Below are 72,089 nucleotides of genomic sequence, written 5' to 3'. Positions count from 1 at the left end.
CTTAAAACTTTTACACGATACTCCAGCAGACATTCAGTTCGAAATGTGGTACGTATTTTCTAAACCACAGTGGAGTGGTGTTCTGCTTACACCAACTCTGGGAAAGAGATTTTGTGCTCTGCGCTACTGAGGAAATGGGTGGTTTTGTCTTCTTCTTCACAGTCAGACAATTTGTTTCCCCCACATGTATTCTTTCTCATTATGCATTTTTGAAAGAATGTGTACACAACAATGTGTAATTTGTTTACTTCCTTGCTGTTGGTTTTCACGGAACACAGGATATTTATGTTTAAGCTTATGAGCGTATTATTAGAATAATACTACGCACCAACGAATTTGCAATGAAAATAAACATACTTAAGAACAGAGAGAGTAAGGGAAAGAAGACGGATAGAGAGTGGGGCAGGAGATGGACATAGGGAGGGAGAAGTAGGAGATAGACAAGGAGAGGGCGAGGAGGAAATGGACAGAGAAAGATGGTGGGATGAAGATTAGGATGTTTATACCGTTTTCAACTATATTTAGCAATTGCAATGCATTGTTGGGTTTGCTAGTAAACATATATTTGCAACTGACAACTGAGTTTTGTTCTCAACACTACAGTACCCGATAAGTAATAGCTATGAATAAAATAATAATTTATTAGGATATTTCGCTCTAGTTGTACAATAGTAAAACTGGAATTACTAAAAAGTCAGTAATGAAAATCAAGTAATATAATGAAATGGAATAATTGTATCTACAATGTTCAGAACTGGGGATTGTTTTCGATGATAATTTTGTCCGCACAACCAACATGATGAGAAAATCCTTATTGAATCCCTTGGATACAGTCAGTGCCATTGGTTTCTACAGTGGTGTGACTGTATCAGTTTTGGATGTGAGTTCAATCATCACCATGACACAAGACAGAAACTGTACCATATTCTTGGGAAGGGTTGCAGTAACTGGACGATTGCCATTTATCTTAATTTCTTGCGCACAATTAGGTGAATCATGCCTGAGTCGCTTGAGTGGAAAGTGTTGTCTTTCGGTGTGCCTTGCACATGGAATTTTTTAAAACGACATAACTTCTTTAATTTCTGCAAACACTTCTTGAGTCGGAAATGTTTGTACCTTAGATGGGTGTAGCAAACGACTATATCGATAGATTCTGCAGGTGTACACAGAACATACTGCGAATCGTTAATACTTCACTTATAGAATAAGATTCGTTTCCTTATTACGCATTATTGCCACATTCTTTAATTGCAGGAGTTCCAGATCCTTATTGTGTTCCCTTGCAATGTCTCAATCGAAATGCATATGGTGTTTTCGATGGATATTCTTCTCAAGTAAGAAAAACTAAAAAGATTTTCCTCTATATCCTAATTTAATTAATCTAGTAACCCTGTCAGTGATTAGGACACTGCATTGGCAAGATATTGACTTCCGCTAGTACATAGGTGACAGGGGAGTACAATTCTTGAAGCTACAACGCCCATCTTATTAACTTTCATGAGTTAATTTTTTACTCAGCAAGAACTTAGATGGCTCGTAGTTTGTACATATTTTGGTTGAGTGTGAACAGGAATTACTTAAATTTCTTGAAGACCTGTGTAACTTCCAGAGCCTTCAGTTCCATCATGGAATAATTCTTTTCGATCTTAGCACATGGTTACCAAATGCTATGGTTTCGTGTACATGCTATGGTTTTGTGTACATGCTTTCCATTCTGCTCGAATTTTATAAAAATCATTACTCCAACTCCTGTCATGTCACTGCCTGCGGACGTGCCAAAGTGTTTCAATAAATCGGGCTGTGACACTATGAGTGGCTGCACCGTTTCTATCTTTAACACCTAAAATTTGCTCTCTGTTGTTCCATCCCACACCTAAGGTGATTTCTTGCCTGTAGCAAGACACAGCCATGTAGTTGCCAGTGTGTCATGATTTATGAAACACTTAAAAAAAAGTTATGAGACTTACGAACACTTTCAGTCTTCTTCTCGTTCTTGGTTATGGAAAATGTCTGACAGATTCTGTATTGTTCTGATTTGGTGCGATCCTCTCTTCTGTGACAACGGTACCTAAGAATTCTACATTAGTTGTTCCCAAACATGATACCTCCATGCTGACAGTCACACCTGCGTCCTTACGGTAATCGGAAGTGCATTTGGAACTCTTTTATGATCTTCACATGATTTTTCCACAGTTAATAGATCGTCGACATAACTTGTCATACATTGTTTCAATGACTCATTCAAGATCCTATCTAATCCACAAATGAAGGCTGCGGATAGTATGTTCAGGTCAAGTGAGAGCTGACAGAACTGACTGCATCGTCCAAGTGCAAGGAAGTCTGTGTTTTGCTGTATGAGAGATGTAACTTTGTATACTAAAAGCTTGATCTCAGGTCTGTTGAGAAGAAAACTTCTACCCCTTGGAACTTTTGCAATGATGCTTCGAGTTTCCTGGGCCTATCTGTCTCAGGTGTAATTACTGTACTGATGTGTTGAGAATGAGGTAAAGGTGAACAGATTTATCCTTTTCATCAACCACGTGGAGTCGACAGTTTTCAGTTAAAACATCCGGTTTACTCATTGTATCTAGTAATAGTCTTCGAATTTCTAAAAAAAACCGTAAGTGTGTAGGCAAGTTGAGTGATCTATGGAGGTACAAAAAAAAGTAATCGTCTTCCATCTTAAACTTGTACTGAAAGCTTTTTACCACTCTTCGATCAGTGAAAAGACTTCTGCATTAGTAAGTAGTGTTTGTTGTAATTCTTCCCTTTCTTGCAAATTAATGTTTTGAAGTTGTTCCTCTGGTTAATTAGTTTTCTGATCGATCTTACCACTCTCTGATCACCTCCCCCTCTTCCATGATCACTGTTACTCCTAACTTTTAACAGAGTGCAATCTTCACATTCAATGCAATCCTTCAATCATTTCTTTGGGATATGTTCTTGAATAGTCTGCTCCTCAAAATGGATGTGTACCTTCGTCCGTTTCAGAAAAATGGTCTACTCTCGTCCAATATCAATTTATCTAACTATCTATTATCATTCAGAAAGTCCATGCCTACCATCCAGTTGCCGACCAATTTAGGTATCACCAACATATTTCCTGTTAGAATGTGTGCTTAACAGACAAATTCTGATCGAGCCCTACAGTGGTCGCTCTCTAACAAACGAAACGTAAGTGGTCGCATGGATTACATTTGTATACCATTTTCCCAACTAAAAAAAGAGGCCATTGAGTCTCCGCCCGGCACACTGTTTTAATCTGCCAAGAAGGTTCATAAACATCTTATTAACTATATCCACATCATTCTTTGTACGGTTGTAGTGCGTTATTATTTCTGGTTTCTGTTTAGATCCTGTATCGGCGTCAATTTTTGGGTCACTGTGCATTATTGACATCAAAATCACAACTTTGCTAGGTTTTGGAACGTAAGAAACCAATGTTCAAGGGGGTGGAAGCCCAATTTTAATGAATTTATTGGATTTCCATTGTCCACGCGAAATACCCTGGGCAGTTCTCTTTTGTCCTTCAGTACCTTGGCAACCGTGGCTGTTCTATTTTGAAACAGCTGCCTGGCAATATGGAGCGAAGAGAACCAATAGTCCATTGTTATACTGATGTTTCTGCCGAACTCTGGACATACGACTCTTATTACCACATCACTTCTTTCACTACTCAACCATATGGTCGTTCAGGCTGGTTTCCTTCATATATTTCCAAGCTGAAAGTGTAGGGGTAGTGAGCATCCACAAGCGCAAATAGCTTCACACCATATTTTTCGGGCTTGCTGGGAATGTACTGCCTAAATAGACAGCATCCCCTGAATGCCAAAAAGTTGTTCAACCAAATTCGTTTCAGCACTCGGAACAAAGCACTGTAGAAATTTTGTAGGGACCAGATCAAATATTTCACGTATTGGAGCCAATTTGTCAGTTTTTGCATGCACTTCACGATCATTAGTATCATCAAATTGCAACGTTCTGACACGAAATCTTTGCTCAGACATAGTCAAATAAATTGCATCAATTGCAGTATGTTTTATGTGGTCAAACATTTGGCTTTTGTTCTATCAGCGTATTTTCTTCACTCCACTCATCAACAGAATCCCGATAAGTCCCTATATTTCAGTTGCATCTGTATGTTTAACACCTCTCTCTAGAAAAATTATTCTTAATGTGGTCTATTTTTATGTTGGTGTATTTTGTTATGATATAAATAGATACTGGCGTCCAAAAAATGGGGCATCCGATCTCCGATAGTAGTTTTCTGTCGTGCACTTCCTTTACGACCAGGAGAAACATCTACAATATTATGAACTCTGGTTCTTCCTATATTGAGAGGAGGAGGCTTTGACCAGATTGTGTCATCTACAACAGTATACATATCAATCCGTCTGCTTCTCTGGGATGGTTCATCTGATGAAAATTCAGGACTGTTCTCAGTTGTCTCAACTGGTACTTCTCCCTCTTGCTCAGATTCAGACTGAAGGTTCTGCTCTTCGAGAACGTCATGTTCATCGTTAGAACTTGAGTAGGGAATGTGTTTCTCATCCTCAGTCTCCTTCAGCCATGCCAGAATTTGAGATTCTTGCCTCTTATCCATAATGTACCTAAATTCAATGAAATTCTACTATTATTTCAAATATTTATGCATTGTAAAACAATAATGGATAGATGTAATACGTATTCCTACAAAAAAGTGGAAAAAAGTGGACTAAGAAAAATACTTAATTAACAGGTCGCACGATCCACAGCGGTACACCGCCGACTTTCATAAGGTCCTGTGAGGCAACCACACGTGACTGGGGCTCGCACAGCACTGAGAGGGTTCGCGAACAATCCATCTTAAAGTACACACAGGCTCGAAGCGTTGTCCCTCCTGGTATTCCAAATTTATTTGAATTTCCACACATGGATTACATATGTAATCCACGCGTATTCTCAATCACTTGAATGGTAGTACAGGGTAGCTGAAATTGAAACTCTGTCTCAGTTATCACCAATGTTTGGCTCACACTATCGAGTATCTCTTTCAGCTGCACTTTTCCGATCAGCACATTAATCGCTGGATGCACATTCTGTGTCGTGATTACTTACTTTCCCTCTAATAGTGCCTCAAGTACATCGTCAAAACGTAGCCAGCTTATTTGGCTGATTCCGACTTGCTTTACAGGTGTTCTGGCATCCTCTCCCGTATCTGTATTTAGTCATTTTTGAGATAAGCTACTACCATAATCCTTGGGATAGGAGGACCTGATATCAATGATTTCTACCTCTTCCCTATCTGGATATGGTGTTGGTTTATTTTGCATGAACCACTGTCCATGTTTATGATTGCAGGATGCATTCATAGAATTACATCAGGAAGCACAGGTAACAAAATTCTCCCGAGGTACGGGGTGAATACCAGGAATTGGGGCTATCGTACGGCAGACTGAAAGTTCTATTGACTCAAATCTCTGACATTTTACCACTGACGCTGGCTCGTAGGGAAAGAGGGTGGCTGGACGCAGATGGGGAACGGAGATACCCCGGTCCTGAATAACACGGTTAGGCAAGTGCAAACTACGGCAGACACTACAAACACAATGGTATGGTGGCATCCAAGCAATTATTGAATTTAGAGTGAGGCATTCTGAGTACGACTAAATTGACACGGGAAATAACTGTGGAGTTAGGCCAGTAAACCCGGCATACAACGAAAACAGTGAACAGTTATTTCGGGGAATTACAGAGACATGTGAGCTCATTGGACTGCAAACTAACAGTAGCCCGACGACAACGAGTTTTAGTGAATAGTGTCAACAATGAGAGAATTGGGGTGGAGTCGTTAGAAGAAGCAGTGTACCATGCGGTAAAAAGACAGTTGAGCATGGTATGACTGCTACCACAACGATTCTTGACAGGGATGCTAACAGGAGAAAAGCTATTTTCTGCGGAGCTATGAAAGGTAGCAGATGTGTCTGAAAAGAACTTTACAGTATTTTACCACATAGCGAGCGTGGAAGTAAATAGGGACAGGACCAAGTTATACTTATTGTCCGACTACGAGTAGTAGGAATGAATGGGCCGTATCGATGTTATACGGTTCACTCTTGTCCAGTAATATGGTTCACGATGGTAAATGGGAACAAGTAAGGATACGAGACATATCAATAATTTCTGAACGTGGAAAGTATCACCATTTGTCTAATGAAGAAATGCAGACTGAAGCACAGACATTAAAAATGCAACTATTTCTGAGGGAAATAGAGGCAAGGGAAAGTCAGAAAGAGATATTGGCACCACAGCCTCATTTTCAGAACATAAGAGCGCATTGTATATACTCATTTTCTTCCCTCAAAACTGTGATCACGAATTACTGTAAGAATGAGAAACCTCAAGGCATGGTGAAATTAGATTTACGAATTAGTGTTATTTTGGTGAATGGCACTACTTATTGGGTAGGTAGGGCGAACTCATAATATATCTGTCGAGTGGTTAATTGGTGTAACGCAAGGAACATAACATTAGAAAACCGTAAAACGGAAATAAGGATAATGTGGCATACTGCGAAAAGGATTTAGCAAACTGAAATTTAATAAGAGTGTTATAGAATTAGGAAACATAGAGACAATCAATGTAAGTCGTCTCTCACGAGCAAAGACGTTACTGGTGGAGGTAAATTGGACAAATATATCAGTAGTTGTATTATATTATTGCAAAGGATAACCAAAGGTAAAACCCGGCACGAACTTTCTGAAATAAGTTGAACAAGTTGATAATTTTATTGACATGTTTAGATTTTTAAAAATTCTACCAGCCTTGCTCAGAACAGAGAAAGTTAGCTCTGTATTGGTGTGCCAGTTGAATTGTCAGCTAGGTATACCGTGTATACCGTCAGTGTAACAGACGTCACGACGAGAGGCGAGCGCTGCCCCGAACATAAGAAGTGACTGTGAGCTGACATTACATAACTGGAAACCCGAGCGCCACTGCAAACTCAAATGCAAGCAGAAAGACCCCAGTTCGACGACCCAGATTAATTATTGAATTGCCACTGCGAGGCAAAGAGCGCTGACGGGTCTGATAATCGAGGGAAATGCGCTCAAACACCCAGAACCACTACGCCAGAGCCACGTGCTCGCACCTTTAAATAACAAGGATTTTGTAGCTCAAAGACACATTCAGTCATGCTGCCATACTGCCCGTGTCGCTAGAAACAGAGTGGAGTACCTCTATTGTGTCTCATTAATAACAACTGAGGGCTGATTTATGATGGTCTGCTTGATACCTGCTTGCTGGCTTTAACACAGGAATGCGAGCAAACTATTGCATGTCACAGCCATAGTTTGCCAGTGCTGCAAATTCTGTCGTCATGGATAAGAAAACAGGTGTGCAGACTTTCCTCCTATACTATGCGTCGTCGCGTATGATGTGCAAGTTGCCAATTCCATACAAACCTCGTGCATCCTCCTGACCGACTCGTAAGCATGTGTTGTAGTCTTGGCCGATCCGTGGTGGATGCCCAGAGCCAGGTCTTCCTGACAACTGACGCCCTTAACGATAATCAGCAGCATCCACCCGAGATGTCTAGAAGCTGCCTTCGAGAACGCTAAGGCGGGGCCCACATTGGATTGCGGGATAATCGGCGGTGATGCCACCATGCTCTTAAGTTGTCGCCAGCAAGCATGTGGCCATGGCACTGACCTGCAGGGTGGTGTCGCATCTCCCCGACTGACACGTAACTTCTTCATGACACGTGCCTTTATACCTGCTCGCCCACCTACGCTCTGAAGACTGTTATATCACTGAAAGAGAAATTTTCAGATCTCAGCTGCATGTGGACATAACATTCAGTGCAACGGCGAAACGTGAAATCTGTGTCGGAACGGTACTAGAATCCCAATGCTCCTCACCTCTAGAATGACTGCCTTAACCGACTCGTCCATCCGAGCACACATTCCGTCCAGCGCAAATTCGCACACGCCGCACCCTGCTGATAAAGTGTTCTCCGACATTTATCTCGCATTTTCTTGCTGCTATTAGTCTGAGTTTGGAAATATCCGGAAGAACAGACACATAAATATGTACGTTTATATCTACTGTGCAGAGGCACTCACTCGGCCGAATCCCTGCGATCCCAGCTCCCTGGGTCACAACACAAACTACCTTACTCTAAGGAAATGCAGAATACAGGGCTCATATTGAATTGGAAAGTGAATGTAAGAGAAATTGGAGAGCTCTTGCTGTGGAATGACAGATATTCACGCATATATATATCCCGCGCGCGCGTGTCTGTGTGTGTGTGTGTGTGTGTGTGTGTGTGTGTGTGTGTGAAGGAGAGAAAGAGGGGGTAAGAGAGTGAGGGTTGAGGGGTGAGAGAAACTAAATTTCGTAAGAACTTCAGCTCTCACTTAATTTTAGCTATACGTTAAAAAAGATATTAGAATACTCGTCTGTTGTCTTCTGCGATACACTTCTTTCTCAACGACTGAATTAATGTTGTTGTTGTTGTTGTTGTTGTGGTCTTCAGTCCTGAGACTGGTTTGATGCAGCTAATCTATCCTGTGCAAGCTCCTTCATCTCCCAGTACCTACTGCAACCTACATCCTTCTGAATCTCCTTGGTGTATTCATCTCTTGCTCTCCCTCTACGATTTTTACCCTCCACGCTGCCCTCCAATGCTAAATTTGTGATCCCTTGGTGCCTCAGGACTTGTCCTACCAACCGATCCCTTCTTCTAGTCAAGTTGTGCCACAAACTCCTCTTCTCCCCAGTCCTATTCAATACCTCCTCATTAGTTATCTGATCTACCCACCTAATCTTCAACATTCTTCTGTAGCACCACATTACAATAGCTTCTATTCTCCTCTTGTCCAAACTATTTATTGTCCATGTTTCACTTCCATACATGGCTACACTCCATACAAATACTTTCAGAAACGACTTCCTGACATTTAAATCTATACTCGATGTTAACAAGTTTCTCTTCTTCAGAAACGCTATCCTTGCCAGTCTACATTTTATATCCTCTCTACTTCGACCATCATCAGTTATTTTGCTCCCCAAATAGCAAAACTCCTTTACTACTTTAAGTGTCTCATTTCCTAATCTAATTCCCTCAGCATCACCCGACTTAATTCGACTACATTTCATTATCCTCGTTTTGCTTTTTTGATGTTCATCTTATATTCTCCTTTCAAGACACTAGGCACTCCGTTCAGCTGCTCTTCCAGGTCCTTTGCTGTCTCTGACAGAATTACATTGTCATCGGCGAACCTCAAAGTTTTTATTTCTTCTCCATGAATTTTAATACCTACTCCAAATTTTTCTTTTGTTTCCTTTACTGCTTTCTCAATATACAGATTGAATAACATCGGGAGTGGCTACAACCCTGTCTCACTCCCTTCCCAACCACTGCTTCCCTTTCATGCCCCTTGACTCTTATAACTGCTGTCTGGTTTCTGTACAAATTGTAAATAGCCTTTCGCTTCCTGTATTTTACCCCTGCCTCCTTTAGAATTTGAAAGAGAGGATTCCTGTCAACACTGTCAAAAGCTTTCTCTAAGTCTACAAATGCTAGAAACGTAGGTTTGCCTTTCCTTAATGTTTCTTCTAAGGTAAGTCGTAAGGTCAGTATTGCCTCACGTGTTCCAACATTTCTACGGAATCGATACTGATCTTCCCCGAGGTCGGCTTCTACTAGTTTTTCCATTCGTCTCTAAATAATTCGCGTTAGTATTTTGCAGCTGTGACTTATTAAACTGATAGTTCGGTAATTTTCACATCTGTCAACACCTGCTTTCTTTGGGATTGGAATTATTACATTCTTCCAAGGCCGTCAGTAGTTCTAATGGAATGTTGTCTACTCCCGGGGCCTTGTTTCGACTCACAATGTCGAACATTGTCTCTTATTGAATTACACCCAAATTTACAGTGATTTTTTTCTGATTTCTGTAAATTGCGGCAAGCATCGGTCAGTTGAACACCGATGTTACTACAGTTATCTCCTGACTCGATACTTTTCAGGCAGTTTGTTTCTGATATTCTGTTGTTATTTAGGGATGTAAAGCTATGTTAAGAATACGATACTGTGACTTTTCGTGATGGTTAAAAATTTATTTTCTCCTTCGTAATAACTAAATATATTCTCTTTATACACAATGACCTTTAAATGTAAAGATAGCATGGTACCAAATTTACGAATTCTGAAATTCATTCGCTGATACCTATAGCCCATTGAATCACTCTTTTAAGAGTCCACACAGCTAAATTTTTGAGTCTTATACTCTGAATATAGCCGTGGCTCTTCCGAGGGTTCTAAAAAACATCAGGATGTTTATCACCTTCAGCAACGTCAGACCAATAATCAAATGTACCACCATTTGGTCCTGTGATGTCTCTTGGAGGCTGCCAGAAGCGGCAGCATTCTCCACCGTGCTGGTGCACTTGGATGCTCTTGGAGATCAGTCGCTGCTATAGGCCCATTCCGACTATAGGCAGCTGTTTTCAATTCTCCGCTCTCGTAAAGTACTCCTTCATAAACTTACTGTTTGCCGATCTTTCCTTACAGCGAATGCCACAAAGCAACATAGCACGGGGCTCTCTATTGGGTTCGCAAATTCTTCAGGCAAAACATTTTTACACCACTCTTCAATAAATGTTAGAGCTGAAGACGTGGTACCTGTCGTGAGGGAATTTCTTTATTCCTTGATGTTTATATTCTTCCGCCATTCCTGATGTGGCCTACAACGCTAACCTGTACTGATACTTTATAAATGATTTGGTTCCCATAAATACGTTCACTACCAGATGAGTACACTGAGAGCTAATATATCTTGACGCATTACCGTGCGTGACTTCTGATATTACTGGCACTTGGCACTATTAAGTAGTGTCCGTAGCAACATACTGAGGTGTTATAAAAGTGTGGGTTACTCCACATATTTGTACACACGATGCTGCAATTGTAGCATTTGATAATTCTTGTGAACAGTCAATCAAATAGTGCATTTCGATGTAATTACATTGTATCAAAACTTGGGTAATCAAATAAGGAATCTGGATCAGCAGCCATTACACATCTGAATTTTCCGTGTCAGATATCAAGATGCTAGGCCCTACTGTCGACGAAATGATACATATTTTGAAAGAGAGGGAAATTTCACGTTGAAAGAACGGACCATATGTTTCGGTTCTATCGTAACAAACTTCGTTGCTGCTGTATATATGAAACGATATGATTATCATTGATTGGAAAAACAAACTGAAACGAACGAAATGGAATAAAGCAATTACGCACCACAGAATTGTTTGTGGCGAACGTAAACAACACGCAGTAAAATTAACGATGCTTTGTTGTCTCACTTGAAGCCAACTCCAGTACTGGAGCAACCATGTAGCTGCCTGGCCCCCAAGAGACTGATTGAATACAACAATTTACGGATGTTGCATTTGTGTTTGTGTGGTAATTAATGAGATACTAAATAGGGTACAAACCGTTTAATCGTATGATCATACGTGTCAGAGCTCGGAAGACTATTCAGTAACATAAAAACACATGAACCGCGGCATAGCCTAGCCCTAATGCAATACGGTTTCGGAGAAATTGCCTTCACTCAATTTTACCACTGCTTACAATAGCAGAGACTAGGGAGCATGGTATTGGTATGTCATTAAATTTGACTTAAGTTCTTTAATCCTTTAAAACAGTATCCTGGGGCAAGTACGCCTAATAATACCATTCCACGTGCTCGCTCTTAAAAACTCGTTCAACTTGTCTAATGACGTACACTCTTTTTTAGAGGGTGTAATGTTCGATCTCACTCGACTCAGATTGTGTGAGAAAGAGCAAAAAATGGACTTCTCTTCATTTTCATGGGTAACACAACACCTTTGCGTGTAATTTCTGTTAATTTTTGCTTTATGTTGTTTCCCAGATAATGTTACTCAAAATATAACAGTTAAGAAATTACTCATTTCTTTTTAAATTAATAAAAAGCATACCAACTTGCAAACAAGACCTACATGCCAATGATTCCTCTCACTAAACAGTAAAAGCAGGAAAATAGGTTGGAAGGTTAATGTTCCGAAGACGACATTGCAACTGGAGACGTAACTCTGCTGCGGATTGTTAAAGGCTGATGGAGGTTACAAGGATACCGTCAAGTGATTTTGTTGTTTTCAGTCCGAATGGTTTGGCGAGGCCCTCCGGGTTTTCTGGCTTGTGGAAGCCTATTTATCTCTCAATATTTCCCCCTCAGTTCAATATCTCTTCATTTGATATCCATTCTAGCTAACTGTTCTTCTGTATTGTTCTACATATATTACCACAATCTTACCACATTCAGCAGCATCTGTTATCGTCTTGTTGGAAGTACCTGTCGTATACGTTTCACTTCCGCAGACGTCTACGATCCATACAAGGACTTCATAACACTTCTGTTTGTATGAAGTTAGCAAATTTCTCTTTTTATGACACATTTTCCTTGTTGTTTGTCTGCATTTTTCACCCTTACAGCTTCGGTCATCGAAAGTTATTAACATTTCTGAACCTTGAATTTATTTTCAAAACCTTTTCTTAAGAATTTACTTCATTTACTAACGATTCATCAAGAACATTAACACATTTAATCACACTATGTGAGCGTGGAAGTAGTTGCCAGTGGTAACATTTCTTTCAACAAATGGAAATTTTATTCCTAAAGGCCCCCCTTTTTTTTAAACAGTTTTAAAATTATAATCAGAAAGCACCCACAAAATATCAAGTTACAATTTTATTCAGAGTCAGAAAGAACAAATATTGACAGTATGAGCTTTCGGGCTGAGAATCTTGCCGCTGCCTTTTGACACGGCCGTAGTCACGACCACTCACAACAATCTCTGAAAGACAACACTGGTGCAAATCTGCAACACTCCAGATTACTTTAAACTAAGAATTTTAACAACTCACACAGGCACATAAACTATGCATCCCGTAGGAGGGATGGAAATGGTACAAAACGCTAATATTTAAGAAATTAACTTGTCACCGAAGGCGTAGCTAGATGTAAAAAAAAAAAAAAAAAAAAAAAAAAAAAAAAAAAAAAAAAAAAAAAAAAAAAAAAAAAAACCCTCTTACGGTGGAAGGGTGGCAACTTTATATACTAAAAGGATCATTTAAATAAAAACCCATGAAATGCAGTTCTACATAAAATACACAAACATGCTCTACATAACACATATCCCGCCTCTGAAGATGATAGGCAAGAACAAAAACATAATTCAGGAATTCGGCCGTTACACTTCAAGCAATAAATTCATTAACACCGAATCTGACAAACATGACAGAGGCAGCTATTGACGTACAGCAGATCGACAGGCAGACACTAACTGCCCAACAAATACGGTCGGGAGACAGACGAGCAGCCGGCCGAAGTGGCCGTGCGGTTAAAGGCGCTGCAGTCTGGAACCGCAGGACCGCTACGGTCGCAGGTTCGAATCCTGCCTCGGGCATGGATGTTTGTGATGTCCTTAGCTTAGTTAGGTTTAACTAGTTCCAAGTTCTAGGGGACTAACGACCTCAGCAGTTGAGTCCCATAGTGCTCAGAGCCATTTGAACCATTTTTGAACAGACGAGCAAGCTGGGGACGAGATATTGACCAAGAAAACAAGTAGAATTTAACAAGTAAATGAAACAACATATCACGAATCACCTAACTTCTAATAAACTGCGATGTCTGGCGAAGACCTGGCGCAGCACCCCCAAAACGCTCTCCCCAACCGTCCGTTGCCAGCCGCTTCACCGGACGCAGGGAGGCGCGCCGATCTCCTGTCTCACTGCGTCGCAGCTCGCGCCGGCCAGACCGATGTCGTGGGTTGACTCCTGTTGCTCTCGTGTCGGCCGCGAAGCCACTACCCCACGCAATGCGGCCCGGCCCACTGTACTGACGTGGCGACCTCACATGCGCCGGCGCTCAAGACGGACAAGTTATCTTGTGACCCAGTGCGCGACCCACCAACCGATCGATCCAACCGCCAATCACCATTGCCTGAACAACTCGAGCAGACTGGCGGCCTAACACATACTAGCACTCTGCACGACAAACAGACACTGACTGCCCCACACTGACCCAGCTGACCAACTGACCAGACTCGCCTTTAGCGAGCTCACCGCGTCGCTTAAATGCACGTGAACAGGCTACCTCTCCCCTTTCACAACAGAGGGAGACACAAAAGCCGCGATTGCCATTGCGGCGCCACCGCCAGAAACGGAGGGCGACTGCTTCACACTACGCGCTGCGGCGCGCTCTTCAAAACAGCAAATTTTAGCACGGCTCACTGTCAAAATAAGAACACTCATCGACTACTTTTATTGTATCATTTTCTAACCAAACTCTATCGGTATCTCCTGATTTCATTCCCTTGTTTCCCTTTCGTTGATGTTCATCCTACAACATCTTTTCAAGACACCGTCCATATCGTTCAACTGCTCTTCCAAGTCCTTAGCCATCTCTAACTGAACTACGAACTTGCTAGCGAACCTATATTCCTATAGCCTGAAAGTTAATTCCTTACCCAAATTTCTTCCTGATTTCCTTCACAGCTTCGTTCACCTACAGATTGGATAGTTTAGAAGGCTCGCTGTATCCCTTTCTCTCTCCCTTCTCACCTACGGCTGCCCTTTCATGTTGTTAGAGTTTAGGAACAGCAGATGGGGTTCTATATAAGTTGTAGCTAATCATCGCTTTCTGTACTTTATCCTTGCCACATTCAAAATTTTAAAAAGTGCATTCCGATAGACACTGTCTAAACCTGTCTTTAAATGTATTAATTCTGTAAATGTAGATTTTGACCTCCTTCGGTCTGTCTTGTGAGATATGTCGTGACGTCAGTATAGTCTTGTGTGCTCCTACACATTCATGGAACTGAAACTGATCATTCCTGAAGTGATTAACCCACTTGTGAATCACCTAAAGAGAATTTAAAGTTGTCTCCTCCTCCTAACGATTGGGCCATTTTTGTTGGTAATATAAATAGGAATGAAAATAAGCCATGGAAGTGTTATGGTAGCGTATTTCCTCAGTGTGTACTCACAAGCAATGGGATTTGATGAATTCCTCTCCATTTCAAACCATGTCAAGATGTTCAAACTCTATGTGTTTTCAGTCGAAAGTTTTGGGTGACCCTCAACGTCTCGCTAAATGATTGTGTCGTTATTCCCTGACTTTCAGCTGGCCAACTGCAGCGTCTCAGTTGGTTTATTACACTTCAGAAGAAATCAGTACACCACTACCTAATAAGCAAGAACACAACTAATAAGTAGTTCTTCTCGAGTAGCTGACCTTAGATAACGTAGACGTATAGTTTTTTTCAGTAACTGTAAAATTTTACAGTGAGTGAGAAGTGTGGACTCTGTCGTAGGTTTGTGAGTAGTGGGTCACAGTGTGGGATTTGTTCAAAGTATTTTCATTAGGGGGGAATGCTGTGGGGAAGCCAGTGGGCATTCTAGCGAGATCCTCTCATGGGAATGCAGAATCTGTAGTAGAAATAAGTTCATATGTAAGTAGGCTCCTTAGGTTTTTATGTTGGTAACGCCACTTAGCACTCTGTATGAAAATCACCGACAGTGCTATTTGCAGTGTGTGGCTGATTGGCAATATTGGAATAATCGCTATTGTAGCTTATAGATGACAGTGCAGTAGTTGGTGGTGGGATCACTCATGGAAAAATTCCTGTAGCAGAAGGTGTTAGAGATGTACCTTTTTTTGACTGAAGTCAGCTGATAGCTATACCTGCTTAAAGGAAGTCCCTCTATGGGCTCACCTTCAGAGGATGTCATGTTTCCAGGTCGAGAAGGAATTAGCATATTTCATCGAAATATAAGAGGTATTAGAGATCAAGTTCGTGAACTGCTTATAGGTGTTGACTCTGAGACTATTGGTATATACAAGCACCACTTAAATAATTGGACAATTCAGAGGCTTCCTTTACCAAGATACAGGTTAGCTGGTTTTTTCTCAAGGAGTTCCTTGCGTGGTGGAGCACTGGCCATGTACGTAAAATACTGGGTTCCATTTGAGTTCATAGATGTATCACGACAGTGCACTGACAGAAATTTTTAATATTGTGCAAGGGGAGTTGAATGTAGTGAATCTAAACTTCTAATTGTTGTTGTTTATAACTCCCCTAAGTCTGACTGCAGACTATTTCTGCTCAAGCTAGAGAGGGCTCTTGATTCACTTTATAGGAAGTACCAGAAATTACTTTTATCTGGTGAGTTCAGTATTAATTTTGGATATGATGGTGCAAGAAAAAGGATGTTGGTAGATCACCTAAATTCATATGATCTGATGCAGACTGTGTTTTTCCTATCTAGCGTACAGGTGAACAGCAGCAAAGCCATAGACATTATTTTTATATATTCTTCATTATTAGAGGGGCATTTGTTAATAAAAAGGTGAATGGCCTTTCAGACCATGATGCAGAAATTTTAACACTAAAAGGCTTTTGTACTCAAACAAATGTCACATAATTACAAACTATGTAGGAAAGTTAATCCAACAGCAGTAGAGAGCTTTTAACTCTCGTCAAGGAACAGAGTGGTAGGATGTTTATAGTGCTGCGAACGTAGATGATAAATATAATGCCTTCCTTGACAAATTCTCATGATCTTAGAGAGTTGCTTTCCCTTAGAACGCTCTAAACGGGGTACTAGCAGTAGAAGGCAGTCTGGGTGGCTGACTAGAGGGATGAAGATATCATGTAGAACAAAGTGGGAATTATATCAAAATGTTAGAAGTAGTCACAAAAAGCTACAGTAGTCCACTACAAACATTACAATAAGGTGCTTAAAAATGTTATTAGGAAGGCAAAGATTATGTGGTACGCAAATAGAATAGCTGATTCACAGGATGAAATTCAAACCAATGGTTAGCTGTGAACGAAGTGGCTGGTCAGCAGCTCAAGGCCAACCATATAAAGTCAGCTCGTAGTAAAGGTATTTCTGTTATTGATAAATCACATACACGAACAGTATCTAACAATTATTTTCTGAGTGTTGCTGGTGCATTACATAAAAATTTAATTTCTACAAGTAATCTTATAACTCTCTTGGAAAATGCCTTTCCAAGATGGGCGTCTGAAATATTTCTCTGCGATACAGACAAGGCGGAGATTGATTCAAAAACTAAATCACTGAAGACTATGGACTCTCATGGATATGATGGAGTGCCTAGCAGAATACCAAAGTACTGTGCTGCACATGTTAGCCCTGTATTAAGCCACATTTGTAATTTTTCCTTTAGGAATGGTCAGTTCATCGAACGATTAAAGTACCGAGTAGTAAAGCCGCTTTATAAAAAGGGAGAAAAGGATAATGTAGACGATTTTAGACCTATTTCTATGCCATCCGTGTTTGCTAAAGTTATAGAAAGGGCTGTGTATGTTGGGATCATTGATCATTTTATGTCATATGATTGGCTGTCAAATGTACAGTCCGGCTTTAGAAGTTGTTTAACAATTGAAATGCTATATCCTCTTTTCTCTGAGAGGTACTGGATGGGTTAAATAAAACGTTTCGCACACTAGGCATATTTTTTCATTTAACTAAGGTGTTTGATTACGTTGACCACAAAACATTGCTCCAGAAGTTGGACCATTATGGAATATGGGAAGGAGCTCACACTTGGTTCGCAACAGACAGCAAAAGGTCATTATTCACGGTATTGAGAATGTCCGTGATGTTGAGTCTGAGTGGGGTGCAATGAAGTGCGAGGGTTCCCCAGGCATCAGTGTTGGGGCCACTCTTGTACCTTATTTGTATAGTATTACTGGTAACTTTAAAATGTTTCTATTTGCTGAAGACACTAGCTTGGTAGTAAGAGATATTGCGTGCAACATTGGCTCGGTTTCCAAAGGTACAGTTCATGACCTAAGTTCATGGCTTGTAGAAAATAAACTAACGCTAAATCATAGTAAGACCCAGTTTTTACAGTTTCTAACGCACAATTCAACAAATACCGACGATATAATTTCACAGAATGTGTAGATGACTAGTGAAACTGAACAGTTAAAAATTTCTAGTCGTTCAGATAGATAGTAAACTGCCGTGGAAAGCCCACGTTCAGGATCTAGTTCAAAGACTTAATACTGTCATTTTTACTATTAGGACGGTAGCTGAAATGAGCGATCGTTCGACACGAAAATTAGTCTCCTTTGCTTATTTTCATTCGCTTATGTCGTATAGTCTTATATTTTAGAGTAATTTTGCCATTCTAAAAGTGCATTTTGACTCAGAAACGGACTGTTCAGGCAATGAATGGTGTAAGTTCACGAATCTCTTGTCGACGCCTATACACGAGTCTGAGTATTTTGACATTGGCCTCTCAATATATATATTCCTTACTGTCATTTCTTGTTGAAAATATTTGCTTATTCCTAAGAATAAGCAGTTCTCGGTCAGTTAATACTCGGCAGAAATCAAACCTGCATTTGGATCGGACTTCCTTAACTCTTACGCAGAAAGGTGTGCAATATACTGCTGCATCCATTTTCAGTAACCTACCACTAGAGTTCAAAAATCTTACGAGTAATCCAAGTGCTTTCAAATCTAAACTGAAGAGTTTCCTCATGGGTCAGTCCCTATGATCTGTCAAGGAGTTATTTGAAAACAAACTGAGTCTGGTTGTATTGTTGATTGCGTTTACTTAAACATATGGCTTCAATTTCTTCTGGTTCATAAACATTTTATTTTTATCTGTTAGTACTTTTATGTTGTAATTTCATGTAATGACACTTTTCATGACCTAGGAGATTAGCTCCTCAATTTGGTCCTACGGAATATGACTTGTAAGTAAATAAATAATTTTAATGGCTCCACTACTGCCAGACGCGTTTCTTTGTACGCTGTTGCACTGTGCCCATAAGAAATTGTTCGAAGAGTGATAACCCAGCCCATTGGACAATGAATAAATAAAAGTCTACTGGTAATCCAATACTTATTATTAAACTGAGTTCAGAGTAGTTGGTTACGAAAGAAATGTATCGTGACACAGGAATTGGAATCAATCTTAGTTTGATATAGGGCAAGTATATACTATTACAGATGGAAACCTTGCGACAAGGCGACTTTTTACATCAAACAGCACTGGTATGGCAATTCGTTCTCTGCCACGCGGATGTTAATAGCATAGAAATGTAACAGTATGCTTGTCCCCAATGTGTGTAATTTCAGTCCGTTAGTAGAATGCTGCCTTTATTATAAGTCTTAGGTATTTTTGCAACAGTGAATGTGAGGCACCAAAAATAAAATTTCAGATAAATTTCTCAATCAAAGGCAAATGAATTTGTGCTCCATGTGGACAATCTATATTTTTAATTTGTACTTTCCTCCATATACGGTAGCAGTACATGAATAGCAATCCAACAGCTTCTAACGAAATGTCCCTTTCAGATCATGAGTTCACTTAAATATCGAATTTTACATCATGTCAACCATAGATCTTATAATAATTAATAATTCGGAACTTTACTCCACAAGCGTAAAATTTAACATGTATATCAGACAGTTTTCTTGGAAATAACTTACCAACCCCGAATACACTGTAGAAAGTTGCGCTACACCTTAAGGTGCCCAGCGACATTGCCCAGTGCCCTGATTCGTTTATCACAGTTAAACTCCGATTTCTAACCACTTACTAGGGTGTGTTACTATCTAATACACATGGGTGTGTGTGTTTTCTTTGGTGTATGTTAGCTTAAGTTAGATTAAGCAGTGTGTAAGCCTAGGGACCGATGACCTCAGCAGTTTGGTCCCATAGTCCATACCACAAATTTCCAATTTACCTAATACAGAAAACAGTGTGCAATGATACCTGGTAGCTATAATTAAAGGTCAGCTGTCCACAGAGGTCCTGTATGGACTGCAATTATCATAAGTCAGATAGACGTGATACTTATTCTATTCTTGAAAGTTATTCTAATGCCCACTGTGCACCACACTCACCAAATTTGTCTATGTAGCTTTTTCCACAAATTTCTTATTAAATAAAAATGACATTATATTATTATAAGTAGATTGTGTGAGTTTACACTGGTACTAAAATTAGTTCAAATTTTGTCTACTAGGGATAAATATCGCATTTTGAATGCAAGAAAGACTTGTAGAAATGTTCCCGTACGTAATGAATTAGGAACGGGACGCGTGCAGGAAAGGTCAAACTAGTGAGAAAGGCATTATGTTGATTTTATTATTAACCGCAACTTCACTCAGTTTGTTCATTACGAGCAGCGGAGACGACGCCGAGATGCTGCATTCGTAAAATGACACTCGCAGCAGTTCCGGTGGAATATGAGCGATATTTTCCTGCATGCTGCCCCTCAACTCTAGTAGAGACCGAGCGTGTCCCTGATAAACGCGTTCTTTCAGAATAAAAACTCACATGGATTCAGATGAGCTGAGCTTGCATCTGGATAACCTCTGGAGATAACACGTTCGTGGAAGGTTACATTAAACAGATCTTTCACTGGGCTAGTGACATGAGGCGATGCCACATGTTACATGAAAACAGTGGCTTCCATACAGTTGCACTCTTCCAAAAGAGGAGTTACGTGACGTAGAAGGAGGTCTCGATAACGTACAGACGTCGCGGTGCACTTGACATGCCCTATGAGTGTATTGTCTTAAAAGAACGACGATCGAGAATAAGGGTGCATGAGGATCCACACCACACAGACACTTACTGCGAGTGCAGAGGATTTTAATGCACAACATGCAGTTTAATAGTACCCCACATCCGACTCTGTGTATTCATTACACCCTGTAGCGTAAAATGTACTACGTTACTCCACAGATTATTGTCGGGAAACATGTCATCAACCTGGCCACATGCCGGAAACCGAAGACCAAGTTCAGAACGTTTCTGCAGATAATGAAGTTTCAGTCGATGCACAGTGTGGATCTTGTCGCAGTATAAAACAGACAGTATTAAATAGGCTACAGCACTTTCCGTGCTGTTGACTATGGGATGAACAATTTTTTTGGCACTACACGAGAACTAACACTGCACGAAACACGCGCTGCATGGACATTTAAAGGAACAGGAGCCTCATCAGTAGCTTCCACCGTGATACGACGCCTTCCGCTTCCGGCTGCCATACCTGGGTCATCCGTGTTTTAGAATTTTATTGTCATCTTATTGTCATCCTCTTTAGACAATCTGAAGACATTAGGCTTTCTCAGACCGTTCAGTCGGTGATACTTTCTCGATACAGCACAGTCGTTCACATGAGTTTCACTAACAGCACACAATCTCTCTTCTCGAAAGCCATACTGTTCAGTCACGGTATGACTTGTCAAACAATAGCGTGGATGTCATAACGTCATACAGTCAGTGTACAACGCCATATTTTCACGTAGTGGCCGCAATTGGAGCTAATTTGTTTTCCAACATCCACCGGTTAACGGTTAACGTATTAGCATGCCTACCAAGTTTCGCTGCCTTACAATAATTGCAGCACACACTGAATCTCCGTGAACAGCTGCACTTTAATTTTGACCATCCGATATTTATTCATACCAAGTGATAAATAATTAAGTAAATAACAATATTACAAACTCAGTAACTCATTTCACTTTGATTCCACACCATGTTGTCTAGCTAATACAAACGGCTCACTGGATCTTACGCCAATGGGAGACAGTGACCAAGGACCCGAATCACGCTCCGCTCTTTCTTTCCTCAACTATATCCAATGGCCAGCCTTTTTTGCAAAAGTATGACTATATGCCTGACCACCATCCCACATACAGTTCCGTCACGTTTTTCATTCACTCCAGATATATACACTGAAGCGCCAAAAAACTGGTGCAGGCATGATTATTCAAATACAGACATATGTGAACTAGCAGAATACGGCGCTGCGGTCGGCAACGCCTATATGAGACAACTGTCTGGCGCAGTAATTAGATCCGTTACTGTGATACAGTGGTAGGGTATCAACATTTAAGTGTGTTTGAATTGTATGATGCTACAGTCACCGCACTGGCGATGCGACACAGCACCTCCGATCTAGCGATGAAGTGAGGATTTTCCCGTACGATATTTCACTAGCGTACGGTGAATCTTAGGAATCCGGCAAAACATCTAATCTCCGTCATCTCTGCGGCCGGAAAAATATCCTGCAAGAACGGTACAAACGACAACTGAAGATAATTTTTCTAGGTGACAGAAGTGCGACACTTCTGGCACTCGCTGCAGATAACAGTGCTGGGCCATCAAAAAGTATCAGCGTTCTAACCATTCAAGAAACACCATCGATATGAGCTTTCGGAGCTCAAGGCCCACTCTTTTACCCATGAGGACTGCACGACTCAAAGCATTACGTCTCGCTTGATCCCGTCATCATCGACGTTGGACTGTTGATGACCTGAAATATGTTGCCTGGTCGGATGAGTCTCGTTTCAAATTGTATCGAGCGGATGGAGATGTACGGGTATGGAGACAATCTCATGAATCAAATGACCCTGGAAAACAACAGGGGACTGTTGAAGCTGGTGGAAGCTCTGTAATGGTGCGGGACTTGTGCAGTTTGAATGATATGGGACCCCTGATACATGTAGATACAACTCTGACGGGTGACAGGTACGTAAGCATGCTGTCTGATCACCTGCATCCATTCATGTTTGTTGTGCATTCCACCCGACTTGGGGATTTCCAGCAGGACAATGCGACACCACACACGTCCAGAATTGCAACATTGTGTCTCCAGGAACGCTCTTCTGAGTTTAAACGCATCCGATGACCAACAAATTCCTTAGACGTGAACATTATTGAGTATATCTGGGGTGCCTTCCAAGGTGCTATACAGAAGAGATCTCCACCCCCTCGTACTCTTAAGTATTTGTGGATTGTCCTGCAGGATTAATGGTGTCAGTTACCTCCAGCACTACATCAGACATTAGTTGTGTCTATGCCACGTCGTACTGCGGCACTTGTGTGTGCTCGCGGGGGCCGTACACGATGTTAGGCATTTGTACAAGTTTCTTTGCCTCTTCAGTGTAAATGTCGTATAGTATATATCCATGAACATTCGTGATTGAACACAAAATCCTTGTGGTTATGTATAATGTCTAAATACATCACATATTATTCTTCACAAACGGACCAGCTGCTATGCAATTGCCAATTGTATGCCACATTCACTACATGTTATCTATACATCTTATTCCACAAAGTTCTTATTAAATAGAAATTACATCAATAGACTACGTTATAAACAGATCATGTCATGGCTAATATTTTGTGTGTAACTGTGGAGGGATCCGATTTAGAACATCAATATAGTAATAAAAGAATTCTTTATAATAAATTTGTCTGCTGCTAAACACGACTTCTCACAGGCTCATCTTATAGTTCACTTTATTTCCTGTCAGATGCCATATAATTTGTTTATGAGAAGTATCTGTAATCCAGCATTATTTTCCTACACAAAATTTAATGTGTAAATATTAATACCACTAATAATTCTTCTAGTATGTGGATAGCACTAATTTTATTGGAATCTTCTTTGTCTTGTGCTGATGTAAAAAAAAATCTGTAGGTAGTCTGGTATTCATTTTACTGTGTTTGGTGAGTATTTTAGTGCACGTATATCACTACCGGCATTCTTTGACCATACTGGTGGTGACTGCTAGCAGACAGGTGGAGCAGGCGCTTAACAGGGGGAATTCATGGAAAGGGTGAATGGGAGCGTCTCCAAAAGGTGGTCTCCCAAACCTTGGAGCAGCGAGCTACTGAAGTAACTTACCTGCGACAGCCACCTCAAACTGACGATCAACGTGATGTTGACTCACTCTCCCCGATTTATAGATGTTCATACGTGGTCTGCTCGTTGCAATCTCACATGCTATGCATTCGTACAGGGGTAAATGATGTTCTTCCTCGCTGTTTATTTTTATTACTAGCATAGGTAATCTTATTTATCCGTAGGTCACTTATACAAAGACATTGAATATTTCGTGGTATTACAATTTAAATACTTACAGCAAAGAAATATAACTCCAGTACAGAGGTATTTACCTACTTGGAAGTCTAGTTTGGCAAGGGTTGGACAGTTGATCGTCGGTGGTCTCGCAGTTGGAACCACCCCAACATTCACGTGAATGAATTTTTGTATATCAGCTAAAACCTAACTCAGAATGGTCTACTGAAGACTAAAGCCTCCATTCTCCCTGATAACTTTCGATGCATGCAAGAAGATATAATCGTAACTCAAGATAAAGTTGTGTACACAAAGATATTAATCTGATTTTTTGATAAATGTTTACATATTGTTTTATTTTTATTTTGCATTGTAAAAGAAGAACCTGTCATACAATATGTGAGTTTGAGTTGCATCATCTTTATTGATCTAAAATTTCTTCAGATAAATTTTTAAGTTTACCTTCACAGAAGTAACATTAAAATGTAATGGAGAATTTTAACTTAATAAGTGATAATAGCAGGCAGTCATTTTAAAAGAGTATTGCCTCATTCGGTTTGTATCTGATGTACGATCAATAGCAAATCTGTCATCAGTCTGAAGACTGTTTGAACACAACAGTACTCCACTAGGGACAGATCTGTTGGAGAAGGTATTCTGTCGCCTTTCTCAGAACTCTGAACTGGCTTACCCAGCGAGTTACAGGGAAGCCTACAATTTAACATCGATTCACGGTGCAGTTCGGCTTTTTTCACACCAGCATAATTCCCAGAGCTGAAAGAACTGATATGTGACAGATAAACATCTTAGGACTAACTGTAGATCGAATCTGAAGTGTTTCGATTGTAGTCTGCCACTTTATCCCAGAGTCACCGAGACACACATCCTTTTTTGCAAAGAAGTTATTTAGTAATGTAAAAGGCTAGTGATGTGCTATATTTCTGAGTATCAGCCACTGCACTCACTATTTCACAATGTAACATCAAAAGAAGACTTGTTTTTGGTCAATGAACTCTTGGTTTATACCCAAACATTTACAGGGGTGATGCAAATTTCACACTTCCTCTTCCACATTTAGGAAGATCTTTTACCTCGGAACAACTTCACATTTCAATAAACCTTTCTACAGGTCAATTACAAAGAACAACGACCTTAATTATTATTTCTGCAATTTATGCTAATGGTTCGACAGGGAGTCGATATGAGATTGGTGTCATATTTCTTCATGCCATATGCAGATAAAAGGTCAAAGCGACTGGGCTGCAATAGAAAAAATTCTTGGTAGTTGCTCTTGTACAGTTACTTACTAAAGCAATACATTTGCTGTGTAATAGGTCAGTAAACAATACCTTCTTCACTAAGAGAGTCATTATTTGTTACTGACTCAAATTAAAGCTTGTTACGTTTTAGTTTCTATGAAGAGCATTTTATAACATAACTTGGACAAGTGGTTCTTTAACAGGCTGTCTCTGGACATACCGTCTCCCACTTAGTGCTGAATGTGATAAAAAATTGATTCAAAACGAACACATCCCTAATTCTACCAAACGAGGTGAATGAAGTTTAATTTTTTTAATCAGTTTTATGGTCATGCCCTCAATTTCAGTCTAACAAACATAAGTGTGTAATGACATTGAATGGTACTTCAGTGCTAATATTCATATCCATCTTGTTTTGTTTATCTCTTCTGATTGTGATATTCAGCCATCAGTTCTATGATTCATTTTAATTTGTCGTCCATCTGTTTTCAGCGTATGTTAATATTTCCATCTATACTGGATGGTCAGAAACAGTCTGAAAAGCTTTTAAGGGTGCTTCAGGGTTAGGTTGTGTTGGGAAATAATTGTTAAAAAATGCGATACCTTGCGCCACTCCAGAGTCAATTAGCATTTATAATAGCCAACCAACCGTTGTGAGCGCAAATTCAACACGTGCACGCGCTAAAATGCCGCACAGCACAGACATTTATGTCAGAGATGTGAGATGATTAATGGAAAATTGATTACGCCTTAAATCAAATGGATGACGAAGCATTAAGCTTGGGCTAAGTGATTACAAAACGAAAGCTTAAAGCATGCAGCATTTGAGACAATGTCCTTAAACTGACACTAATCCTAAAGCTAACAGAATGACATTCTAATTTCCAAATGTAAACGTGCATATAATAGAACAGTGGATGGAACTTATGGTGAGATCTGGCAAAAGAATTTGGAGGAAAATCATTATTGTGACACACCATACGACGAGAGGAATGTGGTGCAATGTATGGTACAAAGATTACCACGTGATGTATGGTTGGTTCAAATTGCTCTGAGCACATTGGGACTCAACTGCTGAGGTCATAAGTCCCCTAGAACTTAGAACTAGTTAAACCTAACTAACCTCAGGACATCACACACATCCATGCCCGAGGCAGGATTCGAACCTGCGACCCTAGCGGTCTCGCGGTTCCAGACTGCAGCGCCTAGAACCACACGGCCACTTTCGTGATGTGTGTAGCCGTTCAATAGAAACAGTTATTGGCTCAGTGGAGCAGGCCAGGTTCATATTTGCGCAATCACAACGCGGGAATCGGCAGCCAGAAGAGCAAAGAGTTAGCTTAGGTAAAGCAGTACCGCACTGCGGGATGCTCCATCAGCAAGAGTGGAGAAATGTACACAGAAACATAGACCAAGGGAGTGGTGGCTAATCTTTCACGTATCATGAAGAGAGAGGGATAGGTGGGCGAGGATAAGACAGATACGAAGGTTGGTGGCCGATAAGTGGCTCAAAACTGGCCGAGAATGAGAACACTATAACGTTGGTGTTGTGGGATTGGCCCGCCCCGAAATATATACGAAGTGGCCTGGAACAGCTAGGAAAAATCGAAAAACAATTGCATAACGGAAACAGAAAAATTACGTGATGAACAAAAGCCCCTTTCAGAAGAGGGTAGAGTACTGAAAGCTAAGACATTAATCATCACTGCAGTTGAGGTTAAAATGTGTGGGCATGTGACTAAATCATCAGTCGACTCGCGAGGCCGGCTATGTTCAATACCAAGCAACGTGTATATTAGTTACTGAAATGAGGAGATGAAATTCCGAGCCTACTGAAATGAAATGTCGTGTGGCTAGGGCCTCCCGTCGGGTAGACCGTTCGCCGGGTGTAAGACTTTCGATTTGACGACATGTAAACGACTTGCGCGTCGGTGGGGATGAAATGATGATGATTAACACAACACTACACAACACTCAGTCCCTGACCGGAACAAATCTCCGACCCAGCTGGAAATCGAACCCGGGCCCTTAGGATTGACATTCTGTCGCCCTGACCACTCAGCTACCGGGGGCGGACTGCAATAGGATAATCATATTGAATGGACTAATTTGCAAGAGGAAATCATTAAAATCCCAGATTGGCTGGTAGAGCACAATGCAGAGGAAGGTTATGGAAGAAATGAAATGAGATTTTATGACACAGAAAAGGAGACAAAATGACAGTTGGTAGAATACAAGTTTTTCCGTAGTATACTAAGCACCAGCATGTGAAGATGAAGTAGAAGAAAAAAAATTTAGTAAATCCAAACCGAAGTGGTAAATCTCCGAATAGTAAGGAGGAAGATGATGAGCTTACATGAGAAGAAATTAACAGCAAAATAAATAAGCTTTATAATATAGGAAGTGTAAAAGCTGGACAGCTATCCATGTTAATTGAAAAATACAGGGAGGCTTTTGGAAAACATCCGTTAATTATGAAGGGGCACTATAGATTATATTGTCGTGACTCACATGTAAACGACCTTATCCAATTCCACAAGTCAGGGAAGGAACAGTAGAAAAAACTGCAAAATTTGTGAAATACGGTAGTAATAGAGAGGCCTCGAAGTCGGTACAATAGCCCTTCAGGAAAATGTATATGTGAGTCTATGGCATATTATCAAAGTATTTGAACCAAAAAGAGATCGACTAATAAGCACAGATAAACTAATTAAAAAATTCAAAGGAGCACGAATATTACAAGTCCCGATTTAACATTTGGATATCTTCAAGTTTTGGTGGCCCCAAAATAAAGTGTTTTATACGAAGGATAATGTTATCAACGCCGTGCTATCTTTTGAACTGAACGTTTCGGTAGCAGTTTTTATGACGACACTAAACTGAGTGCTAGCGGAAGAATTTCTGAAAAAAAAGGACTGTTTACGTGGATGACGTATTGACAGACCATGAAGCAGGGGAAGAGCCCAAGCACGTTAGAAGAAATATTATAAAAGTGTTCACTTGCGCGTGCAAGCCCTAATTATCAAAACTCGGAATTTGTAGGACCGGAAATGTCTTTCCTACAACACATTATTAGATAAGATGTGCAATCGAGGACTAAGCACATAATTAAAACAAATAGAAAGAAAAACTGCTGCTTGGGTCATGACTGCCTTTTCTGTTAGTTCACCTATTAGTTCACCTCCTCTGCTAGGCACTCGGTTCGTGTAATGTTTTGTATGTTTTTTTACGTGTTTAACATGGCAATGATGTTAGTTTCCTTTGAGTTTTCTCACTGTGTAGTTGGCATGTCTGCATGTTAATAAAGATTCTTCGAAGATCTGAAGATGACGGCAAGATTCTGTCAAAACCAGTCATAGAGAAATAAAACAAAAATATCCAGAGATGTCTGCTGCAGAAGAGCTTCCTTGTCGCCAATGACACGTTCAACATTCATATCATATATGTAAATGTCAATGTAACAGTGCCAATAACTTATCGATATATTCGACTATGTTTCTTTCCATTTAAGTTTATGGATATGTATTGTTACTCTCGTGGTGGATAATGTCTAAAAATTAGGAGTATATGTATTTTGGTGTCTTGTGCTAAAGCTGATATACTTGAACATTGCAGATATGCAGCCACTTATTTAGACTGTTGCGCTAAAGCGCAGTGAGTAAAAAAAAAGAAATAATGGGCGGTACACTTGCGCCACTTACTATGTGGTGTGGCAGGTGAGAGCGGCCGTAGAGAATTCACGAAAAGAAACTGCTCTACTGCATGTCGAGCGTCAGTCGGCAGAGAGAGGCACTGGATTTGACTGTCGAGTGACGCTGCGAGGCTTTAGGCAGCGCATAAAGCAGACGTTGGGGGGGGGGGGGGGGAGGGGGATGCTTCAGCAACCGTCCTGACGTCTTCAGCGAATGAGGACATCTACTCCATGAGCTGAGGTCTGTACGTGCACTTCAGCTATTGGCAGTCCCCCTAGTCATTGCACCGTCAACGCTATACCAGGGTGGCGTGCAAGCAAGGTGAGTTTCCGGCGCATCGCAGTGAGTGTTTGCGTGTGTACGAATTATGTTTTTTATATCACAGTAGTGGCTTCCTATGCATTTATTTGTGCAGTGTATATAGACGGCCTCATGAATGAACGATTTTTTTTTCATTTGTGATATTATTTTTCTTTTCAGCAAACTAAAATTTTTGATTTGTGTCTTGTTAATTGTGTCATTTATGTTTATTATATTTCAAAACCATTAGGATAAGCAATGGCAACTTCAAGGCAATGGAAGAGGGGCTTCCTTTTCTTTAAAAAAATAAACGCTTCTCTGGCTTTCTTGAATAATTTGGATGACTTTATTAATTTAATTTCTAGATTTTTTTTTTTTTGTCATAGAGAACACCTTGTTTACTTATGCACGTACCTGACGTGAACCATGTGGTCAATATTAGAAGGACCAATCTCACGGGAGAGAGCTGATTAACATTCATTACACTGTACACATTTTAATGAAGGGGGTTTGTATGCCATTAATTTTAAATTACTTTCTCGGTTTATAATTTCTGTAAAATACAAATACCTTTTACAAAAACTGAATAAATTATCAAGATTTTTACCTTAAAAGACTGCAGTTGGCCATTCTTACCGACGATATTTTTTACTTTTCATATTCTTAAAGGAGCAATAATGGATTTTACCATCCGCTTAGCTTATTTCATTTCGTTAGTCTGCCCCATTAGCTGAGTGGTCACCGCTTTTTGAATGCCATGTTGCACTCCAGCTTTCGATTCGCGTCCGCGCCGGAGTATTTTCTCCGCTCGGGAAGTTAGTGTTGTTTTATCATCATCATTTCATCACTATTGGTAACTGAGCCGCCTGATGAATGTCGTGTCAACTGAAAAGCAACGCGGCAGCCGAACTCCCCTGTTGTAAACTCCCGGCCATCAGCGCCGTACTGTCATTTCATGTCATTGTTGTGATCTAGGTCCCCCTTTTTCTTTCCATTTTACTTATTTAACGAAACAATGGACGTACCTTGGCTCTGAGCACTATGGGACTTAACAGCTATGGTCATCAGTCCCCTAGAACTTAGAACTACTTAAACCTAACTAACCTAAGGACATCACACAACACCCAGTCATCACGAGGCAGAGAAAATCCCTGACCCCGCCGGGAATCGAACCCGGGAACCCGGGCGTGGGATGCGAGAACGCTACCGGGACGTTCCTTCTAGTTTCCGTTCTCTGTCAATGCATTGTTGTGTTCTGCAGAAGCGCATCGCTCCTCTTTATTATGATGCGACGGTGTCTTCGTTCAGATGATCTTCTAGAAGTCCACAACATTTGGAACTGATATACTGGATCACATGTTTCATTCGTAGCCTGTCATGTTTGACTATGGCATGGGGCCTGTTCACGTTTCTTACATAGTGTCAGACTTTGCTGGAAGCGACGTCTGGATCTTGTACACAGGAGGAGTAGTTACCTGGCGGATGTTTTATTTCAGGTCAACAGAAGTCTTGGCTGCGTGTAGCCAATAAAGGAAAGGTCCAGTTCATGCAGTCACTGAAAAAGTAAGGCTTTGGTTGGAACATGTGCCAGGTAGAGGATGCAAAAGTTCAAACAATACTGAAAATCTGTGTGAAGTGCGACAAAATTCTTGTGTGTGCCATGTGATGGAAATGTTCAGTACGTGTGTGTAAGATGTTTTGATAAAAATGGTTGTTTTGACTGACAACATATGTTAGATATAAAGAGTCCTATTGTCTCGTAATTGCCACAGCAATTTATATAAATTTTTCTTATTGTTTCCTAACAAATACGAGTATATGGTGATATCCTTTTGGGGACCGACAAGACATAGAGAAAAACGTTATTATATTATTACGCGTTTATTTACATTTGTAAGTTTAGTACCAAAGATTAGTTTCAATGAACGTTGTTTTTATGATGCATTCTTTATTTCGATCCCTTTTATTTTCTTTGTTATAGTTCCTATAGAGAAAATGATTGTAGCACGTTAGCATAGTAGGCTTAAAACAAACAGTAACATTTAAAGGTCCACCACTAAACTAATTTAGCAAGTAAAACTGAGAAAAAGATAAATATCACCGGTCGAAATGATCAGTAACGGTCCTGCCAGGTAGTTCGCAAATGCACATGCGTGAAGAATTTTGAGAAATGAATTTCTAAGCGTTTCACTTATGTCATGGACTTTTGTACTTCATGAATTTTGAAATGGACAGTAAAAAATGTCATTGCTATTTTCAATGTGATCTCTTTGTGTCTAAATAATTCTCTACAATGTGGAATTGTATATATCTGTGTTAAATGTTAAAATGGTTCAAATGGCACTGAGCACTATGGGACATAACATCTACGGCCATCAGTCCCCTAGAACTTAGAACTACTTAAACCTAACTAACATAAGGACATCACACACATCCATGCCCGAGGGGGGATTCGAACCTGCGATCGTAGTGGTCTCGCGGTTCCTGGCTGAAGAGCCTAGAACCGCTCGGCCACAACGGCCGGCTGTTAAATGTTAAAAATAATATTAATGGGCAGATATGACATGTGTGATTTATAAATTTTGAAGTAAAAGAAGGAAAGCATAATGTTGTCAAGGTATGAGGGCGGCATTGCCATTTTCGATTATTACCAGTTAGTGAGAACTTCTTTTTCTGTAATGGACGGTACTTTTTTAATATACCAAAAACCGTTGTTTCACACGGAATTTGAAAACCGTTTGTTGGGAGGTGTAAGCTTACGAATATCGATTTTGTACTTGATGGATAGAGTGTACCCTTACGCTTATCTCTGATAAGAATGTTCTAGAAGTTATGGACGGGATAAATTGGTAGCTGGAGATCGTTTGGAGTGAAGGAATGAGTAGTCGCGCCAGAGCCATTATGCAAGTAAATCGTGGATAAAATAACAGTTCTGAAATTTAGGATTAATTCCGTATGGAAAGAGTTGTATAATCAAAAAGCCACCACACTGTAAGGAATCGGCAATGGTAAACTCATATAAGCTCAAATAAGATAGGCCATTGATTGTGGTGTGAATGTGATCAGAAGAAGTACGGATGTTATACTTCAGTTTAATGTGAAATAAATTCACTGTTCGTTCAAAAGTGTTCACATATAGCAACTTCTTGATTATTTGTAGAAAATTTGGGAATTGAATGAATATAGAACAGTCTGGGGGAACAGACAGGGTATGTGTCATCACGGTCAGAAGTATAATCATCGGTGCATGTAACTTTGAAGTAAGTTCGCCTACCAGGACTGATTAATGCCCAATTTTCCTATCAGCCAGACTGTAGCAAGTAATTATCGAGTATACATCAGGAAATAGTATAGAGTAGCAGTATACGAGTGGTCAATTCAACTGAATATTCAGGTAACTTGGCAATGTGACAATTTGTTGCTAATTTCTTGATATGTACCGTGAAAATGAACCCCTGTTGTACGCAGGCTTCATCTTTAACGTGTCTTACATCTCGTCCCTGTTAGGCGACTAATTAAAAATAAATGTAATCTGTTGTATACCCAGTTGGTTTACTTAATTATGTCGGCGTTGTCCTTGCGCACTCAGGCCAAGAACAACGTTAAATTACGTATTAATTTCTGAAAGAAACAAGCGTTGCAGAAGATGTCCAGGTCACTGATTCCGTTCTTCAACAGCGCCCTATCGAGCACCTTGCCAAGGGTTGGCAAGACGCTAATTGACCGGTAACTGCTGGGTTCTGCTAGGTCTTTATGTGGCTTTGGGATTGGAACTATTGGGGCCGTCTTCCACGCCTTAGGAAAATATTCCAGCAGGAGACAACTGTTGAAAATTCGGGTAAGGAGCACAGTTGGCTTCCTGGGAAACTGTTTCAAATCGGTGTTGCTTATGGAGACGTTGCCTGGAGCGTTATTCTGAGTCTTCCAAATAACGTTACGGATCTCTCCTGGTGTGGTGAATTGTGGGCGGCTCTGCACAGGCGTAGTACGAAAAGCAGTCCCTTTTGCTCTAACGACAGCTTCCTGTTCTTGCAGGCGGACGTGGTTCGCGGGGGTCGCTGGTGTAGACAAATCGTCTGAAGCGGGTTTAGTCGAGTACGTAGTTTTAGTTTTCATCCACCAAAGTGCAGTAGTGCACAGAGACTTTAAAAAAACAGGTCACGAGAATGTTTTTGTTAATTTTTCAGTTTTTTTTTCTTGAAGGCTTTTTTGTTTATTAGTGCTTCTACAGTTTTTTATACGCTTTTAGTAGTGAGAATGATGCATGAAAGTGGTCTAAAGTAAATATGTAGATCGTTGTTCTACTGATAAACGCTGTACGAACTGGCATGAGAAAATTTTATGACAGTGTGAATGCAGACGACGGGGAATTGTGTATCATAATATGTTAAATACATATTTATTTCGGGAAAAAGTATAGTTCGAATGTGTGTTATTTGATGATTGGTTAGTCATGAAAAGCGCAGACTAACGGGGTATAATAAATTTTTTCTATTGTCCTTAAAGGAAACTGACCAATCAGAACGAAGTATTCTTTGCGCGTATTTTCTCTTGGAGATACATAATGCTTACAGCAGTCTAAGTAGCCGGAGCCCAGCTTTTCAATGGTACGGTCGTGTGTAGTATGAGCTCCGAAGGAAGTTATAATTTGCCGGATTTAGTTGTGCTACATGCCTCAAAAGTGCTTCAAAGTGAATGCACACTTATTCCGGTGTGCTCTTACAAGGGAACCTCCCCATCGCACCCCCCTCAGATTTAGTTATAAGTTGGCACAGTGGAGAGGCCCTGAAAAACTGAACACAGATCAATCGAGAAAACAGGATGAAGTTGTGTGGAACTATGAAAAAAATAAGCAAAATATACAAACTGAGTAGTTCGTGCGCAAGATATACAACATCAAGGAGTCATGGGCTCAAGAGCACCGTGGTCCCGTGGTTAGCGTGAGTAGCTGAGAAACGATTAGTAGACGAAAGGACGTGCCTCTCCAATAGGAACCGAAAACGTTTCATCGCAAGGTCATATGTCAACCGATTCCTCCACAGGAAAACACGTCTGATATATTCTATACGACACTGGTGACGGCATGTGCGTCACATGACAGGAAAATGTTGTCGACCCACCTAACTTGTACACTTAGCGAATGGGTAAAAAGATTCTTCTACCTTGCCCGACCTAGGTTTTCTTGTGGATGTGATAATCACTCCCAAAAAAGTGATGAAAACATAAGAGTTTGTCACATAAGCTGAAAATAAAAAATTAAGCTTTTCACTCGAGGGAAGATTTGAACCTAGGACCTCTCGGTCCGTAGCTGCTCTCGCTAACCACGTGACCACGGCGCTCCTTAAGTCTCATTGTCCTTGCTTATCTCCGCATGGACTACTCAGTTTGTATATTTTACTTATTTTTTTCATAGTTCCACACAACTTCTTCCTGTTTTCTCGATTGATCTGTGTTCAGTTTTTCAAGGCCTATCCACTGTGCCAACTTATAACTAAATCTGAGGGGGCTGCGATGGGGAGGTTTCCTTGTTAGAAAGTATGGATTTTTTACGTAATTTTATGTATGAGAAAAGATAGTAATTCGGCGTGGCATACTGAGCAGCTCGGCGACTAAAGAATTAAGCGCATTAGTACCGATAAGCTTAATAGTGTGACGAGCATTTTTATTTAAAACAATTCGTGCTTAGTAAATGTTCATATTTCGGGAAATACGTTACCATAAACTTGCTAACGTGATTGAAAGGGTCTGTGCATGACTGTGTTAGGATTAGCACAGAACTGGCAGTGAACGTGTAATTCTCGACTTCAGATTATACCGAAGTTTTGACAATATTTTTACCTTTCACTCAAAATTAAGACCGTTTTCCGATTCTTAGAATAGTTACGTTGTATGCAGCCAGGTGCAAGTTGCAGTACGGTAGGTTTCTGCTCGACTTTCCTACCGGCGATCTGCTGCAGAGAGTTCACAGGTAGGTGCAGGTAATAGGACGAAAGGAACCGCGCCGCCGCAAGGGCTTAAATGACAGTGAAACTGACACTCATACAACACGTACACAGTATTATGCAAGTTATATTCCGTTTACTGATAGCTCAGGTCCATTTTCACAGACGAAATAGGCAATATTGGTTACATATTGGTAGCATATACGTTACATTAAACACGAATTTGTCGCATACACTCTATATAAATTACATTGTATATAAATTTAGGATGGAATATGACAAGTTTTGTTATCCAGCAAATTCTGACTAGTATGCTCTGCTTATTTAAAATAAACGGTAGATGAGCCTGGAAAATTTCACATTTGTGTACTAACTACTTATACAGTTCGCTTACCACGACAATCTATAAAAATAAATATTATTAATGAAAAGCTACAACTGTAGTAATGATATACATTTATTATATCATGAAAGTTTTCGTTCAAAAAACAGTCTACATTACAAATCCTTACGGAGGTGTGCCAATATCATGACTTCAGAAGTCTAATTATGTTATGTAAAATCTGCTGATGATGCTGTCGTGTACGATAAGGTGTCGAAGTCTAGTGACTGTAGGTGGATACAAAATTATTTAGACAAAGTTTCTAGTCGCTGTAATGAATGGCAGCTAGTTAATGCGGGTGACCAGGAAAAACAAACCCTTAATGTTCGGATACAGCGTTGGTAGTGTCCTACTTGATACAGTCACATCGTTTGAATACCTGGACGTAGCGTTGTAAAGCGATATGAAGTGGAACGGGCATATGCGGATTGAGGTAGGGAAGTTGAATGGTCGACTTCGGTTTATTGGGAGATTTCCAGGACAGTGAGGTTCATCTGTAAAGGAGGCCGCATTTAGGACGCTAGTGTGACGTCTTCGTATCCTTGAAGACTGCTGGAGTGTTTAGGATCCTTACGAGGTCGGATTTAGGGAAGATGTCGAAGCAAGTCAGAGGCGAACAGAGAGTGCAGGCAGTTTGAATGTATATAGTAGACTGTAATTTCAAGAATTGGAAAAATTCTTAGTGTATGCACTGATGCGCCAAAACGTCATGAACACTGGCCAACGCGCGACTGAATGCTGCTTAGTGGCACTGTAGCCACTTCACGTAGCAAGCGAACTATAAGTGGAGCGGAGAGGAGTGGGCAATCATTCCAGCGACAGTACTATCCAGCAGTGGGGTAATCTGTTGGCATAAACAACTTTCACGAAGGACTGATTTTTATTGTAAGGTACCTGGAAGCAGACATGTCGGAAACATTAAAGCTGATCTGATGTCAGAGTACTTCTGTCCCCTCCCGCCGGAGTTTCGAGTCCCCATTGGGCATGGGTGTGTGCTGTTCTTAGCATAAGTTAGTTTAACTTAGTTTAAGTAGTGTGCAAGCCTAGCGACCGATGACCTATGCAATTCGGTCCCTTAGGAATTCACAAATATTTGAACTTTTTTTTTCTTCTGTCGTGAGCACCGACAGCAGGTTGTTGAAGGACAGTAAAACCATGAGTAGCTAACATGGTGTTGGACGTCCACGCCTTATCTCAGAACGTGCAGATCGTAGGCTAGTCTAGGCTAGATTCTGTATAGCGCACTGGTCGTCAAACTGCGGCCCCCGGACCGTGAGCGGCCAAAATCAACAATAATCTGTGCGGTCCTCACTTCCAGTCGTGTTATATTGTAAGTAGGCTGTTTAGGTTCTCATATCGGTAACGCCACGTAGCGCTCTATATGAAAATCACTGACTGTGCTGTGTGCATATTGAAATATTTAACATTCTCTGCATCATCGAAAGTTTGTTATAGCATCACGGAATGACCATGCATTTCTGCAGCAACGAATATACGGACGGCGTTCAGTAGCTAATGTATCACAATTTTCTCTGAAAGCAGGTTGGTTTTCTCCAGGACTCAAATACTCCCCACTCCTTTTGCTACAGAATTCTATTTTTCTACATAATGTCCGTTTAGTGCGACGGCCTTACCCAACCATTCTTGGAGGAACCGCATGGTACCACTCTACCGGAACTGATGTTTTACTGTGTTAATAATCGTCCACGTACTGCTCCAGAGCAATGCATCCTTCATTGGACCAATCATATGGAAGTTGAAAAGTGCGAGATCCGGACTGTAGGGTGGATGAGGAAGAACAGTCCGATGAAGTTTGGCGAGCTCCTCTGGGGTGCGCAGATTTGTGTCACGCCATGAATAATGATGCAAAAGAAGATCGTTTGCATCTCTGTGCCGATGAACACCCTGAAGTCGTTTCCTCAGTTACCTGATGGAAACAAAGTAGACTTCGGAGTTGATAGTTCCAACAGTATGGAGGATATTGGGAAGAAACGAAATCGTAGTAGGCCTTCAGCTGTTCCTTACCTGTATAAACGATTTAGGAGACAATCTGAGCAGCCGTCTTTTAGGTTGTTTGCGGATGATTCTGTCGTTTATCTTCTAGTACACTCACCAGAAGATCAAAACATATTGCAAAACGATTTAGAAAATAATTGTGAATGGTGTGAAAATCGGCAATTGACCCTAGATGATAAAAAGTGTGATGTTATCCAAATGAGCGATAAAAAGAATCCGTCAAACTTCGGTTACAGGGCAAATCAGTCTAATCTAAAGGCCGAGAATTCGACTAAATACCTATGAATTACAATTTCGAACAATTTAAATTGGAGAAAACACGTTGAAAATGTGGTGTGGAAGGTAAACCAAAGACTGCGGTTTATTGGCACAACACTTAGAAAATGTAACAGAGCTACTAAACAGAATATCTAAATTACGCTCGTCAGACTCCGTTTGGAGTACTGCTGCGCGGTCTGGGACCCTTACCGGGTAGGATTAACGGAATACATCGAGAAAGTTGAACGCAGAGCAGCACGTTTTGTATTGTCGCGAAATAGGGGAGAAAGTGTCACGGACATGATACAGGATTTGGGATGGACACCATGAACCTTTTTCGTTGTGGCGGAATCTTCTCACGAAATTTCAGTGACCAACTTTCTTCTCCGAATGTGACAATCTACACAGGGAGAAATGATGATCATAATAAAGTAAGGGAAATCCGAGCTCGCACGGAAAGATATAGGTGTTCCTTTCCTTCCGCCCGCTGTTCGAGATTGGAATAGTAGAGAATTATTCTGAAGGTGGTTCGATGAACCCTTTTCCATGCACTTAACTGTGATTTGCAGAGAATGCACGTAGATGTAGATGTAGAATACCTCATGTGAGTCCCAGAGGACTGTCGCCGTAACATCCGGCTTAGGGTGCGGCTTTGAACTTTTTCATCGGAGGAGAGTTTGTGTAGCGCGAGTCCATGGATTGCCGTTCTATTCCGGTTCGAAGTGATGAATCTGTGTTTGATCGGCTGTGACGCTGATCGATCAAAAGTTGTCACGGTCAACCTCGTAACGCACAAGCAATTTCGCGGAGATGTCCTTCTTTGCTCTTCATGGTCTTCTGTTAGGTGGCGAGGAACCTGCCCGGCATACACCTCTGACTACCCCAACTGTGTGGACGAGTTTGTCAACACTATCAACAGGCACGTCCACTTGCCCAGAGAAGTGTTTGATTATGATCCGTCGGTCATCCTGCATGAGTGCCCCTGCAGGAGTCAGCGCTGTGTGCGACCGGCCGGGATGCGAAAGTTCGGATTGGTTTGCGCGACCTTCGACCTTGTTGTGACGATGACAGACGCTACGCCTAACGACTCGCTGTGGTTTTCTTCACTGCGAGGTCTCCATCGACATTCAGCAACCGCCTATGAATATCTGAGATGGTATGGTTTTCCGACAAAAGAATCACTATGACAGCTCTCAGCTTGGGACACACCTCCGTTACAGACGCCATTTGAAGGCAACGTACAGCGCCGCCAGTGTCGGTACTTCATGAAACTATAGAGCTGAAGCACGAATACTCCACTGCAGGAAATTCCGCATTCTAACCGAAATTGGCCAATAAAAATATGTGGTGCATTACTTATTGAAGGCCCCTCGTTGTAATGCAACGCTTTGAAAAGAAGGAAAATACGTTCAAAGGATAAATTTTGGTAAATATGTGTGATATTTCCTGATACTGCATGAGGCATTTAAATATAATTACTGTCATTAATCAATAAATCATCCGCGCTCTCAGACAACACAATAAAACTTCGTCGGGCTTTTACAGTGTCACAACTTGGTTCTCGCTGTAGTTGGCAGGAATCTGCAACATAATAGCCGATACGAAGTACTCCGAATGGGAATTTGGTGGCCAGCGCCCAACGTAATATTCCCCTAATAGAGGTAATCTATTGGGGATTCATGACATACTAATTTATTTACGTTATGAATTAATAATACCATCGGTATAAACGCGGCCGCAGGTCCAACCACAGAGTGTTAGTATTGACTCTTGAACAAAAACGTTTGAGGACTACTGGCATAGTGAGGCAGATATAGAGAGAGAGTACAGTGTTGGTACAGGCAAAAATGTTTGTTAGCGTCCTGTTCAGCGCTCATTATTGACACCTCAGCTGAAAACCTCAACGTGCAGTGGGCACATGTTAATCGAGATTGGACTTCGAATCAACGGGAACACCTCGGCTGGTCAGATGAAACACGTGTCTGCTTACACTAGATTGACGGTCGCGTCAAGACACGCTGTCATTCTGACGAACAGCTGATGGGAACTTAACACAGTGCCACGGTCGCAGGTCGGTGGGGGCAGTTTTAACCTATGGCGGCCATTCTCCTGGGATTGCATGCGACATGTGGTCGTAATCGAAGACATCATGACGGCTCTGGAGTATGTGACGATTCTGCTGACCTCCTGCAACTCTTCATGCATGCTGGTGTCTTCTCAACGGCGATGTTTTCCAACGGGATAGCTAATCTGGTCAGAAAACCATTTCGTGCTACCACGATTTGAAAAACATAGCAGTGTACGTTCACACTAACATCTTGGTCGCCAAGTTCGCCTGATCTGGGAAGCCACCTACGCCTCGGCAGACCACCTATGCCTAAGTGTCTGGTGCCATGCACTTGCTGAAACCTGCCAAGGCCTTATATAGCGATTCCAGGCACAGTAACTGCCGTACTGTGTTCCATAGGTGGGCCAACTCTCTAACAAACATGTGGTCATGAGTTTTCTTCTGATCAGTGTGTAAATGGCAATACATATTGGTTGATACACACGAGAGGCATTTCATTATATCATCCATAGAATATGTGTTAGCTTCGTTAGGAAGCTTTTTACAGCGTCTGTGCACTGACGTGGAATGAAGACGTGGTACGTGTTATAAATTACGCCACCAGCAACACTGCTGCCACGTTTTCTGCGATAATATGCATTTACTTCTGCGTCTATAGGCCGCAGCTAGAGAGACGTGCATGAGGATGGCGCACATGCTCCTGTCCTTAACTGATCCGTTAACTACTGCCACGTGATTCGATAAACACATTACATATATGCGGCTTGAAAAGACTGTGGTGACATCCGTTGGTGGTTTATATAACTTTTTGAAGTAATAAGTCTATTTTTTTTTAATTATCATATTCAGAGTTTGTCTGATGTTTGTACATGAGGAAACACTTGTCATGTGATGTGTGTGAAATCTTATGGGACTTAACTGCTATCGTCATCAGTCCCTAAGCTTACACACTACTTAACCTAAATTATCCTGTGGACAAACACACACACACCCATGCCCAAGGGAGGACTCGAACTTTCGCCGGGACCAGCCGCACAGCCCATGACTGCAGCGCCTTACACCGCTCAAACACTTGTCATGAAAGTGTAGCAACGCAATGATAGCTTTTACAGCGTAAAACGATTGCAAATAATTCATCGAGTGTTCAACAGGACTTCATAGCATTTTTTTAAAAAATAACAGTTGCTGGTGAGGAAAACACAGACACGCTAAAGTACGAATTTGTCTATCTGTAAATATGAGCGGCCGTGTAACGAACAATATCAGCAGGATTATCTGTGTAGAAGGTGCCCATACCATTGCTCACGGAGGTGGAATACGATTAAGCAAGCGTGGATTCGCTCACTAGCGGAACTGGAGGCGATCGCATCATCTTTTACACGTAACAGCTACGGTAACATACTGACTGGCCAGCTATACCTCCTTTAGGCCCCTCAGTCCAGTAGGCTGACCACTCACTAGCTTCATAAGTATTAGGCCTACAAGGTTATAGTGCTTCGAATGAACTTTAGCTTTGTTTTCGTCCGTGTGCAAAATTGTTGCTGTGTCTTGAATTAGAAACATGAAGCATCGTTGTGTCAGTATTTAATCGCTCTAAGAACTATTCAAATTATGTTCATACAGTTCCTGGTTTAAAATTGTTTGAAATCGTGAATTTCTCAAACCCCATTATAACGATTATATAAAAGTGTGTTTGTGCTGACACGATGGTAAGAGTGAACGCACCAGTGTTTTATTGGTCTTAGCGCTACGTTTCAGTTGCTGTGATACTGCTGCGTTGCGAATAAATTGACCTTCCGAAATTTTATGCTCACTCACTTTACTTTCTTTTAACTATTTCAGAAAATGTGTTTGCTTTGACTTTTGTGTTTTTCTGTATTCTTTTGGAGCAGATAGTTATATAAGATTTTTGTGTCTTCTTGTGTGATTGCATAATGAAGTCAGGGCCAAATCCAGTGCAGATAACAGCTTCCTGTATTCAGTAATTTGAATTGTTAAGTCAAAAATGGAATAAAATGTGTGTAGCTGTTCGGCAATTACCGGAATTTTTGGCCGGATGAGCAGTGGCCAAAGCTCACATTATTTTGAGGCAGTTTACCGTTACTTTCACACCGTCTTCCCTATCTTACACGAACTGCGTGTTAAGGCTATTTTCAACAGAAGTTATAAAATTTATTCATATAGCACTTATCCATTGTTCGAGAGCTGTTTCTCCAAGGCCTCACTGGTAACTTATTACATCTGATGTAGGTAGCATTCTACTTAACGTGGGGTATTTCAGATAGACGAAATTCTTTGTGTGTGGCTTTTCATCAGTCAGTATAGTACTCTAGCTTTCGAGGTGCCCTCAGAGTGAAGACGGAGGTGAATCACAGGCACTATGAAGGAGAAAGGGCGTACTGCTTGACACAATGCCTCAGTCAGCAGTCAGTGCACCAAGTAGCATTTTAGCGCTTGTAGCATGTCGAGTAGGCAATACTTGCTCTTATGGGAACAGATTCTCCCCCCCCCCCCCCCCAATTTAATTCAAAGTATTTGTTTTAGCCCATATATATATTTGAACATTTTACACTGATAAGTGATATTAAACTGGAGTTTTTTAAACATATAATCCTTGTAATGCTTAAATCCATTGTACGAGGTTTTTCTAGTCTGTTGGAAACGAGTAATCCTAGCGACTTTCTGCGCAGGAAGTTTTTACGGTTTATAGGCGGTGAAGTTGTAGTAGTTCCGCCTAACGCAGAAAAACTATGCTTTTTCGTGACAGACTTTTTCGTCTATTAAAACATCTACGAAGCAGTTATATTTTTTCCACAGTTACATTTATTAGAATGAACGGAAACTCTTCATGTTAAAATAATCGTTGTAAATAGAGCATTTTCTAAAAGAATTTAACGTTGTTAAACATGGAAAGCAAGTGTTTTTTTATGTTCTCTCTATTAATTTTCATTAGTAGACAATGGACATTGTCAGATGTTCTTGCGAATTTTTACCCTTCTGCTGCAGGGAATTACCCTAGAGCGCTTCAAGCACTGTGAGTGTTGACCAATGGTACGAGTATCGTGCAGTTCGTGGAAAGCGGGTGGAGAGATGCCAACTGCGCGTTAGCGGTCTTCGATCTCTTTTTATAACATTTTGTCCAGAGTCCATTAGTTTGATGAGCTAGTTACTAACGTATATGAGACATGAGAAGCTAACAGGCCTAACATTTTCATGTAAAGATATTTCATTTCGTGAAAAACGATGCATGTTCGCTTGTCATGGTGATAATTTTGTAAACAATTGTTTTTCGGTAGTGTGACGAAACAAGCCCAGTCGAGCCTTAATCTCTCTTGAAATGACACTGTTCATCCACTAAAGTGGAGTAAGCCCGATACGTCTCCCCTAATTTCTGAAGTACGTAAGTTTTAAAGTAACTGAAACCGCACACGCAAGCAAGACTCGCAGAACTACAACACGATGAGTATTCACATGTCTAACAAAATCAAAAATCTCTCCCTACCAACTTTCTAAAGACATTGGCTATACGTGGTTGTCCGCTGCGTGACATCGTAATGGCGGTCAACGCACAACCACTCAAGCCGCAACAATCCACCCGAGAATTGACACAGCAAAACAAAGAAATACGTAAATTAAAAAGTTACTCTTTCAAACAACACAAATAAAAATGCATAATCAATTTAAAGCACATTAAAAAGAAAGACCGAATAGCTTATGTCTCACTAATTATGACAGCAGTTACTTGAAATAATGACGACCGTGTCGGAAGACAATTGGCTTGCAAGAGAATGACAACCGTAAAACTAACTGATTTACCGAACACAAGGGTTTTTAATCTTCAATTCTGAAAGCTACTGAAAAATTTAGTTCACTGTTTTGTGGAACAGCAAGTATTAGAATGATAATAACCATGGAAAAGTGTTATAGCTTTCACACGGTTAATAATTTGAATATAAAGTTCTTTTCAGCAATAGTTCGCATGGATTGCCGTTCCGTATAAGCCATTCTCTGTATTAAATTTCTTTAGTAGACAACGGACATTGTCACATATTCTCAGCACGTACCCCAATAATTGAAGGCGTGTTGCTGATCCTGTTGACTGTAGCCGCCCGTTGCGAATATTGCAGGAACGCGTGGTGTTTGTAGAAATATCGTAGCATTTACATGCAGCTCCTGGACATAAAACGATCTTGATTCAATTAACGCGTGACGTATTATGACGTCATAATGTGTGTTAGCCGTCACTAGTCACAGTTTGAAGTTTGTGGTTTTCAGTTCGATTGCGGCTCGGTACAATTTACAGTTCAACGATCCGCACATTAAGTTACTTGTAACTTAAGAGTCCGCGGTATACCTTAAACAATATGTAACGTGCGCAATATTCACCGTAGTCACATCAATTGCACGGCGATCGGTGCACCGCATAGTCAAGATTAAAGTTATTGATATCAGTTCGCGACAAGGAAGTGTGGTACCATATTTCTGTTTAATATTACAGTCCACGGTATGCACTAAATAGTTCGCGCTGTCTATTAAACAGGTTGAGCGCTCAAGAGTGAAGAAGTGAATTTACAGTGTTCACGCAGCTTAGCGCTTAGCACTCATAGTTTTTAAGCTCAATGTACCGAGTAACAGCTCCGACTAATAAGCAAAGTGACACGTAAGTAATTCTTTGTCCGAAGTACATACGAAAGTGATAAAACTGATACCGCTACAACATATGAAACTGAAACATCGTATTATTCTATTAATGGAAAACGGATTTAAACAATATGGTTATAAGAGTGAAATCATGCAGCATCAGAGCACGTGAAAATGGGGATTACATTCATAATCACCAAATGACGTAAGCAAGAACGCAACTAAACAAAGCAATTAATTTACAAAACTTATTCTGAAAGAATTCTTTCAGCGTATCATGAAAATAAAGCAGAAGGAAGTAAAAATAAAGTACAGGAAAGAAGGAACTTTGTGTTATCTTCACAGGAGTAGCGAAATGCTTTACAGTATTATCAGTGACTGTTTATTCATGTAGCAACTGTACCATAGCGCCACGGACCCCATGCATTCAGTGGGACCGCACCACAGTATTTAAGTTTGTAAGGGAAATTTAACCGTTTATAGTATTGAAAATTATGTCACTGTTTCGGATTTTGTGCGCGTAACTGTGCAGCAGTTTTACAGCACTACAAATACAATTGTCTGTATTTTAAATCGTTTGAAGAATGCATTCGATGTAATTCAGCTCTATTAATCACATTTTACGTATTACACTTTGGCAGAATAGTTCTGTTTACTTGCTCTGTTCCACTATGGCTCTGGGCACTATGGCGATTGTTTGATTTCTGTTTTGGTTCAAATGGCTCTTAGCACTAGGGGACTTAACTTCTGAGGTCCCCTAGAACTACTCAAACCTAACTAAACTAAGGACATCACACACATTCATGCCCGAGGCAGGATTCGAACCTGCGACCGTAGAGGTCGAGCGGTGCCAGACTGTTGCGCTTAGAGCCGCTCGGCCACCCCGGCTGGCTGTTCCACTATGGTCTGCTATTCATTATTCCGAATTTGAATCGCAGTTGTGTCAACAGTGATTATTTACTTGCCATTCTTAATAAAGCTCGACAGATATCGTTTGTTAATACAGCTTTAAGATTTTTTACATGCTTCAGTGCTTAAGCGTTTTCGACACGCCAGTGTCCTTAGTCTCCCTAGCCAAATGTCGAAAGGTTAGGTTTCCAGTTTCCACCAGTAACCATAACGTAACTATTATTTTCCATCTAGCGTGTTGCTACATTTTATTGTGTGATACAGAACTATGGAGAGTGTCATGAAAATTTAGTCTATCCAAAAATCGAAATTTTATGAATTTATAATACAACGAGTTTACCTTTTAAGCTGGATTGCTATAATTTGCAATGAATATTGAGACTTCGCCTGAAGTTTGTTGAGTCTGTCGAAACGTCACGGTATCTCAGCACTGTTATTTGACTGGAAACACGAGAGCGTTTCGTGAGTACTGTGTTTCCGCAAAGTCTATATTCTAGCAGACGTCGAGATTGCTTTTGTGAGACAGTGTCAACAACGGTCGCCGACTGACTCTTGTGCTTTCTGGTAATTGTAGCGGCGCTACATACCTTCAAAAGCGGTAACGTTATTGTTCCCATATTGTAAAAACGAGAGCAGGAGCACCCGGGCCGCATGGTCAGTTTCGGTGTATACATGGGCAAAGGAGGTAGTTTAAGTAATTATATTTCAATTTTATCCTGGAAACATCTGTTATTCAGTACGAATAACGCTGCTGCAAAGTCGATAGAAACGTTGCCATTTCAGTTGTTTAAGTGTTTCGAAATGAGACGGCCTAATATCCTAAATGATTTTATTCAAATTGACTCTGCTTGTGGAATACTACGAACCTATTATTGGTAATACGTCTAGACTGTGATGACTAATTTTTAGTGTTTTGAGGAATTTTAATTTATATTTCTCAGATATTGGTTGAAATATAATGGTACGTAGATTCCGTCATAACAGTGGATAGAGTACGCAAAACGCAGTACAGTATCTACTGGAAGCAATGACATGGAGAAGAGAGAGTACCACGAAAAGGACAAGAGACCAGTGGAACGACTGATGAAATAACGGAAAAGAGAATATATAGTTTCAATCCGCCACTGGGAGTACATAAGGGTTTTTAATCGTAGTTCCTGTCTGGGCATGTATTTGATTTGAATTTCGTTTCCCGTAGCTCATCTTGACTGTATTGTTCCTTCCTGCTCACTTGCCATTATGATGGTGTTACTTATTGTTGACATCTTTATCAACACACGCACACACAGCTGTCTTCAAACACACGTGTCCAAACAACTGTAATTGAAGGTTACTGCGTCTAATGTCAGACCGGAAAAAAGAGTTCTTCATCTCAAAGTACTCCGTGTCTATGAAATTTTCTCCTTATTGTTTTCCTTTCGTCTTTGTTACATCAGTTAGACTATCTATCTTCTCCCGTTTTGAGGAGCTCTCCCGGAATCCCACTCCTTCTAACGTCATTATGAGTTGCTTGTTAGTAACCAGCGTCCATACGTAAAGTAATCAACGTTATGAATTAATCATGCTTCAGAACAGGAGTTGAAGACAGTGATAAGAGACACTGAACTATTACCTTAAACATAAAAATATGTGTAACAGTATGTTCGAAGGACTTACATACATATGCGTACAGGGAGCTGTGATTAATAAGAGCCATTACCAATGGTGCAGTGTCCGCCAGGATAACTAAGTGGTCAGTGCGGCGGAATGCCCTGAAAAAGGGCCGGTTTCGATTCCTGGCTGCGCTGGAGATTTTCTCCGCTCACGGACTGGGTGTTGTGTTGTCCTTATCATCATCATCTCATCCCCATTTACATTCAAGTCGCTGACGTGGCGTCAAATAAAAAGCTTTGCAGCGGACGACCGGTCAACGCGATGGGAGGCCTAACTATAAGACATTTCATTTCAAAAGCGCAGTTCACAAGTTCACGGTTAGTCCTTTTGTTTTGCCCTAAGGAAAAAAGTAATTTTGCTAAAACAACAAAACTATCATATCGTTATAACAGGAATGACGAAGGTTAGATAGATGCATAGAATTGCTAATGAGCGCATAGTGACTCGAAAAGTAACCATCCATTCTACATATTTTATATTACATATTTTACGAAAGCTTCCGATAAGTAATATGTGAAATAAAATTCGACATTTATAAAATACTAAGGAGCAGAAAAAGCACTGTTTACATTTATTGGTGAGAAGTACAACAACGAATACAAGACACAGTAAAGGAAAATAACGTGACTTACTGGGAAAGAAAATACATCGAAGATTAACTGAGGAAAGATGGCTGCGTCCAGTAATGCTCTTTGTTGTTTGACAGACGGAAACTGTCCATAAACGTTAAATTTTGGGAAAAACTTTGCAGGACGCAGAAGAAAATGCTCCCGTTTCTTATGAAAGACAACAGGGGGCAGCGGATCGAATTGACGGGGCACTGAATTGTGCGCAGAGTTCAGAGAAACTTTTCCATTGGCAGAGGGTAGCAACACAGTAGTTCAGGAATTTATTTATTTAATTTTTTTTTAATGGCAGGACTGAAAGAAGAGATCGCTCGAGACGGCACGTACTGAGAGATAGAGCATTTTTAGTGTGATACTGGAGAGAACTGGGGGAGTAAAAAATGTGGAGTGAAACCAAGGATTGACTACAGTAAGCAGATTCATGTGAATGTGGGCTGCAAGAGAAATAAGACGACCGCACTGTATAAACAAATGTAGAGAGCTGTATCAAACCTACCTTCGGACTGAAAACACCACCAACAACGAGAGTATCTACGGACTGTTGTATTCGCATTATCACGATGTAAACCGCTCTCCGTCTTAAGACGACCACATATTGTAATGCAGTCTGCCAAAACACGGATTTAACTGTAGAAGTACTTGATTTCTACAGATAAGGATTAGGCAACCGTGTGTGACGGTTCCGTGCGTAGGGCTGGAAGTAGTTTACAATGTTTTTATACAGTCATGTACGTCAGCCTATCGGCATGCAGAGAGCGTACAAATTTATTCATTAGCGATCGACACACGTTCCGTCTGCAATTGCTCGTTATTTCATTTCGAGCTGCTTCGGCCAGCTTAGTTTCTAATGCGCTCCCGGGTGGTTTTGTTTGCCTCCACTCCTAATAATTGCATTTCTGTTTTACGCCCAGTAATCCCGTTTCAATTTTAACTTGCCAGCGGCGCTTTAATTTCCATTCGCTCTGACTGTCCGCTTCAGCCCTGCAGTGGTGTCCCAGCTCCGCTTGTACGCGGTGACAGTTGCCTGTTTACAGCATGCTGCTGTGCGCTTAATTTTTATTTTGACGTCAATTGTTTTGACCACTTTGCCACTGGTGAGTCGCTCTTATTAAGACCCTAGACTCACGCTCTGCAGATTAAGTGTTGGAAAACTTCACTGACATTTTCATTTTGTGAACATCAGGTGAGCTCTTGCGATTTTGTCACAGGAGACTTCTTTCCTTGCCCAGTATTTTTCAGCTGAGATCATGTTCAGTTGCGAGCTGGCCATATAATAGCGCACAGTAATATCAAAACAAAGGTTTTATGTTATGCCTGTTATGTACAACGGAATAAACGATATTTTCTTCATGGTGCACGTGCTTTGCGATAGTTTACTAACAATGATGGGTGGCGTGAAATAGACATTCATTTCCACTAAAATGAAGCTCTTTAAACTTACGTATATCTGCATTTGTACACATTTGTCACGAACAGTTTTGTTGCAGCGGATCTCTATAGATATGTTTTATTACTCACTGTATGTTAGTGGGTATTTCGCATGTGTGTTTCCGGATCTACTGAGAAGGTTCGGTGGCTACACCAGTAGGATTTCTTGTCAGCACAATACATAAACTGCTCTCATACCTCTCCAACATGTTACTGATTATGTAGAACGTTGTGTTCATAACTGTGTAACGTACTTAGTTAATGGCTCTTGGCAAACGTTAAATACAAAGGTTTGTGGAGGTATATGGCGTTAGATGTCTACACACAGGTCCCGCAATTCACGTAAATAATGGGCCGTGTTGGCGCCCTATAGCATTTAAAACAGGCGAATTACGATCGCCGAGACATGAAAGTGAGTTCTCCATAATGCATTTCTAACCACTGTAGCACGGTTATTGCTCCGAGACACTAACAATTATACTGCTGAAATACGACATCGCCATCAGGGAAGACATAAAGCGCAAACGGATGCAGGTGGTTCGCAGATATCAAAGTGTCTTCTATTACAACCACAGGTCCCATGCTAGCGCAGGAGAATGCGTCCCATATCATTACTGTTTGCACCAGCCTAAGTCCGTGGCGCACCGCACGTTTCGAGCCGCCGTTCACCTCCATAAAGGCGTTCGTGAAGGTGACCATCGACCTGCTTTAGGAAAAATGTGATTCACTCGAAGAGCCTACACGTTTCCATTGATCGACGGTCGAATCCTGATGATCCAGTGCCAATTACAATCATAACTGACGATGTCGTTCGGTCAACATGTGAGCACGTAGGGGCGATCTGTGGCGGAGAATTGTTGGGTACGGACCTCCGCAACAAATCACCCCTACGTGTTCACAGGCATTGTGCTCTTTCGACAGAGATGCCACAGATCACCATCTACCCTATTTCACAGAGTAGCTAAGCTTCCAAACACCACGTTCTGTGAAGACTTGTTGACCTCCAGCCACTTGGGGTCTAGTGGTAGTCCTACGTATTTCCGTAGATGCTCACAACAGTAGCACGCGAACGTTCGATCAGCTTCGCCGTTCTCGAGATACTCGTTCATAGGCTCTGCGTAATAATAATCTGTCCCTTGTCAAATTCGCTGATCCGAATCGATTTCCCCATTTGCAGCCCATATTATCGCTAGTCATCGGTAGAGTGATCCCCCGTCCGCGTCTGCTCGGCTTACATTCTTACCGTACCGCGTCAAGTGCCCGCAACGCCGCCAAGCGGCATCCAACGTTCTGTGGCAGCGGTCATAAAGTTTCCTATATATATATATATATATATATATATATATATATATATATATATATATATACGAGGGGTGTTTGAAAGTCCGAGAGATGGCACCACCGGTGCGTATCGAGGTCATGTTCAGTTAGTAGCATCTTTGGAAAGAACGCACACAAAGTTTCAGCCATATTGGTCTATTTCTTTGTGTGTGGCATTCGTATGAGTCAATGAAGTCGAATGACTGTCAAAAAATGAACGAAAAAGAATTTCGTGTGGTAATTTAACATTACTTTATGAAAGTCAAACACCTCAGGAGACTAATGAGGAGATTGATAAACATTACGGTGACTCTGCACCTACGATTAAAACAGTTTACAAGTGAAACTTCCTGGCAGATTAAAACCGTGTGCCCGACCGAGACTCGAACTCGGGACCTTTGCCTTTCGCGGGCAAGTGCTCTACCATCTGAGCTACCGAAGCACGACTGACGGCTTGTCCTCATAGCATTACTTCTGGCAGTATCTCGTCTCCTACCTTCCTACATTCCAGTTTATAAGTGGTTTCTAAATTCTCGGAGTGGCCATATGGACACAAATGATGCTGAACGTTCTGGACGCCCTGTGGAGGCTACTAGTCCATAAATCATTGATAAAGTCCATGATATGGTGATGGACGACAGAAGATTTAAGTTGCTGAGATTGCTAGTGCTGTGGGCATCTCTAATGAACGGGTACATAATATTTTGCATAAACATTTGGACACGAGGAAGCTATCCGCAAGATGGGTTCGGCGATTGCTCACGCTTAACCAACAACGATATCGTGTGAAGTTTTGCAAGGATGGTTTGCAGCTGTTCAGGAAGAAGCCGCAGGACATTAAGCGTCGTTTCGTCACTGTGGATGAAACATGGATACATTGCTATACTCTTGAGACCAAAGAACAATCTAAACAATGGGTTACCAAGGGAAAATCTGCAGCAAAAAAGGCGAAGACCAATTCTTCGGCCGGAAAGGTTATGGCGACTGTCTTTTGGTTCAAATGGCTCTGAGCACTATGGGACTAAACTTCTAAGGTCATCAGTCCCCTAGAACTTAGAACTACTTAAACCTAACTAACCTAAGGACATCACACACATCCATGCCCGAGGGAGGATTCGAACCTGCGACCGTAGCGGCCGCGCGGTTCCAGACTGTAGCGCCTTTAAGCGCTTGGCCACCACGGCCGGCGACTGTCTTTTGGGATTCGCAAGGGATAATGCTCATCGACTATCGGGAAAAGGGTAAAACTATTACAGGTGCATATTATTCATCGTTATTGGACCGTCTGAAAACTGAGGTGCAAGAAAAACGCCTGCGATTGGACCGCAAAATGGTCCTTATCCATCACGACAGTGCACCAGCACACACCTCAGCAGTTGTTGTCGGAAAATTAATGGAAACTGGATCCCAGATTATTTCACATCCTCCCTATTCTCCAGACCTGGGTACCTCGGACAACTATTTGCTCCCCAATTTGAAGAAATAGCTGGCGGGACAAGGATTTTATTCAAAAGAGGAAGTTTTTGCAGCAACTAATAGCTATTTTGCTGAGTTAGACAATTCGTATTATTCGGAAAGGATCAACAAATTAGAACAGCTTTGGACTAAGTGTATAAGCATAAAAGGAGACTAGGCCAAAAAAAAAAAAACAGCTTACCCCCAACACGTAAGCAGTTTTTATTTTTGCACTTACTCTTCAAATGCCCCTCGTATATGTTGTGTGTTTGTGTGTTGTATTCATTGATTTCTTTACATACATTTAGAGGTGTGGCGTTGCTTCTGTGTATTTCGTCATTTATTTGTCACTTGCTCTGTAATGAGAAATTTCTCCTCTTGCAATATGATCAAATATGTCTTCTAATTTAGATTTCTTGCTCCATATCTGTAGTATGATGGCTACGTTGTTTTGAAAGTTGCGTGAATGTGAAATTATTATTGTCAAGCCTGAAATCATCAGACTGCTTCATTACATCTTATTCTAAAATATCTGAAAGTCGTTCTCACATGCACCATATTGCTGAGATTAGAATTTAGTTGGTATGTCTTTGCTCCAAGGCATTTATTGGTCTTTGAGTATGAATTGTTTAAATTTGCTTGAGGGCTGTTTGAAGTTCCTTTAGAATGTCTGAAACAGTTGGTAATATTGCACAAAACAAAGACATTGACATGGTTGATAGACAAATCAGCTGCCTTCTCAAATTTGACCCATGGAGGCAAACTGAGAGATTAAAAGGTTTTTTATTAATCTGAAGCAATCACCTCGCAAACTGTCTTGTTACAGTGGTCACGTTAACATTTGTAGTGGTCTGGGACGATAAAAACTTTATTGAATGGTGGGGAGCCATTCTTCTGGTCTGCCAGGATGGCGTAGTTATTCTGCCATTAGGACGTCGTAGGTTCGGTGGGTGGACGAAGGATTTGTTCACAACTTTCGTGTGATACTACTTTCCTGTAGACTACAGAATCATTGGCAAACAGTCTAATGCCGCTGTCTATACCATCAACCAGATTGTTTACGTAAATCGTAGAAAGCAGCGGGCCTATTACGCTGCCCTCGGGCACACCTGAAGTTACGCTTGTTTCTGCTGAAGTCACCCCGTTCATGACGACATACTGCTCCCTGCATCTCGCATAACCGCTGTTTTCTAAAACCGTGCTGGTGTCTGCAGATGAGCTTCTCAGAGTCTAGGAAGCTCATTATGTCTGAACACAAAATATGTTCCATGATTCAACAACAAATCGATGTCAGTGAAATTGGCCGGTAATTATGTGCATCCGATTTTATACCCTTTTTATAGATTGCTATGACCTGGGCCTTCTTCCAGTCCCGTGGAACTTTCCGCTGTTCCAATGATCTCTGATAGATGATGCATAAGAATGGTGCTATATTTGTAGCATAGTCAACATATAATCTTATGGGAATACCGTCTGGGCCAGATGCCTTCCTGGCGTCCAAGAATCTTAACTGTTTTACAATCCCAGATACACTAAACCCTACGTCAGCCATCCTTGCGTTTCCACAATCAGTCACGTTACCCATAATGTCAACAAGAGAAGGTACTGAATTATTTGTAGCGTTCATAGATTTTACGTACGACAAAATTTTTGTGGGGTGGTTTTTAGAATCTGCAGATAAAATATTGCTTTCAAATTCGTTAAAAGAATCTCTCATTGTCCTTCTTGCAGCTACTTTCATTTCGCATAATTTCTATTTGTCAGCGGGGCAGTGACTACGTTTAAAACCACTGTGCAAAATTCTCTGCTTTCTCAGCAACTGCCTATTATGTTTGTTGTACCAAGGTGGATCCTTTCCCTCCCCTATAATTTTGCTAGGCACGTACTTCTCTAGCACATGGTGGAGAATACCTTTAAATTCCGACCAAAGGTGCTCAATACCTTTGTGTCCCACGGTGAACGTTTGGAGCTGACTATGACGATATTCATTAATGACACTTTTATTTGCTTTCCCAAACAAGAAAATTCTACGCTGTTTCTTTGGTGTTTTTGCAACTTCCATTGACAAAGAAGCCACGACGATATTATGGTCGCTAATACCTTCTTCTAGATTAATTTCCTCAAAGAGAAGACGTCTGTTTGTGGCCAAGATATCTAATATGTTCCCATCTCGAGTTGGTTTTCTAACCAATTGCTCAAGGTCGTATGTTGAGAGCGCTCCTAGAATAACTTCACACGAATCTTTGCTTCTGTCCCCTGTGATAAACGTGTAGTTTTCCCTGTCAATGGATGCCAGATTGAAGTCTCCACATATAACTAATGGATGATTTGGACATTTACTTCCTATGTACTCAAGACTTTCCCTGAAACGCTCTGCGGTGTTTGTTGCGGATGCTGGTCGTCTATAAAAGCATTCTAATACAATGGTCAATCCTTGTCTGACTGACAGCTTTATCCAGACTATTTCACAGTCCGACCCAGTATCGATATCAACTGCGTTTAAACAGCTTTTAACTGCAATGAACACACCACCTCCCATAGCATCAGTCCTATCCTTCCAAAACATTGTCCCATCAAAATTTCACTGCTTTTTATGTCGGGCTTCAACCAGGTGTCTGTATCTAATACAATATTAGCATTGCTACTGTTTATTTCGGAGAATAACTCGGAAATCTTGCTACAGACACTTCGACAATTTTCTAACATGAGATCAAGCATATTTAAATCTTTGGAATGACCTGTTTAGGTGAACTAACAATTTTTATAGTTGGTACACCCACATAAGTGACATGGACTGATAATTTTTCTGGTCAACGGTTTGATTCCCGTGGGGAGGAACCTAATCAAAAAAAACCACGTGCACGCCACAAGTACTGTGCTACCCATGTAGCTGCTTCCTGTGTGTAGTGCACCCCTGATACTCCGAGGGGCGTCCTACAACCTTCCATCCCATAGCGTAGGTTGAAGAATCTACGACTCTTTTCGTCACAGAGGTGAACACACTCGTCCACTGAACTCAGACTTTCGTTGATCCACGGTGCCTTCATATCGGTTTAAATGCGGTACCTGAAGGTCACATACACTGTTGGATGCTGCGCGTTGACACAGGTGCTGAGTAACGCGGGTAGCCATTTGACGCAAACACAGCCCTCCTACAGCACAGTCGGCGGTGGCTAGCAGAAGGCAGCACTGGTTTCCATGGGCAGCCAGACGAGATCGAACCTCGGACTTCGGGGAGCGCCGGCCGGAGTAGCCGTGCGTTTCTACGCGCTACAGTCTGGATCCTCGTGACCGCTACGGTCGCAGGTTCGAATCCTGCCTCGGGCATGGACGTGTGTCATGTCCTTAGGTTAGTTAGGTTTAAGTAGTTCTGAGTTCTAGGGGACTGATGACCACAGCAGTTAAGTCCCGTAGTGCTCAGAGCCATATGAACTTCGGGTAGCGTGGTAGCTGATCGGGCTGGAGGAAACTCCGATCCGACACGCGGGTCTGCTGTTCTCTGTCAAAGTTGTCTTCTATGACCCTTCGCTGAACTCACACTTTACCGTATATGGTTGCTGGCAGGTTGATGAAGACAACGGCTTTCCAGCAGATGCTAGGGTATGGTCTGGTAAGGGTCAGGAGGCACGCCGCTGTACGTCGACCGTTACAAATGCCGTCTTGAACAACCTGGTGGCCTGATCAGCCCTAACGATTGTTTCTTTTCGCACGTGGCGGTGACGGCATTCACCGCCTATTGAAGCAATGCAATGACAAATCCATCCGTGCTCTCGTCACACAATTGCTTTACGTGGAGGGTGGTTTGCAGGACGCTGTGAATTGCATGCCTTAGGTATGGTATCAGTGAGTCGTGATATTTTTTGGTGTTGTGGTATTCCATCTTTAGAGGAAAGTTTTCACAGCACAGCACGGTAAAACTATTAGGGTCATGCTAAGTCAATAGCCAAAACGTAGTTAAGAGTAGAGTCAATAGTGTCTTAAACACAACATCGCAGCCAAAGTTAGTTCTGATTGAAAGTTTAGGTCCAGATATCGAGGGGCAAAAGCTTCAAGAACAAGATACGAAATGTCGATTCATCCCCCTAGACACCTACGTTTTCCATTGTAGTGGGTCAGTGCCACTTATACAGAACATGACTCCAAACCCGTTAGCGGAACTAGCAGATACTATAGCTGCGAGCCTCTAATCAGTCCAGAAGTCGACGAAAATGGACAGGAAAGGGGAAATTCATCCTGACTATTCGGTGAGCATTCTTGGTTGCAGCCGGGTCTCATGGACTTGTTTTCCGAACGTGGATGGTACTTCCACAGCTGGGCTAGAAGTTCGATCAACATAAGTAACCGACAGATTATTCCCTATGGTATCCTTGGCATTGTTGGTCTACGGTGGCGGACGGAGGTTTTACCTACGTCTCGCCAAGGCAGGTACTAAGAGCTGCACTATTTACTGTGTGGAAGTCTGGGAGTCGTCAGTTTGGCCCTGGGACGGCTGGGAGACGTAGCCAATAGTAATTGTGATCTCCATTGATTGCGTGGGTCTTCAGGAGTTTTCAGGTGTGTAACGTTATTTGTTTGTCGTGGCTGATGTTGACTTCGTTGTCGCTGGAAGTGCTCTGCCCCAGCCGGTAATTCAAACGATTGACGCCCTCTCTGAGCCGAGCCGTGTTTGTGACTGTGTGTTGAGTCCACCCTGAAGAAACGCTACTTTAGTACAAGAGTGCCTCTGACACATGGATCTGACACAGAGGACAAAATAGCAACATTCTGGCTGCACTGCAGCCGCATATGACACTGACGCGATACGGAACAGAGGAGTGTATCAGAGCTTCTTCAGACACTGCTGTTGTTCGTATGAGTGTACAATGTTCGGAACAACCATTCCACTTCCTAGTTAGGTATATGACCACAATGAGCAGTGCTCAGTTATGCTACATTGTTTTTTGCAAAACAAACAGAACTCTGTCATCTGTGGGTCATTGTCGGATATGACAGAGTGCAGACTGTCGATAGTTCCCTTCAAAAACTACTGCAAGTACACTGACGGAAAAAAACACAACATCAAAAAGCAATTCTTGTTTCTTTTTAATACTATTTTGTACAGACACTACCACATGACAGCAACATCTTTCTGTATGCATCTTATTGTTAACACATTATTTGCGAGTGTAGGTATAACCTACTGAAGAAGAGCAGTAAGTGGGTGAATCCGGTAAAAGAATTAAATCTCATTTACGCAACTGGTTGTTTATTATTTCGTTCTAATTAATGTGGAGTAATGAAATTTTGGGAATGTATTTGACTAGGTAACATAGTTAAGGGATTAAAATCGCAAAACCATACTTTATCGTGAGCGTGAGATAAGCGATTGCAAATGTGAAATACTGGTACACTAATCACCGGTGTAGCCATCAGAATGTTGAATGCAAGAATGCAAACGTGTGTGGATTATGTTGTAGAGGTAATGAATGTCAGTTTGTGGGATGGAGTTCCGTACCTGATGCACTTGCTCGGTCACTACAGGACTGGATAATATTGCTTGTGGATGACGCTGAAATTTTTCAATGATGTTCCATGTGTGATCGATTGGAGACTGCTCTGGTAATCGTGTAGGCCAGAGCAACATGTTGATACTCTGTAGTGTATGTTGGGTCATAACAGCCATATGTGGCGGAACGTTATCCTGTTGGAAAACAGCCCATAGAATGCTGTTAATGAATAGCAGCACAACTAGTCGAATCAACAGGTTGACATACTAATTTGCAGTCAGGGTACATGGGGTAACCACGAGAGTGCTCCAGCTATCATACGAAGCCTCACCCCAGACCATAACCCCACGGGTAGACCCACTGTGTCTAGCATTCTAGCATACAGACAGACTGGAAGCAGACCCTCAACTGACCTCGTCATAACCAACACACGGTTATCACTGGCGGAATCAGTTTATTAGAAAACGCAGCACACCTCCTGCCTGCCCTCCAATGAACTCTCACTCGACTCCACCGAGACGCAAATGGCGTTGGTTTTGGTAAGTGAAATGTACGGCACAGGGCGTCTGGCTGTCCTTAAAGTAATCGATTTGTAATAGTTCGTTGTGTCGCTCTGGGGCCAATCACTGCCCAAATTGCTACTGGAGATGTAGTAAGATGCGCCAGAGCCACAAGCCGAACACGACAGTCTTTTCTGTCGGCAGTGCTACGTTGCTGTCCGGAGCGCGTTCTTCTTGCGATCGTACATTCCTGCGACCACTGCTGCCAGCAATCATGTACAATGCCTACATTGTTACTAAGTCTTTCTGCGGTATCGCAGAAGGAACATCCAGCTCGTTGACTATTAAACGAACTTGTTCAAACCCGTGAGGTTCTGATAACGGCATATTTATCGCCTTATAGGCATTCTCACTAACATCAATTCACCACGTCCAGTCACAAAAATAACTAACTCTCATGACCGTTACATTCCCAGGTTCGATTCCCGGCGGGGTCAGGGATTTTCTCTGCCTCGTGATGACTGGGTGTTGTGTGATGGCCGGCCGGAGTGACCAAGCGGCTCTAGGCGCATCAGTGTGGAACCGCGTGACCACTACGGTCGTAGGTTCGAATCCTGCCTCGGGCATGGATGTGTGTGATGTCCTTAGGTTAGTTAGGTTGAAGTAGTTCTAAGTTCTAGGGGACTGATGACCATAGATGTTAAGTCCCATAGTGCTCAGAGCCATTTTGAGCCTTTACCGTTGCAACGGGCATTTGAAGAAAATCTGATTTGTTTTCTTATAGGGGCGTTACTAGTGAGACTGGCTCGAAATTTGCGTAGGTCTTATCTTTCAGACGTGAAACAAGCCTACCAGCTTTGTTTATATCACATAACTCCTCCTTGGTGCTGCGATTTTTTTCCATCAGTGTATTTTTGAATTAAATGAGAATGCATGTAATATCAAAATAAAGTACCATGTTGATATAACCCAAAAGTCGTATTGGTTTCGACCTCTAATGGTGAATGCAGGTAAACAGCAGTGGGATCTCGAGTCGTGTATTGGCTGATATCGACGAAGGTCTTCCCCCTAACGCATCTGCGACACTCATCGGTGAAGAGGACGTGATGCCAATCCTGAGCGGTCCATTCGGCATGTTGTTGGGCCCATTTGTACCACGCTACATGGCGTCGTGGTTGCAAAGATGGACCTCGCCATGGACATCAGGAGTGAAGTTGCGCATCATGCAGCGTATTGCGCACAGTTTGAGTCGTAACACGACGTCCCGCGGCTTCACGAAAAACAGTATTCAACATGGTATTTCCTCATGGCCACCATCCGAAGGTAGCAGTAATCCACTACTGTAGTAGAACATTGGTGGCCTGAGCGAGGTATCATCTGTAACCCAGCGGCGAGCGCTATGGCATTCTGCTAGAGCGCTCAACTTTCCCTGCCTACTTCACTTTAGAGTGCTGCCTGGGGGGATCGCTCTCAGCCTGTTTTCCTCCTCCGTTCTGTGACTGACTTGGGTTTACGGCCGCAGCCCAGCCACTGTTGAGCGCCAGGTCGTTCACAATAGACGGCTGGAGGAGACGTACTGGGTGGAGGAGACACGGTGTGGTTGGATTGACGGTAATGGACCGACTCCAGCTCCGTCTATGGAGCTGGCTGTAGCTAATTTCACCCTCTACACTACCACAGGAGCATCGAAGACAGTTAATTTGATGAGAAGCCTCTCAAAACACACGTCAGCAGTTTGATGTTCCTCAGTGAGTGACCTATGTGTGCTTGTAATACGAATCTTAGCTAAGATTATTTTAATCCTCAAGCTTCATTAATTTCTTCAGTCTCGTGGTAGTGTGGTCTAGCTCGAGTTGTCTTCCACTATTATTTGTGGAATGGCACATCACTGGCACTGTACGCGATATGTGTCAATCCATAATATGTGACGCGATATTTCAAGTGTGCCTTAGTATAGGTGTTAATTATTGGATGTCCCATATGTTTAGAAGCCGATCTCGGGGAAAATCATTTTGGAATCCGTAGAAATGTTGGAACACGTGAGGCAATACTGACCCTACGACTTATCTTAAAAAACAGATTTAAAAAAGGCAAACCTACGTTTCTAACATTTGTAGACTTAGACAAAGCTTTTGACATTGTTGATTGGAATATTCTCTTTCACATTCTGAAACTGGCAGGGGTAAAATGTTGTTGTTGTTGTGGTCTTCAGTCCTGAGACTGGTTTGATGCAGAGCTCCATGCTACTTTATCCTGTGCAAGCTTCTTCATATCCCAGTACCTACTGCAGCCTACATCCTTCTGAATCTGCTTAGTGTATTCATCTCGTGGTCTCCTTCTACGATTTTTACCCTCCACACAGCCCTCCAATACTAAATTGGTGATCAATCGATGCCTCAGAACATGTCCTACCAACCGATCCCTTCTTCTAATCAAGTTGTGCCACAAGCTCCTCTTCTCCCCAATTCTATTCAATACCTCTTCGTTACTTATGTGATCTACCCATCTAATGTTCAACATTCTTCTGGCGAAAGGCTATTTACAATATGTACAGAAACCAGATGGCAGTTATAAGAGTCGAGGGGTATGAAAGGGAAGCAGTGGTTGGGAAGGGAGTGAGACAGGGCTGTAGCCTATCCCAGATGTTATCAAATCTGTATATTGGGCAAGGAATAAAGGAAACAAAAGAAAAGTTCGGAGTAGGTATTAAAATCCATGGATAAGAAATAAAAACTTCGAGGTTCGCTGATGACATTGCAATTCTGTCAGAGACAGCAAGGGGCTTGGAAGAGCAGTTGAACGGAATGGACAGTGTCTTGAAAGGAGGGTATAAGATGAACAACAACAAAGGCAAAACGAGGACAATGGAATGTAGCCGAATTAAGTCGGGTGATGCTGTGGGAATTAGATTAGGATATGAGATACTTAAAGTAGTAAAGGAGTTTTGCTATTTGGGGAGCAAAATAAGTGATCATGGTCGAAGTAGAGAGGATATAAAATGTTGACTGGCAATGGCAAGGAAAGCGTTTCTGAAGAAGAAAAATTTGTTAACATCGAGGATAGATTTAAATGTCAGGAAGCCGTTTCTTAAAGTATTTGTATGGAGTGTAGTCATGTATGGAAGTGAAACGTGGACGATAAATAGTTTAGACTAGAAGAGAATAGAACCTTTCGAAATGTGGTGCTACAAAAGAATGCTGAAGATAAGATGGGATAGATCACATAACTAATGAGGAGGTATTGAATAGAATTGGGGAGAAGAGGAGCTTGCGGCACAACTTGACTCGAAGAAGGAAGCGGTTGGTATGACATGTTCTGAGGCCTCGAGGGATCACCAATTTAGTATTGGAGGGCAGCGTGGAGGGTAAAAATCGCAGAGGGAGACCAAGAGATGACTACACTAAGCAGACCACAACAACAACGACATATGTTTATTTGTTTAATATTATCAGATTTTCGTTAATATTTATTCCGAGGTCCCAAACATCTGGGATTTTACACGTTTGTATGTAACTTGTAGTTCTCTGTTTACATATATTTATTATTGTGCGTTTTTTATTCATTTATAAGTTTTACGATCATTTCGTTTTGAATGTTGTAATGATCATATGCCGCCAGTTTACTGAGTGTAAAGGTAGAGTACCCCAGGAGCAGTTCACGTCCAGTCGCGTCGACCGAGGCCGGGTCCTGACTGTCAGTTGCCTGCACTAACATACACAGTCGTAAGTTCTTTAGGTGTCGGTTTGCCACTTGATTAATTACTTGCATCTATTATTAAGCCTCAGTGAAATAAATCTGAGCAGTTCTTTGGTACTGTAGGGGCCCAGTGGTCTTAAAAAAATTAAAAAACGGCATCTTTGGTGTAAATGGTCTCTTTGACTGATAAACCCCACTCCCAGCTGCTCGCGCTCAGCCTTTCAGATCTGTCATAAACTGAAATGACTGAATGATATCTTTATTTGTTGCTCTTCCGGACTTAGAGTCGGGTAAATGCCTCCATTAAAATCGATACTGATACATTAATATCGTCACAAATCGGAATTACATCGCCGGTATTTCAATTACCACCATGGGCGTTTGTCACTTGGTAGTTCGTATGCTTCAGAATGGAAACCGATTCCATGAAATCAGATTTCATACACTTCAGTTTGTGTGATCGATTTACTTTACAGGTAGTACGATGGCTGGGTATGAGAGAGCATAATACAGGTTTCCACATGTATAGCAACAGCATATTTTTTACAGTCATACGAACTTTCGCTTCTTCTTCCCCCTGAGTATCACACAGTAGGACTTCTTGTGAGATTTATGTCGTCTTGAACGGGTGTGTGTATCGGGAGTGAACCCCATGTTTCTGGCTGAAGTCCCATAGGTATTGTACTAGCTTACGGTTGACTGCGAACAAGGGCTTTGGTATTAGCGCATTATTTAGCAGTTTCTGTGTTACGTTGATCCAGGTGAATTTTTTCTTTCCACTGATCGTCTGACACACATTTTGGAATATTTTTAAGATCAATCTATCAGCTAGAAATTTCACTCCTTCCATACATATAGTAAAGTGCGCATTTACGAGCTAAGGTCGATGTTGTTGTTGTTGTGGTCTTCAGTCCTGAGACTGGTTTGATGCAGCTCTCCATGGTACCCTATCCTGTGCAAGCTTCGTCATCTCCCAGTACTTACTGCAACCTACATCCTTCTGAATCTGCTCAGTGTATTCTCCTCTTGGCCTCCCTCTACGATTTTTACCCTCCACGCTGCCCTCCAATGCTAAATTGGTGATCCCTTGATGCCTCAGAACATGTCCTATCAACCGGCCCCTTCTTCTTGTCAACCTGTGCCACAAACTCCTCTTCTCCCCAATTCTATTCAATACCTCCTCATTAGTTATGTGATCTACCCATATAATCTTCAACATTCTTGTGTAGCACCACATTTCAAAAGGTTCTATTCTCTTCTTGTCCAAACTACTTATCGTCCTCATTTCACTTCCATACATGGCTACACTCCATACAAAAATTTTGAGAAACGACTTCCTGAAACATAAATCTATACTCGATGTTAACAAACTTCTCTTCTTATGAAACGCTTTCCTTGCCAGTGCCAGTCTGCATTTTATATATTCTCTACTTCGACCATCATCAGTTATTTTGCTCCCCAAATAGCAAAACTCCTTTACTACTTTAAGTGTCTCATTCCCTAATCTATTTCCCTCAGCAACACCCGAATTAATTCGGCTACATTCCATTATCATCATTTTGCTTTTGTTGGTGTTCATCTTTTATCCTCCTTTCAAGACACTGTCCATTCCGTTCAACTGCTCTTCCAAGTCGTTTGCTGTCTCTGACAGAATTGCAATGTCATCGGCGAACCTTAAAGCTTTTATTTCTTCTCCATGGATTTTAATACCTACAACGCACTTTTCTTTTTTTTCCTTTCGCTCCATGTATTTTACCCCTGAGACCTTTAGAATTTAAAAGAGAGTATTCCAGTCAACATTGTGAAAAGCTTTCTGTAAGTCTACAAATGCTAGAAGCATAGGTTTGCCTTTCCTTAATCTTTCTTCTAAGATAAGTCGTAAGGTCAGTATTGCCCCACGTGTTCCAACGGAATCCAAACTGATCATCCCCGAGCTCGGCTTCTACCAGTTTTTCCATTCGTCTGTAAATAATTCGCGTTAGAATTTTGCAGTTGTGGCTTATTAAACTGATAGTTCGGTAACTTTCACATCTGTCAACACCTGCTTTCTTTGGGATTGGAATTATTATATTCTTCTTGAAGTCTGATGATATTTCGCCTGTCTCTCACATCTTGCTCACCAAATGGTACAGTTTTGTCAGGTCTGGCTCTCCCAAGGCCATCAGTAGTTCTAATGGAATGTTGTCTACTCCTGGGGCCTTGTTTCGACTCAGGTCTTTCCGTGCTCTGTCAAACTCTTCACGCAGTATCGTAGCTCCCATTTTATCTTCATCTACATCCTCTTCAATTTCCATAATATTGTCCTCAACTACATCGCCCTTGTATAGACCCTCTATATACTCCTTCCCCCTTTCTGCTTTCCCCTCTTTGCTTAGAACAGGGTTTCATCTGAGCTTTTGATATTCATACAAGTGGCTCTCTTTTCTCCTAAGGTCTCTTTAATTTTCCTGTAGGCTGTATCTATCTTACCCCTAGTGAGATAAGCCTCTACATCCTTACATTTGTCCTCTAGCCATGCCTGCTTAGCCATTTTGCACTTCCTATCGATGTAATTTTTGAGACGTTTGTATTCCTTTTTGCCTGCTTCCTTTACTGCATTTATATATTTTCTCCTTTCATCAATTAAATTCAGTATTTCTTCTGTTACCCAAGGATTTCTACTAGCCCTCATCTTTTTACCTACTTGATCCTCTGCTGCCTTCACTACTTCATCCCTCAGAGCTACCCATTCGTCTTCTACTGTATTTCTTTCCCCCATTCCTGTCTATTGTGCCCTTACCCTCCGTACTACCTCTGGTTTAGTCAGTTTATCCAGGTCCCATCTCCTTAAATTACCACCTTTTTCCAATTTCTTAATTTTTAATCTACAGTTCATAACCAATAGATTGTGGTCAGAGTCCACATCTGCCCCTGGAAATGTCTTACAATTAAAAAACTGGTTCCTAAATCTCTGTCTTACCATTACATAATCTATCTGATACCTTTTAGTATCTCCAGGATTCTTCCATGTATACAACCTTCTTTTATGATTCTTGAACCAAGTGTTAGCTATGATTAAGTTATGCTCTGTGCAAAATTCTACCAGACGGCTTCCTCTTTCATTTCTTAGCCCCAATCCATATTCACCTACTATGTTTCCTTCTCTCCCTTTTCCTACTGTCGAATTCCAGTCACCCATGACTATTAAATTTTCGTTTCCCTTCACTACCTGAATAATTTCTTTTAGCTCATCATACATTTCTTCAGTTTCGTTGTCATCTGCAGAGCTAGTTGACATATAAACTTGTACCACTGTAGTAGGCATGGCCTTCGTGTCTATCTTGGCCACTATAATACGTTCACTATGCTGTTTGTAGTAGCTTACCCGCACGCCTATTTTTTTACTCATTATTAAACCTACTCCTGCATTACCCCTATTTGATTTTGTCTTTATAACCCTGTATTCACCTGACCAGAAGTCTTGTTCCTCCTGCCACCGAACTTCACTAATTCCCACTATATTTAACTTCAACCTATCCATTTCCCTTCTTAAAGTTTCTGACCTACCTGCCCAATTAAGGGATCTGACATTCCACGCTCCGATCTGTAGAATGCCAGTTTTCCTTCTCCTGATAACGACGTCCTCTTGAGTGCTCCCCGCCCGGAGATCCGAATGGGGGACTATTTTACGTCCGGAATATTTTACCCAAGAGGACGCCATCATCATTTAACCATACAGTAAAGCTGCATGCCCTCGGGAAAAATATCGGCTGTAGTTTCCCCTTGCTTTCAGCCGTTCGCAGTACCACAACAGCAAGGCCGTTTTGGTTAGTGTTACAAGGCCAGATCAGTCAATCATCCAGACTGTTGCCCTGCAACTACTGAAAAGGCTGCTGTCCCTCTTCAGGAACCACACGTTTGTCTCTCTAGAGATACCTCTCTGTTGTGGTTGCACCTACGGTAATGCTATCTGTATCGTTGAGGCATGCAAGCCTCCCCACCAATGGCATGGTCTATGGTTCATGGGGGGAGGCAAGGTAAGGTATATGATGAAATTCGAATTTATACCTTCGTAACACGAAAATATTCGGTGTACATGTTGCTGCACATCAAAGATCTTTCCAGAACGCCCCCCCCCCCCCCCTTAATTTTCGTTTTCTAGAGTGCCGGGAAATTCTACATCGGCGTATAAAACCATAAAACTTGAAAAGACTTATAAGTTTTACAGTGCCGAGGAAAAGTATACTATCACTTATATCACTTAGTACGGGAAAAGTGCATGTTCACCAGGGAGTAAGTGTATTTTCTACCGGGAAGTTGCAAATCTAATACCTAAAGATATAGCTCAAATTAAATGCGCGATTTCATTTATTCTATATTTAGAATAGCCAATGACTTCTGCTGGCTTGTTACGTACCATATTGTTATGTGAAAAGTAAATCAGTTGCTCTTTTGCTTAAAGTAAATTCACTTTAATCTTTCAATAATTTAATGGAAATTGCTTGCCTTTTTCCAAATTCTGCATTACGCTATACTGTGGATACTGAAAGTCATTTTTTACGAAAGAAAGTTTCAGTTACAGTCAGTCATTTTTTCTACCAGCGTATGTATTTAATTTTAATTTCATAATTTATTATTTCAGAGTCAGAAACGGGCAAACTCAGACCTTTCTCATTCATTTATTTTCTCGTGAACTGTTGTGTTGTGGAAGAGCTTGACAACTTTCTGTTGTCAAGCCAGCTATTACGTGCTTAAATTTCCTTGCCATTACCTTTATTAGGATTCAGGAGATTCATTGCCCTAGGGGACGGGCGAACGTTTAATTGTCGCTCTTTTTGCTAATCAGTATTTTGTGTTATCAGTATTTTTCGTATTAAATATATTACGTGGTATTCTTTTCCCCCTGTGTGGTTAATGAGCGACTGCGCTATATTACACCCGGTTCCAAACTGTCTTCAGCACTTGGATTAGGTTTAGATTATATTCTTCCTCCAGAAGGGTCTGTTGTACACTTTCCTCCTTCTAACTGGTATTACTTTCCTTCGGTAGCGATGGTATTATTCGCTGTAAGATTTCATTGGGCGTATGCGATCAGGGTAGCCTGTCCAGTAGACCAATAAGAAAGGGGAGGTTACACTGACATAGAGATACGCACGTATACAGATTGCAGCATTGTCGATTGCTCAAGGTATGAAATGGGAATGCATTGGCGAGGCTGTCATTTGTACAGGTGGTTCATATGACAGGGTTTCCGACTTGGTTATGGCCGCATGACGGAAATTATTGGGCTTCGCAATGGACCCAAATTGCGAACAATGCATTGCCGCAAGCTGGTCGTGGTTCCAAAATGGAGTGGGCTGTGTTTACATACAATAAACAATCCTCTGATTAACTGAACCAGTTATTGACTAGAAATGGTTATCTTCGGCAACTTGGAGACCATTTTCTGCCTTTCACAGCCTTTTTGTTCCCAAACAACGATGGAACTTTAATGCATGACAATGCACCATGTCACCGGGCCACAACTGTTCACGACTTGTTTGAAGAGCATTCTGGAAAACTCGAGAGAATTATTTGGCACCCAGACGATCTCAAATGAATCCCATCGAACATTTATGGGACTTAATCGAGAGGTCCGTTCGAACACAAAATCCTACACCGGCAATATCTTCGCAGTTATTTGCGGCTAAAGAGGTAGTAGTTGATTTCTAGCGGCTTGTTGAGTCTGTAACGCGTCGAGTTACTGCACTATGCCGGGAAAAAGGAGGTCCGACACGATATTATGAGGTATTCCATGCACTTTGCCTTCTAAGTTTGTACAATAATGAAGACCACAGCACAGGTCTTTGTAATTAAAGTTCCACTCAAAACCAAGTAGAAATTGAGCCACTGGCGAGAATGACGTCCAGTTTGAATAGCACATTATTGACACAGGGGGCAACATCATGAACAAAAAGAAATATTAACGAAAATTAGAGTTTCACCTTACAGCAGCCATGATATATCTAGGTGAAAGTGTTCGCAAACACTTACTTGGTTCCCTAGGGGAATTTGTGTGTGCCTACTCCATCGAATTCCCTTCTGTTTCACCACAGTTGCCTTACTTCACCAACGTCTCGACCACAGATACACAAAATCCTACACCGACAACATTTTCGTAGTTAAGGACCGTTATAGAGGTAGAAGAGCTCAATACTTCTGCGTGGTACAGTAGAGCATCGATTATCCGAACGTCGGTCAACCGAAAGACCGCTTAAGCGAACTGTGTACTCGCTCGCACCTGTTCCTCTCCCACCCTACCGTCCATCATCCCCGTCACTCCCAAACCAAGTTTCCCATAGTAGTCGCCGCACTGGGCCACCGCTGGCTGAACATTGCTTCTAATGGGGCCTTCACAAGGCGCTGCTGACCGGCCAAGCCGCCAGTCGCTGTGTTTCAACAATCAGCACACTTCTGTCTGCTTGGCACTGGCAGTAGAAGTAGCGGCAGTATCAAAGCTGTTCACAGCAACAGCTGCGCCAGCTTAGAGTTGAGGCGTGCCGCTCTGCGCAGTTTGAAGGATTGCGCGCCCCAAAGAAGAGCTTCTCACGGTACAAATAGTCACCTTCTGTTCTCTGTTACGACCACTTGTGTGCTGCGGCGTGAAGAAGTGAACTTGACGATACAAAACGCTTAAACGTAAACGTGTTGTCCTTTCTATGAGCGACAAGTACGATATTATTAAAAGGTTAGAAAAAGGTGAATCTGCAACCACTTTATCCAATGAGTACAAGGTGGGGAAGTCGACAATTACGGATATAAAAAAAACAAGAGCCGAACATAGCAAATTTTATAGCTGTGCTTGATTCCACTGATGGATCAACAAGCCGTAAAACTATGAAGCTCGCCACTAACATAGATCTAGATGATGCTGGTTACAAGTGGTTTACACAAAAGAGATCGGAAGGAGAACCTATCTCAGGTCCCATTCTGTGTGAGAAGGCAATGCAGTTCAACGAAAAACTTGGAGGGCCTTCAAACCTTAAAGCGAGCTCGGGCTGGTTAAAACGCTTCAAGTCAAGACACGGCATTCGTGAGCTTACAATACAGGGAGAGAAACTGTCGGCTGATTCTTCAGCAGCTGAATCTTTCGAAGTCAAACTAAGGGACGTATTAAGGGAAGAAGATTATGCCCTCGAAAACGTTTACAATGCTGACGAAACTGGACTTAACTGGAAAGCTTTACCGAGAAAAACTCCTGTTTCACGTCGTGAATTAGCAGCACCTGGTCCTAAAACAAGCAAGGACCGTATTACGGCTTTGGCTTGTGCTAATGCTACTGTAAGTCACCGACTGCCTATGTTCGTCATTGGTAAAAGTAAAAAACTGCGTTGTTTCAAGCACGTTAATATGTCAGCCTTGCCTGTTGTGTACACCTCACAAAAGAGTGCCCGGATGGATAGTACGATTTTTATGAAGTGGTTTCGGGACGTTTTCGTACCCTCTGTAAAAGCTCATCAACTAAAGAATGGGAAGAGGGAGAAAACACTACTTCTCCTTGACAATGCACCCACTCATCCGTCATGTGGTATTTTAAACGAAAAAGACGAGTTTATAAAGGTAATATTTCTTCCACCTAACTTAACCTTCTTATTACAGCCCACGGATCAAGGCGTTATTGAGACATTCAAACGATATTACAGGAAATAATTGTTGCGTAGGTTATTGTTAGAAAGAGAAGAGGATGGAGAAGAAAGTCTCTTAACAAATCATAAGAATATTGACTTGAAGGACGCGTCCTACATGATCAGCGCAGCATGGAGTAGTGTAAAGGAATTTGAAGAAAGCTTGGAATAGAATTTTGGACACAGAAGAAAATTCACAAGGTATGATTGAAATTGACGAACAGAATGATATGCCCGAAATTCTCGGTATGATAAAAGAAATAGATTGCCACGAATGCGATGAAGAAGACGTTCATGAATGGATGAATATCGATGACGCAGATCCAGGACACCAAATCATGCAGGACAGCGAGATTGTAAACGTCGTCACTGATAAAGATGACGCCGCCAGCATCTCATCAATCAGTGTTCCAGAAAGTGAAGATGAAATTATACCAACAGCTTCTGAGGCATTCACTTGTTTAGATACTGCCTTGTCGTGGTTGGAAGCCCAAGATGAAAGTGACCAGTTTCAGATACCTGTAATGAAAAAAAGTACGTGACTTAGCTGCTCGTAAGGGTGTAGGCTTGCTTAGACAGACCAAAATAAAGAATTTTTTTAAACGTTGATTTTGTATACTGTGTGTATTGTTCATGCTAAATGCGTATGTAATACGTATATATTTTTGTTTAATAAACTGTGCCACATACTATATATTCCTACTGAAGTTGCCTTTGTATGTTACTTTGTAATACTAAAAGAGATGCCTGTTTTTATGAATAAATTTACTGTACAGTACTTCGTTTTGGCAAATAAACATGTACAGTTCGATTATCCGAACAAACCAGTTTTCCGAACACCCAATTACTTCGGATAGACGACGCTCTACTGTACTTCCAAAGACTTGCTGAGTCCATATTACGTCGAGTTGCTGGATTAGGACAGGCGGAAGGAGGTCCGAGTCGATATTGGGAGGTACCCCATGGCTTTTGTCACCTCAGTGCACTCTGCCCGAACTTTCCTTTCGTTCCCAGGGAATTTTTCACACACGGCAGAAGTTTGAAATGCTGAAGCTGCAGTCGTTTGTAGAAAAGAAAATAAGAAATACTGCCATATGAGGCATAACAGGGAGAAATTATTAACAAACTTAAATTTGTTTCCTCTGCTTTCAAAGTAAATGGGGAAGATTTTGCCGTGAGGCCTTGACAGTAGATATCTCTTACACACATAATGAAATGAAAAGCTACACTATCATTAAATGGATAGTACGTCACGGAAGATGTCGAGTGTGGGATGTCATAAACCTGTAAAATATTTCATACATACTGACAGTGATGAGGCAGATGTTATTAAAGCTTTTTAGAGAGAAGGGCTCTTTCACAATAATTTAAGACTATTCCCGCAGCCCACAGAAATTGGCACAGCTTCTGTACTCAGATTAATCAAGACAGCAAATACACATAAACCTTCGGAAGCATATGTGTATCATTCAAATAAATCTGATTTTCCCATATTGATAATTTTTTTAATTCAAAACGTCAGTTACTTTCTGAATAGCACTCATAATTAAAAAAGATATTGTGATTTACACAATCAAAAATCTTTGATAGATTATACAATATGCTAACAGCCAGTCATGCATTGTGTAATGAATGAAGGGTACATTTCCCCTGCACACTTAAATAAGCCTCTCTATACAGGAACCCTTTGGAAATACAGACGACTGTTTGACATTATATTATTTTTTGTTAAACGGTTAAGAATCCGTTTGTATTGACCTATTATCTTTACTAAAATTTTCAGGAATTACAATAATGAAATTCGACGGAAGGTTGATGGTACTTATTTATCTCCTTTCTTATTCAGGGGTTTAAATTTAGCACAGTTTAGCCCATCAGAGAATCATACAGACATAAATGACTGGTTAAAAGTTATTTAATGTGTTACGGAACTTATACGGCCCTTAACGTTGTCAGGACAGGTCATATAATGTACAGTGTTAACAATACTAATAGACCAAATACAGTATAATGGAAGAGTAGACCTGATAATGAAAATGGAATTAATAATGGGCGTAAAACACTGTGAAAGGCATAACGAACTCATTATTATAGTCAAGTTTGGCTCGAAGACATGAACCTCCCCACTGTACTCCCAGTTGAAATGTGCTCTAGCTTCGCATATGTCGACGAGATGGAAATAACAAATGATGAGCTAAATGAAAGTGTTCACATAGGTTAGGGAGACAAAAATTTAATTTGATGGGTGACTCAAATTCGGTAGGTGGAAAAGGAAGAGAATGATAAATGGCAGGAGAACTTGGTCTGGAGGAAGCCACTATGCAGCAATTTACACAGAAGCTGACTTAATCATCGCCAAACCTGGTTTTAAGAATCACGAAAAAAGGTTGTGTCCATGTACAGACTTAGGGGCACTGGAAAGTTTCAAATAGATTATACAATTGTAAAAGAGATATCGGAAGAAGATCTTAAATCATAAGACATTACCAGGGGCTGATGTGGACTCTAATTCAAATTTAAATTATAAAACGATGAGAGATTAAGGAGATGGCACCTGGATTAACTGAGGAAGAAGTCACACTCCCCAAGCCTCTGCAGAAAGAACAAGAGATTGAGAGTTTCAGAGGAAGCGTTAGGCAAATTTGGACTGAAATATGGCAGAGAAACAGAAGACGAATGGACAGCCTTGAGAATAAAATATAGACGCCCGCGGAGAATCGTACTAGTAGAAAGAGAAGCCTAGTAGAAATCTCTCTATAGCACAAGACAAATTGTTTTTAGTTGGCAAGGGAAGAAATATATAAAAACCTAAAAAGCGAAGCAAGCGAAAGGGAATACTTCCGTCTAAAAAATTAAATTGAGGAGAAGAACA

The sequence above is a fragment of the Schistocerca americana genome, chromosome 5, assembly GCF_021461395.2.
Source record: "Schistocerca americana isolate TAMUIC-IGC-003095 chromosome 5, iqSchAmer2.1, whole genome shotgun sequence".
Lineage (NCBI taxonomy): Eukaryota > Metazoa > Arthropoda > Insecta > Orthoptera > Acrididae > Schistocerca > Schistocerca americana.
This window is presented reverse-complemented; position numbering follows the sequence as displayed.